The 52,775-nt window shown below is 36.7% G+C and overlaps 1 protein-coding gene across 1 annotated transcript; it reads left to right on the forward strand.

Annotated features, from left to right (window-relative positions):
- Positions 1 to 4,092: 4,092 nt before the first annotated feature.
- LOC121326418 (BMP/retinoic acid-inducible neural-specific protein 3-like) lies at positions 4,093 to 39,365 on the forward strand. The gene is made up of 9 exons (XM_041269673.1): positions 4,093 to 4,897; positions 8,107 to 8,211; positions 9,136 to 9,427; positions 16,228 to 16,418; positions 18,857 to 19,041; positions 26,879 to 26,984; positions 32,766 to 33,002; positions 33,336 to 33,558; positions 36,892 to 39,365. The coding sequence occupies exons 3-9, from the start codon at positions 9,183 to 9,185 to the stop codon at positions 38,006 to 38,008; spliced, it is 2,304 nt and encodes a 767-aa protein (XP_041125607.1). The 5' UTR covers positions 4,093 to 4,897; positions 8,107 to 8,211; positions 9,136 to 9,182; the 3' UTR covers positions 38,009 to 39,365.
- Positions 39,366 to 52,775: the final 13,410 nt, after the last annotated feature.

A 52,775-nucleotide genomic window follows, 5' to 3' on the forward strand; every position in this document is an offset into this window, starting at 1 on the left:
ATTTCAAAGCCACTTAATTCTGTTTATGAGCTTTGGTAGCACTAGTCCCCTATCCAGATGATTTGAGTTTTGAAATAATTGAATTATTATTATTTTTTTAAACATTTTAAGTTTGTTCTAGTCTGCAGAAGCTTGCGTGTTTCTTTCAATAAGTGCTACTATGTATACTAATGGTATATATGCTAGTATATAAGCATCACTGCCCATTAACACAGGCTCACAGACTCTAATTTCAATAGTTACAATTAATTATAGGTCTGTTTTATGTTCAGGCTACCTGTCAGTGTTCCTTGTATACTTGACAGTTTTAAGCAGCTCAAGCAGATGTCCCGGACTTCTTTGATTTCAGTGATAAATTTAATGAAGAATTTCTTTAACATTTATTATTTTAAAAAATGCGAACATTTTGGTGTAGTGGCTGCTCAATATGTTCACATACCCCTTTGGCACCTGTCGTACCCAAGTTTCATGAACACTTTTGGTTTGGATAAAAAAAGAAGTGAGGAAAAAAGTTTCCACTAAATAATTCAAGGAAACATATTATTTCCTGCAGGATAGTTCAAGAGATCAAATTTAAAAAGCATTAGTGCAAGGCGACGCTCTGCCAAGAGTTGAAATTGTTTGACAGCTTCAGGGAATCGACCTTCTGTAACTCAGTCGTGAGCCTGCATTCCTGACTTGGTTTCTCATCTTCACAGCTCCACCAATGCTTCTTCTACAGGTTCAAAGGCAAAGAGGTTTCCACCTTTTTATTGTATGAGAAATGCAAGAAGAAAATGAAGAAATCAGAAGCCTTTGTTGCTTTTGAAAACAAGGACTGTAAAGCGGTCTTTTATGTGTCTGTCTGAAGACTGGGTGAATGCAGTGGCAGAAGGTCAGCTGTAATAACTGGCAGTGCAGTTGATACAAAAAGATGACTTTGCTTCAGGTCAGTACACTTTGCCTTCATCAACTGGAACATGCCCACCTTTGGATTGTGAAAATCCACAGAGAAACATTTTTTTTAAATAACATCACACATTCTTTTTTGCAAAAAAAATTTTAAAAGCCTAATTTGAATGTTTGCAAATATGGAGGATGGAAGGTCAACTGGCAACCTCGCTGTCAAAGCAAACATCGTTTTTCACCATTTAATGCATTATAAAGATGACTGTAATACACAACATTGTGTTATGTTGCAACTGTAATTTCTAATAATTGCAATAAGCTGTTGGTTCATTCAGTGGCACTGGAACAATTTTTAAAGTGGGGGTGCTGAAAGCCACTGAACAAAACTGTAACCCCTATATATGATGGAAGCCATGCAAAAGGCACCCCCAGCACCCCTAGTTCTAGCGCCCTTGGGTTCATTCCTAGGTTTCTGTGGAGTCCAGTCATTGCTTAGCAGAAAAGGAGCTTATGTCATGCCTCTCCAAATGTAATGGAATAAAAAATGAGCAAAAACACAGCCCTAAGATGTATTGCTTCAAAGTAAGCAGTATGCCTCTCTCTGGAAATAATACATAGATATTTCTTCCAGATCTGATGTCTTCGTTGGCATGCTTTGTTGTATGTCAATATGAACCATACTATTTAACATTCAAGCATGACATCATTTCATACAAGCCATGAAAGCCTTTACAGTGAATCATAGATTTGACTCAATTAAATACATTCTTCATTCAGTGCATTATCAGTTTAAAACTGATACATATAATAAATACATGTTGGGAAATATGCTCCACTATGGGCAAAATAGCGAAAATCTGGCGTATTGGGTTCAAACGGAAAACTACAACCTTGTTCAAATGTAACTTAATGTGACGACTGTTTCTATAGCTAAGCTTTCCGTGCCCGGCTCCACTTTATCAGAAAGCAGACTTTTCTCACATTGTCCATCGGTCTCAAAACACCAGTTTGTCTCTAAAACAAAATCTAAATATATTAATAAGTTTAAAAAAAAAAAAAAAAAAACCATCTCAGGGGATTAAAAGTACACACCTGAATTGCTTAACATTAATAACATTATAAACTTAGCACAACTGCTTTGGGACTATGGCCCTATATATATATACATATACATATACATACACACACACACACACACACACACACACACACACTTGCCTATATGATGCCCACAAACTCGACTCTCTAAAATAAAACTCCAGGAACAATTTCCAAGAGCAGATTATCCCAAAACAGATAGAAATAACACATTGAAAGTGGCACCAAAGCCATCAAGAGATATTAATCCAACGTAAATATGAAGTTCAAACATATTGCCCAGTTGGCTTATGTAGCATTTTTGTCAAATGTTCCATTGAAAATCACTTCTATTACCAAAGAAAAAATAATAATAATAAAACATTGAATCACTACTATAAATGCCTGTGCACAGTTATTTTTTTTAAGTTTTATTGTGGCATGCATTCTAGCTTTAATTAAATAACTATTTTGGAAAAAATTAAGGCTGCAGACTCTGAAACTGGCATTACATTATCGAAGGGTGAGAGTTTCATGGCTTAATATTCGAGGCTGAGATAAAGGCTTCTAAACTCAAAAAGAACGTCATTGGAATAAAATAGAAGTACGAAGCTAGTTTTTGTTCCCCCTTTTTTATTATTGGTAATTCATCACTAGTAGCGTTGACATGGAATCACTTGAGAGTTTAGACACAGGACATGCACAAGATCAATATCATGTATCATCATAGCACTGAATTAATACTTTGTGGGCAACGAACAATATTGACATGTAAAAGGAGTTGAAGCTACAGACTGAATTAGTATAGTTCTAACCCCAGTGGCGGATTACATTTTCAGACAGGTGCTTGAAGTACTGACAAAGCAACATGTGGATACCTGGGTGTTTGTTATCCAGTGCATGCCTTGCCTTTTACAGCAGGTAAAGATGAAAAGTTCTAGACTTTAGCACTGTCAACTTTTCTTCTTTTAGCACTAAATGAATTAGTCTTTTTAAAGGATTAAATAAAAAACATGAATGATTTTGCATCACTGCATCACTCACCTAGATCTGTATTTAAAGCTGATGGAGATTGGCTATGTAGGTCAAGCCGAAATCCTTCGCTACAACCTGAATACTCATCCACTCAGAAACTTTATAGCATTTAGCCTGGTCAGTGCTTGGATGTGAAAGCCCTCCAAGGAACATCTTGTGCTGTGAAAGATTCGTATTTTGAAGTTAACATTACTATCCCATAGTAATGGTTTGTAAAACTAACAAGAATGCTGGTTGTTATTGTTTTATGGTCCCCCTGTCATTGTATGTAACTGTTCTCACAGATATTATAATTAATAATGTGAAAAGTATATACAAATGTTTGTTAATGACAAATTGACTGCACAAAATAAAACAGTAGCATATTTGTTTATTACATTATTATTATTATTATTATTATTATTTATTATTATTATTATTATTATTATTATTATTATTATTATTATTATTATATCTGGCTGCCTAACATCAGTGTAAAAAATGCAGTACACTCTTCCAGTACTGAATATATAACTCCACATAAAACACTTTGATGATACATTGTTCCTGTTATTGCATCACAATAATATAAAATTTCAGAGGTAAAGGTTATAGGCATGTCAGAACTCATATACACACTTCAGACAAGTTCTCACTTCTCAGTTCAAGCTCTGCAAGCTTGGCAGGCACCAGCTATGAATGTAAACAAAGGGCACAAACTGGGGCTAGAGAGCTGCTTTGTGGGATTCGGGGTTACCCATATGTAATAATAATTATTATATATTATTATTATATTATTATAACTTATTATTATATATTATATTAAATGTACACTATGTGTTTATACAATAACAAGTTATTATCTTTTATATTTTGCCTATAAATCTTTATTTTATTTTATTATGATTTAAAATATATTATTTGATTATATTAATAATATTATAATAATGATAATAATAACCCTCAATAATCATATTCGGAAGCTGTAAAACAAAATAATTGTTTAACCGATCGTGGTTCATGACAGCAAGATGCCAGCACAGCACGGGTGATGATTCCTTTTCAATAAGGCACTGTCATCGTATATCGACCCCTTTCATCCATGAAGTGAAGTGTTATCTGGATGCTGTTTTTTGTCCCTTCCTGTGTTCGAATGCTTTTAAAGTTACACATCCAATGAGAGCCTATGAGGTGTGGAATTAAAATCGATTGATTTGCTGTTTATTCGGAATGAAAGATTGACTGAAAGGTGTGCGTGTGGGACGGAGGGTGGATCCATACTGCCGGACCGAAGCGATGGTCATAGCCAGTTAGTCAGAAAAGTGGAAATCTACACGGAAGCAAAATGGGAGAAGCGGTAGACGTATCTCATTTTCAAAATAGCACTAATTAATCCGAAAGACTGAACAGCAGAAGAAGCATTGGATTGGCATTACCTCGATATTTATCTTGCAAGATTTGCATTTCACATCTTTTCGAAACTAGTCTCCAGATAGCTACAGTATATGATGAGAACTACCGAGACACCGCAGAAATGCAGTATAAACATATACACGTTTAAACTTTGCAGTTACAAGTGTTTTTTCTTTTTCTTTTTTCTTTTATTTATTTTCTTTTTTGCAGTTTCCATTTTTTCAATGCTGCAGTAACAGGAGCGATTAATTAAAAAAATCAGACCACGTCCTTTAAAAATGCTTTCTTCCTCTTTCTAGCAGCGATAATGCATTTTTTCACTTTTTTTTTGTTTTATGGGGAACATTAATCGGATAAGTTGTTGTTTTAAGTGGAAAACATAGTGAACATTATTTCATCTAAATCCTGATATGCTACTGAAACCGGCTAGTCTCGGAATACTGCACTTTGCAAGCAATTCTTTGTGCCATATGAATCTGGAGATGACTGCGAATTTAGCAAACAGGTATGTGTTCACTGTACACTCATATGAATTATTCAGTAATTCAGATATATACACTGTATAATTGGTATACCGTACCGAGAGCAAGTTGAAAATAATTGACGGCAGGGATTGGCAATGTTTTTCTTTTTTGGGGTGTTTTTATGTGTTTGAGGCGGAGGCTGAAAAAATAACGGTCTAAAAAGTGATTTGGGAAACAGTTAAAATAGAGCAATACTTTTATTTGTCTATTTTTAATGGTTAATTGACCAATTTCTTGACCAATTTCTTTGGAACCAATCATGCCTTAGTACGGCTAGGATAAGTTCAATATATATATATATATATATATATATATATATATATATATATATATATATATATATATATATATATAATTTTATTGATACTAATTTGAAAAATATTTTAGAAAACGACAATTAGATGCTGTAATTCCAACATAAATGTTTATTTACAATTGTATACTTGATTTCGTAAGACAATAACAACTTTTAATGTCATGTCATATTACCAATAACAGTACATCCTATTGATGTAGGATGTTCACACGTGTTTGTAAAATTTTTAATAATGATTTATAAACATAATGTATGTATTACAGAATTGAAAGTTTCTGACTGTATTTGCAACGTTTTATAACTAATTAAACACTGATGACTGTACACTGAAGTATTCAATATATATTGATTATATATATATATATATATAGCTTTTATTATATATTATATATATATATATATCTATATTATTTATATATATTATGGGTACACACGCATTGACGTATTATTTCGAATAATCTTTATGCATAACGCATATAACATAATTGCGGTATTTCTTTAAATTAATTATTTTTACACATTTGTTTTTTTTTGTAACATTATTATACAACATTTGTTGATAAACTTATTCTTTATGAATCCATATACATTATAGTTTTCAGTTGCAATATATATGTTGGTCTCCAATTTATCAATAATTATATACAGCTGTCTTTATCCATGCATGCTGCAATATTGAGGGCTTTGTAATGCTTATCCATTTAGAGGTGTCATTTTTGGCCCAACTCTTAAAGCGACCACCTTTTATTTATTAAGAATTTTTATTTTTATTTTTATTTATTTTTTTTGTCATCTGAATTTAAATTATGATGCAATTCATGTTACACTAATCTTAGCATTGATGGGTACCTACTAAGAACCAAAAAAAGAATAACTGGGAATTTGTGTAATTGTCTACAATATTGTTGATGTAAACGTCTCCTTAAATCTTATTCATAGGGCAAGATTTTCTGAGGAATTTGTTGAACTGGTATTGGCTACCAGTATAATGTATCACCTGTAACAAAAAATGTAACAGCTTTCTACTGGCATAAGCCCTGTGGAGTTATTATTATTATTATTATTATTATTATTATTATTATTATTATTATTATGGTAGACCATTATGTGGTAGCATGGTTCACACCAGGCTTTTTAAGCCAGGTGGGCCGCCCCGGGGGAAAGTGGCTATCGCCGCCCGGCTGAAAAAACCTGATCTGCCCATCTTGTAGGTGCTACTGTGCCCTGCTGGGTGAAAAAAAAAAAAAAAAAAAAATCTTGGAACCACATGACAGCTGTGTTACATCTTGACACAGCATTTAACCAATTCGCTTCCTAACTTTATCTGATTGAACACACATTGGAATTTATAATATATGGACCTACTTATATAAAACCATTATGGTATGGTAAAATAGCCTACATTTTTATTTTAGAAATATATCCATAAATGATATTATGTCTTACTGGGGATCCATGGCCTCTCCTGGTTCCTTATGGTTTTTATATGAGTCATTGTCGGTGCAAGTGTTCAACATGTACAGTATACAGAATTATACTTGGAATCAATTACCAATAAATATTTTATTGTTTCTTTAGTTTCCAATCAAGCTTAAGGAAAGGAAACCATCACTCTCTGGCTGCCCAGTCTGAGTTGTGTTCACTTCATTGTGATAATGAATGACCCATTGGAAATCCAATTATCTTCGTTCTTATTCTTAAGGAGTGTGACTGCGGCTTTTAAATGGCTTAGTATGGTGGTTAAATGGTAAAAACCAAAACTGCTTGTGTCTTGAATTATTTTAAATATAGAATTCAAAACCTCTATACCTTTTTTTTTTTTTTTTTTTTTTTTAATAACATAAGTTATTAATGCATATAGTATACACATAAGTCACATCTGTTTTGAGACAAAACATAAATATGATGGTATAGTTACAGTGCATAGGGTGTAATTGGGGATGCCACCCCCCCCCCACCCCACCCCCCCCCCGCGCGCATTGTTTGTATCGAGAAGACACAACGTTGGCAGCAACATATGACTCCCTCTGTGCTAGTGCTGTAGATTATTGCCAATAAAGCTAGTTTCCATTAGGCACACTTTTACAAGATACTGTAAATGGTTTAATGTGAAAGTCAGAAATATATCCCTTCCAATCTGATCTGCCGGAATCTTTCTTGCGTTGTTTAGTGTTTACCATTACTTTTTTTATTTACATATACACTGTGTTTAAGATGATTGGCTTTTGGCACATAATCACACAACTGTTCTATGCAAAAATCAATGCAAATAAGTTAAAACGTGAGGATTTAGAGCTTGTGAGCAACTGGGAATAGTTTGTGAATCTTCTGTATGATTATTTGGATGTGAGTGTTCCAATGTGACATGCAATTGATTACCTCAAGCGATAAATAAAAAATATTCTCTTACAAATCTATGGCCTTCTCTGGTCACAATTTTACCACTGTAAGCAGCATTTTTCAGCAGTATTAAAATCAATATTTCTACCCATCATTTTCTTGAAATGTCTGTCCTCATCTAACTCTCCACTTGCTCATGTGTAGAACTAAAACAAAAAGGGGTTCTTGTTCTTTAATGTTGATATGCTTTTGTATCGTCCGGCTTTTCAGATGTTTGTAATTGTGGTTTTCATTACAGAGTGGCAGCAGTAAAACCAATTGTAACTTCTCGTGACGGTAAGGTGAACCAAAACAACAGGGTCTGATCCAGAAACCTATCTTCTAAATGTTAATGGATCATCTCAGCACGAGTACACGTTTCATAAACAATGTAGTGATGTGTTTTAAATGTACTCTCATTTGGTGCCAGTATCACATTCTTAAAAAAAAAAAAACACCTCTAAAAGGTTCTTATTGATTGTTCTTTTGATTTAGGTGTCAAGTCAGTCTTGAGTCCTGTTATAATCCATGAAGGCCTGTGGTTTCCAGAAGTGGTGCCTGACATGCTCTGTTTGGTTGGAAGGCAGAATTATAAAACTGGTAAGAATGTCCTTTTATTTTTTATTGTGTGTCTCAGTTTTTATGTGTGACTCAAACAAAACAAAACAGATTAATATCTGGCTTAGAAATACCTTGGCCATACTCCATGTACTAGCTCACTAAAGAAGCTGCATTTGGCGAGTTGAGTCTGTAGGCAGGCCTTGTTTATAATATTGTTTACAATATTTTGAATTTCATATAGCATAACAAATTATGGATGAAACAAATGTTCTTGAAGACAGGGAAGCTTTTGTTGACAGCAGAACTATACAAGAGATATTCAGCTTGCCACTGATTGCATAGTCGATTGGCTAGAGCCCCTTTCACACGGGCACTCCTACCCAGGTCCAGATCCACATTCTGGCTACCCGGGTTACAATGCGAAAACACGTATCTGGGTCGCACCCAGGTGGACCAGGGTTGAGTGAGACAAAATGCATGCCGGCCATTTGTAAACCAACGACATAACAAACAGTTGTGTTTATTCTGTTTAGTCACATTTCTGTTGCTTGAGACAAAGCGTGAGTCAGATTGCAGCAGGGTTGAAGACACATTTTCTCTAATCAACATTTGGGCCGACGGTTCAATCCAGAGAAGCTTGGATGGAAGCGTCCGTAACAAGCTGCTTCCGGGGCATTGATACATGCATTGTGAACTTGAATCTGTCGCCCAGGTCAACCCAGCTTTATCAAAAGCAGTGTGAAATTGCGTTCCCGACTCTTATGACACCGGGTAGGTTCTGACTCGGGTAGGTTCTGATTCGGGTAGAGCATGCCAGTGTGAAAGGGGCTAGGTGTCTGCTGCACTCTCTGTTATAAAGGTTTGGTTTGTTCTGGGAAGTACGTTGAAAAACTGGAAAACACTAGCTCCCTATATTTAGTTACTGAAAAACTGCTCTTCCACTTTGTTTTGGTGTATTCACAGGTCCCCAGGGATTACTAGAATGATGGTTCCAGGTCCACAGCTGAAGCATGACATGGTACTGGTGTGGCACTGCTGTTGTTAGGTGGCTCTCTCTCATGGTTCTGTCAGAGTGGACAGCCTTGAGCCTGCACTGCTGGGTTTTAGCTGTCAGCACCGCATCAGGTCAGCATGAGACCTCCGGGCCCATGGACTGGCTCCTGTCTGACAAGGGGCCTTTTTACCGCTCACAAGAGTATGCTGAGTTCATAGAGCGGCATCAACAAGGCTTCACCACCAGATACAAGATATACAGGTACGATATATCTGAGGATTACAAAGGCAAGGCCACCTCACACACACACACACACACACACACACACACAGACACACACAAACACACATACACTCACAAACACACACACTCACAAACACACAAACACACACACACACACACACACACACACACACACACACACACACACACACACACACACACACACACACACACACACAAACACACACACTCACACACACACAAACACAAACAAACACAAACACAAACACACACACACACACACACACACACACACACACACACACACACACACACACACACACACACACACACACACACACACACACACACACACACACACACACACACACACAAACACACATACATTCACAAACACACACACGCACACAAACAAACACAAAAACAAACACAAACACACATACACAAACACACACACACACACACACACACACAAACACACACACACACACACACACACACAAACACACACACACACACACACACACACACACACACACACACAAACACACACACACACACATACACACACAAACACACACACACACACAAACACAAAAACACACACACACACACACACACACAAACACACACACACACACACACACGCACACACACACAAACACACACACACACAAACACACACACACACACACACACACACACTATAATAATCATTGTATTCAATCTAAATAATTACACTATGCAACAAATTCAAGGGTAAGGCCATATTTTAAATATCTTTGTGAACAGGTCTTTAGTTTGACAGTTAATGTAGTAGGTAATCCTGAACGTTAATTTAACAAAGATAATGTATTATAAAACTTTGTTTTACCCAAAAAGAGAACCCACATTTCAACAAGGCTAGATTGAAGCATAATCAGCTGATGACAACTGTTTCATTAGTGTACATGTGGATCAATGACAAATGTTTTGTTTAGTGTTAACGCCCTGATTAAGGGTTGAAATGGAGTTTAGCCTTATTGTAATGCAGTACAGTGCTACTGATGTAGTGTTGCTTTAGGGGCTCTTCTGCCAAGGGAGCTCAGAGCCTAGTAGATATTCACCCAATGATCATTTACAACACAGTAAGGAAAATGTGTATATTACCATCGCAAACTGTGTGCTGCAAGCACCGTCTATTGAACAGCAATCACCACTAATGACTAGAAAGCATCCTAGCGTCTCCCTGCAGGCCTCCAGACTTGCAAAATGATGTATGATACCAGACACTTACAATCACAAATTCATTTTTAAAGAGCTAATAATGTGGGTTTTTGTGCTGTGTGTGTTTTACTGCATTATATTGGTATTCTTGGTATTTGTTTTTTGTTTTTCATTAAGTGTTTCTAATTAAGACCTGGTGCATGTCTGAGGGAACCAGTGTTCCAATTGCACAAAGTACATGTACATAATTTTAAAATGCAGACACAAGTGTTGCATTATGTAAAAAAAACAAACAGAAAAAACAAAAACAAAGACTTTGAACAGGTATGTCTAAAAACAGCTTGAAAACAAGGAGAGCGTCCCAGAGATCGAATATTGCTGAATGCAATCAACTTGCTCTTTAATCCCATACTCAGCATGAACCTCCAACAGAGTAAGTGTAATCAGGGAGGGCATGTATAATATTGCAAGCAAAATAAAGCATGCCAAAATGTTTCTGTCTGCACAGTACTAATATTCTTGCGTTCATATACACTTGGATGGCACAGTTTGCAGCAAGGTTTAATATTCTTCAGGCATTTCTGTTGATCATAAATTCTGGTTCGGAATTTGTAGGTGAAATTAATAAACAATGATTGCATTCAAAGTTTTTAGTAATACGGTATATGGTATTTTATCTAAATTGTCTTTAGACCAAATAATTCAATCTTTCACAGTATATAATTGGTATAATTGTCAGTGTTGAGCAGAAAATCTTGACACATGGATAATGAAACATATTCAACAGAACACTGCAAATGATACCCTGGATATCAATTAAATTTTATAATAACAAAGTAAGCTCATCACAGATAGTTAAATATTGTCTGCAATAGAGTTTCTTGAACCAAACTACAAAAGCAACTGCTATTTCTTTTCTTAAACCAGCTTTTCCTTGAGGTCATCCATATGCTAAACTAGCCTGACATACTATATGGTTTAATTTAAGACGCTAACATCAACTTCACTATTTCCATTATGCTCACAGGAAGCAAACTACCCTTTATAAAAACCATTAAATGGTTGGAAGCCTGCTGGAAAATTCTGAGTCAGTGGAAATGCAGGTGTGTTGTACCGCTTCAAAAGTTCACAGAAAGAAATTTGGGGTACTGCAGCTTCATAACTTTTTTGCGGTATGTTACTGTGTGAGTAATCATTGCAACAATGGATTACATTGGATAAGAAGAGACTTCACCCCTGTCTCTTTTTGGTCTTGAATTGGTCAGCAATGAACTGTCTTTATTCATACTGTCATGGAAAACCTGGAAAAGTCATGGAATTGAAAATGGTGATTTCCAAGCCTGGAAATACCCTGGAAAAAGAATACATTCAAAAAGTCTTGAAATAGTCATGAAAAAATTGCTGAGAATTTTTTATATTATTTGAACTGCACTATATGTTGTTAAAGACTACCATATGTTATCCATTTTAGGACATCTTCAGTCATCGCCCCTCCGAGTCAGTCTTCCTCAAGTCAATCCTCACCCCTCCTTGAATCAGTCCCTCCTCAAGTCAATCCTCACCCCTTCTCGAGTCAGTCGTCACCCCTCCTCGAGAAACTCGTCACCACTTCTCGAGTCAATCCTTACCCCTCCTCGAGTCAGTCGTCACCCCTGCTCTAGGCAATCTCCCCCCCTCCTCGAGTCAGTCCTCACCCCTCCTCGAGTCAGTCCTCACCCCTCCTTGAGTCAGTCTTCACCCCTCCTCGAGTCAGTCCTCACCCCTCCTTTTTTTTCCCCAGGGAGATTGGGGGGTTGGATGGAGTTGTCTGAATCACCCAATCAAACAACAACAAAAAAACATTTGTGCTTCCATTGGATGATGCCAGTGTAGCTGCTGACTGGTGCATTTAATGTGTATACTGTAAGCATTTTAAAAAGTACTTTAAAAGTTACGATGTGCAATTTCATTATTTGAATTTGTTTTTATTCTGTATTAATTAAGTTATATTCATTTAAAAAAAGGTAAGAGAGTACCAGGCAGGGTTTTTTTTATTTTTTATTATTATTATAAGGAAGTTAGTAGGTTTGTGTTGCTGAGGGGCCGTGAATGGATTTTTAAGTTCAACACCAACTAAATAAACTGTTGTTACTGATATTCAGCAATAATAATAATTTGAAGCAGTGGCATTTCAAAATAACAAAGTTGGTTAGAAATGTTTATTTATTTTTTTTTTTAATTAAAAATGTGTCGTTGTTTATTGAAATTCATTTTCAGCTTTCATATTAATCTTTTTTTTCTCATTTTCGGTCAACCCACGTAGGAATTTGCTTGCACCGTTTAAGATATTTTTCAAGCCAAGTAGTCTAATTTGTGTATACAAAACGACAATAGAGTCGCAGCCAGAGTCATCTCACTTTAAAGGCACCTGAAATCTTAAGGCAAATAAAATACTTTTGCTTCTGTTACTTTCACTGTCGGCCTGCTCACTGATCCGAAGCAAGTGCAAAACTTGCCCCAAAACTTAAATTAAAAAACATAAATGTTTTACTAGCAAGAGATGACTATCAGCAGTTATATTATAGTTTTTAGTTATTTTATTATGGGCAAACTTTGCCCTCTAACTCAATGGACCATATTTAGAAGCAACAAAAAGGCAAAGAATTTCTCAGAGGAATAAGATAATTTTAATGGTATAAAACAGGAAACAGCTCTTGACTGGTTCTTTCTACAACCAAATACTGTTAAATGTATACAGTGAAATTTGTTTTATTCAGCAAAGAAATAAAAAAAGTCTTTGCATTTGCTTCAGAATGAAGTCTTTGTTTTTAATAAAGTAAACCTGTGCTTCTGATATGGCAAGTATTTTGAACTGTCTTACTTGGGGAATAATACCTTCAAAAGAACAGTACTTGCTTTTCTTTGTTTAACACGTTCCTTTAATAAAATACATGTGGCTGTGCCATTTGATGTTACTTGCTCGTAATGAATGCGTGCTCAGTAAGCAAACATTTTATGCTGAAACACCTGCCCAGTTTTGTAGGTTTGCAATTACTAAAACTGTTTTCTTGGTTTCTTAGAGCTTCTTAATTGTAAAAACAAAATCAGTGCATTTGTGTCTCTACACTGGCAGTTAGTCCTTCCATTTGCAGCCCACTTTTTAACACAGTTAGGCACCTATGTATTGAGACACACAATTCTTGGACAGTTGCTTCTGTCATTGATTAAACACTGACTTTTTGTACTGCTTTTAGAATAAAGGTACCAGAACTGACGCAGTGTTATTGAATAAGAAAGCTAGGTAAGAAAGCTGACACAGCTAGGTTTAATTTACAACAGGCTATCTTCAATGGGTACACATTATATTATAAATCTGTCAGCTTAACAGTGAAGATACTAGGGAGTAGACAACATTTCATTTTTTAAACAGATTTTACCCAGATATTAAAGCAGCCAACCTTAGATTCTGCTGTGCTTGGTGACTGTAAAATAACGCCTGACTTTACCTGGTTTAATGTATAAAACTTCCATGTAGACTTCCAATTGAGATATCTCTAGGTGTCATAAGTATGAGTGAAATCCTTAATTACACACATTTATCTTGCGGGTGTAAAAAGGACCTGTTCCACATGTTTCGGTGCCAAATAGCCTAATATAGTGCTGGCGAAAGGACAGGCTAGCATTAATTAAAAAGCAGGATTTTATGAAAGAAAAGGACACAGAGGATTTATGAACTTGGGGTTTTGATACATTGTTATACATCTTGTTCTTTAAAAACGAAGGTACAGACAATTTCTTAGTTGACTGTGCCTTTTTAGTTGTCATTATTACATTACATTATATTGGTAAAATGTGTTGATTCAAGACTCCATTCCACTTCAATTTAAAGAAATAAAATCTGAAAATCTGTGACTTACGTTCTCTTTCTGGTTAAATAAAGTTGAATAAGTAAAACCATTGCTTTTGTATAACACTACTATCACTCAGGTAGACTAGGTAGAAACAAGGTTGAAGAGCCATTGTTTGACACTTGGAGTTGATCAGTGAATTATTGACAATAGGTGATGTTACCTGATCATAGTCTGTGAAATCCCTGAAAGATGTAAAATGCTGGCAGTACTAGTCCTGCATTGAAGTGAATAGAAAACTAAATGAAATTGATTCTTTCGGTCCTAGGTTAGAACAATGTGTTGTTGGTGACATCCTTTTAGAATATGGAAGAACCCTTATGACCTTGAAAAGACAACTTGACACTGTCTTGCTTGCTTTCAGTGCCCCTGCTTCAGGTGTGTATATTTCCCTGAGGCTAACCTTAGGGGTCTGGGGAATATTCTGAGAGTGTGATGGAGAGGAGAACACTGATGTCCTGTAAGGGGGGAAAAGGCTCCAAGAATGTTTAAATCCACCTTCGATCTGACATTGATGTTTTGTCCTTGAAGACTTTGCTATTTGTTGAAAAAGTCTGTGCAAAACCGAAGAAATTAATCATCATTGCCTAGACTCCCTACAGGGAAGACAGCAAATTGATAATCAGTTGTATATTAGAGTCGTGTATTTGGCTATTTTAAAGTAATTTTAATTACTCCTTTGTATGTGCAGTCAAGGGAACTTGATGTAGATTTGCATACAATTTACAAAAGGTTTTCATGGCAAATGAAAATCTGAAATCAGGAAAAAACAAGAATCACCTTGAAAGGTTAAGACGTACCTTACAACTTCCTTTGGTAACATTCCCAGCTGAAGTGCTTACAGAATGCTATTGTGCTTCTAGGACTCTAAAAAAGCAATTAAACCTGCTTGGTTAGTTTTACATTGACCTCTAGATGTGCAATATTACCAGTACTCAAGGTGTGTATTGGATCTTCCACAGTGTGTAGAATAGGCTCAGTTTTATGAGAAGGTAACTTTAAAATGATATGTGAATTACAGCTCCACAGTCTTATTATATAAAGAAGAAAGTCTGTTCCTTTCTGCATTCGGACCCCGGAGGAGCCAGTGCAACCAAACTTTGCATGACATGTATCGCAAATTTAAAGAAACCCACAAAAACCAAAAAATAAAATAAAAAATGGCAAAAACAAAAAAAAATTAAGTTAAAAAAAGGGAAAGGGGTTGTGACACCCGAGATTGGTAACTTATAGGAAATCATAAGGCATATTGAAATATTGCTGGGTACTTTAGGTAGTTCTTTATAAACACCATTATGAAACATTCCAAGCATGATTGGATGCAATGCGTCCGCCCTGAATTTCAGTTTCATCTTAGACATTGTAGCTCTGATCATGTTCCCTTTTTGTGGGAAAGTTCTCGATTGGTTTCATTCCTATCTATCTCATCATCGCCAATTTATCTCACAGGGCAACTGTATCTCAGGTACTATAAATCTACTTGAATGTAGAAATCTACTTGCATTGCCCTTTCATTTTTTTTTTTTGCCCACAGTGAAAGTTTAAGTGCTTGAAAAATGCTGCCTTTAGAGGGATGCTATGTTGCAGAAGGGCAGTAGTTTTAATAGCCAGAACACTGTCAACTGAGCTTGGATGTACTGTAAAAGTACGATTTCCTGTATCTGTTGTAGCAGTTGACAAATCCTGTATCTATTGTAGAAGTTTTCAGAGTTTGCTGTGTTCCAGGGAGTTTGGTCGATGGAAGGTCAACAGCCTGGCTGTCGAGAGGAGAGATTTCCTCGGCTCCCCCCTGCCTCTCTCCCCTGAATTCATCACCAGCATACGGCTCTTGGGGCGCAGACCAAGTCTACAGAAAATAACAGAGAACATCATCAAGAAGTATGGGACCCACTTGCTACTGTCAGCCACACTAGGAGGTATGAGCTTCCCATTTTAAAATGTAAACCCTGTATTTGTATACTCTTAAACTTGTGCTGAAGAATATATTTGACAGGTTTCATCATAACTGGATAAGCTGTTTTCTAGACATATGTAAAAATGTAGGTCTCCATCACTCACATTATAATACAAGTAAAATAGACTGAGCTGAAGAAATGTCTCAGCAAGTTTTATGACAAGTAGTTCTCTAGATATATGTAAAAATATTCTGTTGCCAATGGCATCTTTTACAAAGGCATCCCCAGTGGTGGAATAAGTCATGGGCCAATGCAATATAGTGTACAGTCTGTATCAAAGTGCAGTTTACAGGGACAAGACAGTAATAGTTGAAAAAAAATGACACACGTTTCTAAAGAGTCCCTTTAGGAATGTAAGGATCCTATGACAGCACAGCACCCTCACAGTCATTATCCTGTGACGTTTTGGTACTGTATATGCAATAGATCCAGGTTGTTCCTCAGGCAGATATCAAATTTGTGATCCTCTGGCTGAAAGCTTGTGTTTAATCTATGGTGACACTATTTATATTCATACCAGTGAGTAGATTGTCAGTCTTAACTGGTAGTCTTTCAATTTTAACTATTAGATAAAGAGAAAAAAATAGGTGTTTTTGCCTGCTGTATGAAGATTTGGACATATCATTTTTTATAATTGTTTTTTTAAGGCATAGAAATTTGCTGCATTAACAGAACCATCAGGAAGAGTGGGTTTACTTTATTGATTCATTGTTTGTTGGCTATATTTGGTGCACAAGTGTAACAACACCCTTGTACAGCAAAGAAGTGAAACCCAAGGGATGTTATCAGACAAGCCAGTCAATTTGAAATTCATTTGACCTGTGTGCCATTGGAATAGAGACCATTTCATGATTATTGTTAAATGCATTCAGATTATTTGAATAATATTCTGCTTTGCCAGCTAGCATGAAAAAGGTCAAAGACATTTTATGGCACCTCTTTGCCACCAAACCCACTAAAGCTCACCAGTACAGTAAAACATGCTAGTTGGGTCAAAATGCCCATTACCCTACAAGTCAACCAGTCTTAAAGGATAAACAGTGTATCTATAATACATATCAAATTAATATCCTTCATCCCTTAGTCAAACATTGTCAATTCAGAGTAGTTTACTGCTTGGAGACTGTGCTTGCATTCTACACTGCCTGGCGTGAGCTTTCTATGTTCTTTTAAAATGCAAATGTTGTTTAGGATCTTCATCACTGCCAGAAAAGCTTTCCTCTTAACCGCAGGGGAGCTAGAAGCAGCACACAATGAAAGGCAGAATGAAAAACACATTTTATGAATGGCCTGCCAAGCATATCAGCCTTAATTGTATTCCAGTTTTGCAGAACAAGTTTTGATCTGTCACAGCACACACACACACACACACACACAAGTTTTAATAATCCCTTTCTTTATGCAGTAATACAAAAATATATAAAATAATGGATATTATCCAGACACTCTAAACTTTTTCTGTTTGAATTTCAACTTTGAATCACCAACTGAAATGCTTTAAAAAATTGCACAAAATCAAAAAAATATGTATACTGTTGGATTAAAGTATGTTGAGCTCAGCATGTTACTGGTGCTTTGTCTTTGTTTAAAATGCATCACAACTTTCATCTGGCATACAAAATGAAATACTAAAGCATATGAACAAGTGTTGCTTTTACTGGTTCGGTAAATGATTATATGATGTCTACCTGCCATCACCCTTATAAAAGTTTACTGTAGTCAATTTACATGTTAATTTGGCCCCATTTCTGTACTCTTCATTTACTTGTCTTTACTATTGTGAACCTTGAATTTACAAAAACCTACAATATCATGCTTGTCTAAGCTTTATAACACCTTTAATCTTAGCATGCCAATGAAAACAACGAAAGAAAGCCCAGCTTTTATAGTATTTTCAGATGCATATTTTGACATATTTTCTTTAAATATGTTCCATGCATTTGTAATTTTTTTTATTTTGTTTTGTTTTTTTTACCTCTAATACCTCTTAATCATAATGAAGTGTTGAAATGTTTCTGACTTTTAATATTTTCGCTCATTTTAGCTAAATCCAGTGCTGCTGTAGAATCCTATTACCAATGGTCTTCCGTTCCCTCATTTCAGAACATGTCTGGTTGCTCCACTATAATTGTTTTCTTTGTGTCATGCCTGGTGAATTTTGTAATTTGACCATAATTTAATACTCTCTTGTATGAACTTGAAATGCATGTTTCTTTTACGATAAAAACAAAAATCAACTTGGATAGGGTTTGGCTGCAACAACAAGGGCTATTTGCCCATTTGAATTGACATTGAAATTCAGCATGCGATTCAACAAACCTGAGCCGCATGTTTCAACATTCCAGCGCACAATGAGACCCAGAATGCCCCATATAGTCCTGTTTTACTGTTCCTCCTAGGAGAAGAATCACTGACCATTTTTGTGAACAAGAAGGAACTGAGTAAGAAAAGCAATGACGCCATCAGCAACAGTTCAGCAGCAACTCTGGAGACCCTGCATCAGCTGGCAGCCTCTTATTTTATTGACAGGGAGAGTACGCTAAGAAGACTGCACCATCTCCAGATAGCAACCTCCTCCATCAAGGTACTTTAACTCTACTAACCACACTGTCCATAGAAACTTACTGCGCTTTCAAGGTTTCTTAAAAACTACCTTATATAGTTAATTGTGCTGGGACAACAGACATTAGTATATCTGTTATCTTTATTTTGAATGGAGTAGATACGTTGCCAGCATCTATTTTTATCTTTATCATGGTGAACAAAGGAAAACATTAAGGTACCGTATTCACAAACATTTACGACCATGATAAGTTAACCCTTGGCACGGCACCAGTTGTAGCAGGCTGGTCATCACTCCTGGAATGGATTAGCTTTGCGTTTTTTTTTTTTTTTTTTAATAAAGACAGTCGCAGACCAGTCTTGGGCTCTCAGAGTTCCTTTATTTTGCCTGCGTTGTGAACGTAAAACATGAAAGGGATGAGTAGCCGCATCACACAACACAGCAGCCTATTTCAATCAGAGAGAGAACTAATCACCTTTCATGCATGGCTGTACTTTCTTTAATACAGATCAAACCATTTTTCTAATATAAAATTAAGTCCCCTGTGGACCCATAGCAACGATGACCACAAGATACATACAATAAAGATTTATAATACCAACCTCAACAGTATTTTTTCCTTCCTTACTTTCCATAGCTTTCACTTTTTCCATTGCAATCCCTAATTTTTACCAAAATGAGTCAGTCCATCAACCTACCCAGCAAAGCTCTTGTAATACCTCAACAAGAACACTAGAGGTCGGTATTTGCATATACCATATAACTGTCAGACTATAGATCTGCTGTTCCTATGGACAACCTGGTTAAATCATAACCCTGCTACACATATACCTTAGTTGTTTCTTGCTAGTTATATACCTTTTGAAGTGAGTTTTTCATTTTATAAAGAAAATGGTGCAAACCCAGCTCTCTCTCCATCCTTCTTTTTTTAACTTTTCATATGGAGCATACTTTTGGAAACCAGTGCAGCAGTAGCCCTCTCTCCCACAGAACTGAACTGAACCCAAAAGAGGTGGCATTCCGCAAGCTTGCCTAAGGCACATCTGCAGCCGTATTAGTTTCCATTGCAAACCCCTGCATATTAACTATAAATGAAACAGCTTGGAGATTTCTATAAATTGCTTGATCCACAGCAGGGGCACGCAATGCTGCATGCATGTACTCAATAGTTTCTAGGTCAGCTTGCTGTTGTTGCTGAGATTGAACATTGGGGAGATTGAAGTCTGAAAAGTACCACTGGGATAAAATGAGCTGCCAATTCCGTAACCACAGGCACAGCACAGGTTAGTCAGGTCATTCTTCTTAAGTATCACTGTTCCTGATTCCTTCTGTGTTTCCCCCCATGAATCAGGAATTGTCTGTTTAAAATGTAACCCATTTCATACAAGTTGCTTTTGTTTTACTCACCTCTTAGACAAACTTTATGAAGATAGCAGTTTGAGCAATCAAGGTTACCTTGAAAGGTAATTTGATACACAAAAGTCAGCAATGTCTAAAATTAACAACTTCAGCTATGAAACAGAACTGAAATTGGTTGAGATAATGTGGGTGTTCTTGATACTGAATATTGATAGGCTGAAGATTTTAGTTTGTCTTATGTTTTAGAAACTGTTTTGGGGAGAAAGAGGGAAAAAGGCAGTTAAGACAAGACTTCCTGGTTTTTGGCTGATATATATATATCAGCCAAAAACCATTCACAATCACCAAAGAATGCATTTTGCTTGTTATTAGTGTAATTAAATGGTGGCATTTAAAAGTGTAACCTGTCTCAAAGGTCTACCCTGCAATAACTTTACAATTAAAACCAATCACAGTAACAATTGCTTTTTGGTTTCCAAGGGACCCTGTGACTACGAGTTATTTATGGAAAATTGGACTTGAATAATAGGCCCTGGTACATCTCTTATCACTGTATAGCCTCTGGCAAGAATGGTGTTTGACAAATTAATTAACTCGTTATCACATGAAAAGCTCATCCATTACCGTCAATTATGTTTTGGTTTGTGAGCAGCTTTATAATAAGTTCAGTGAGAATGGCCTTTTTAGAACAATTCACACTGGTGAACATTTCTTTAGAGAGTCAGGATTTAAGGCCAGGTTCCTCAGTGCTTTTTCTTGTTTCTCATCACAACTCTGGCCAGGAGTGAAACCTGAATGGAGAAGCCGAGCTGAAAAGAGCAGACGACATTTTAGGAACTCATCATGAAATTCATAATACACCTGATATATTGCATTCAATTGTATCTGTGATTCTTGATTTCATATTCATGTACTGTACCCTAATTTGAAGCGCAGAGTACCAGAGGGAAGCCTGCTGTCCTGATCGAAAAATCACAGTATAGTGTCAAAGCTTGTCCTACAAGGGCAAATATCAGGCTTGGTACACTTCTCTGTGAAAGAATGTTATATATTTAGTGATGCACTGCAAACGTACTGCTTATGCTGATGCAAAGCCCCAGTGTAAAAAAACGGCCTTGGGAATTGTCTGTAAATGTGTTACTCATCATTGGTGCTGTTTTATCTCATTTTACAGGCACCGAGAACAGTAAATTACATGGCCACCTCCAGAGGTTTGCCTGGCCAAAGTTGTTTTTTTTCTGTTAATGCTAGCAACATTTTTTCTTTCTATTGCTGTTCAATAATTGCAGTAACAAAGTTGGCACTTCTGAAGGATGAACAGTTGTCGGCACTGGATTAGGGATGTAAATACGTTAAACGGTTTAACGGTTAACCGATAAAAAATTCATACCGTTTTTACATAAGTTAGCATATAATACAAATTGATAACACGTGTCCGGCATTTTGTGTTTTAAAAGAAAATATCCAACAAAACATGTGCTCTTTACGCACTGCCTCTGAACTCTGCAACTCCTCTGCCTGTAATTGTTTTATCTGGCAACACATGACGCTGGGTTAGGCCTGATTAGACGAACTAAACCTCATCTATCAAACTAGTCTCAAGCTGTCGATTTCCGGTGTTTGTATGTGGCGAACAGCAGTAGGCGTCGAAATAGTGAACGGAGGAGTGCAAAGATGGTGCGGGCAAAAAAAGTTATGTGTGGAATCATTTTGAGGAAATGAAAGACGACACAGATGCAAAAGTGCAATACTGAGCTTAAGTATGCAAACAGCACTGACGCTATGATAAATCATCATAAGCTAAAGAGGCCAAAAAACAAATGACAATGGCGGCATTTGTTTCTGGCACTTCAAGGAAATGTGATACAACCGGTGCTGAAAAACTGTCAAGAGTTACTATGCTCTATGATAACGGAAGACATGCTGCCTGTAAGTTTCGTTGAGGGTGAAGGATTTTGTGCATTAATGGGTTTTGTGGAACCTGAATATCGTGTGCCTTTGAGACAAACCATAACCGAAAGACAGGAGAAACACTATGGAGAGTGTGTAAGCGCACTACAGGAAAAACTGCAGATCACTGATAAAGTGGCTTTTACCACTGACTGCTGGACAGCGTGAAACACGAAAAGCTACATGACAATCACTTGTCATTATACACGGAACTGGGAGCTTAGATGCACTGTTCTACAGATTGAAAGATATGCCTGAACGACATTCAGCAGAAAGCCTTGCTGAACGGCTGGCTACTGCGGTTGAGCGATGGGGACTGACTCTTAACGCGTGTGCATGATAAAGTAAGCGGCATCGTACTCGCCAGCTCGCCAAGGTTTGTTACATGGGACTCTGTGAATTGTTTTGCACATACATTGTAGCTAGTCATAAATTGCGGCTTTTCTAGCGGTGTGGATTGTGTTGTTGTTTCTGCCAGTAGGCTGGTTTCACACTTTCACCACAGCACAGTTGCTGTTAAGGCCCTGGAAAAAACAAACAAAAAAAAAAAAAAAAAAACAGGTGCAGCTTCAAGTAAACCAACTCAGATAGATCCAGTTATGTAAAATGCACAGAAATGCAGTGTATGGCATGTTTGAGAGACAATGAACAATGGTGGGCTTTAACAGCGGTGCTGCCTGATCGCTCATTTACTGAATTATCAGATGCACGAACCCTTGAGCTGAGCGAAAAACAATGGCAATTAATAGACGATATCTTACCTGTCCTTTCTGCTTTGAAATGTACTACAACAGCCCTGTCTGCTGAACAGTCAGCTTCCATTTCAAATATTTATCCAATTTGCAACAGTCTTCTCAAAAGGTGACCCTACTGTTGAAAGTGGAAAAATAGTTGATTTCAAGTCTGCTGTTTGTCGTTCCCTGGAGCACCGAATGAAACACAGTATTCCTGCTGGATCCACTTCATAAGCACCTGCGATTCCTTTTGCCGGACAGCCAGATTGCAGCGAAATCTAAGTTTATGCAAATTGCGTCCATGAAAGATTGAGAGCTAGCTCGAGTGCTATAGCTGTACCTGAACCAACTGAGCCAGCAGCTAAAAGACCATGTGGAATAGACATGAAGTGTGCCATGTCGGTGCTTTTAGGTGAGGACTATGTTCTAAAACCAGACAATAATACAGTTGAAAATGAAGTGGAAAGTTACTTCAGGGCGCCTAGCCCTGCATTGTATTGCAATCCATTGGAGTGGTAGAAGGCCAATGTGCATCACTTTTCTACACTGAAAAAATGCCAAAAGGTTACCTGTGCATTCCAGGATTCTCTGTTCCTGTAGAACGTCTTTTCCACTGCGGGGCTGACTGTAAATCTGTTGCATAGTGACACCGGAACACGTCAAAATGTTAATTTTTCTGAATAAAAAACACTTGTGGTTACCTTTTTCTTTCAGATAGCTGATTTCACCACAGCGGGACTTTGAAAAAGTACCCGTTTAATCACAATTGGACCATATTTTGTTTTCTGAGGGGACTTTTTGGATTTCTGTTAAGTTACATGTTGGGTGACACTTTCATTCATCTTTGGTGAGAATATTGGTTTAAATTATTATTTTTTTTTTAAAAAACTAAGATTTTAGTTGTAGTTGTGGGCACAGTTTGTAAAAAGTTTATCTGTGGTCATTTCAAGCAAAAGAGAAAAAATCTTGTCTTTTACGTTCTTGCTTTTAATTCATAAGAATCTTGAAAAATGAATTGTTGATTGCTATGCTAAGTTTATGGGATGGTAATGTGTATTTCTTTTTTTAAATGTGTTTTATTTTATGTGAAACCAGTGTCCCCTGTAGTGGATCGAAATTAACTATGAAGGAGCTACTAGAATGCTACAAGGGTGTACTGGTACACATATCATCAATGTGATGCAATTAAAGAGGATTTGTGCTCTAAACTGGCTCTTTTTATGTCAATGTATGACAAAATATATGTGGGTATTTATTAATATTTAGTGTGACGGTGTAATTATGGTTGAACGGTAAACTGATAGAAATCAAATAGTTTAAAAAGATTTTTTATTAAACAATGTTTACATCCCTACACTGGAAGGTTGCTTAGTTAGTTTGCTTACATTCTGCCAGAGAAAAGCAACTCATGATGCTATTCAAACGTAACGTGTGTTGTGTGCATCTGTGCGTGTGCATGTGTGTGTGTGTGTGTGTATGTACATTAACCCTACAGTAATATGGAATCCATAAATTGTTACACACAACAACTACAAACATAGATTTAGTTTTTTCTTTCTGTCAGAGATTAATAATCTCTTGTGTTTTGTCACAGAATATAATCCCTTGCATCTCATTGGATGTATAGCCTAATGTTTAAATATCTTTAAATGTGAAGATGTGATATTTAGCTTATTCAATCCATGTCCTTAGATTAATCTTCGCAGTGGTAAGACTGGGTGCATAGGCCAACAGCTCTTATTAATAATGCGATTAAAATTGCTGCTTATAATAAAGATACTTGTCCCAGTGAGTCCAACTGCAATTCCTACATAATTACAATCCATCACCTCAACAATTGCTTTTCATTTTCTCTGGGGGCGCAGACTGGTTTATTTATGAAAGGTTGGGCAAGGGATGTGAAATACTGATACATTTTTCTGTGCTTTTGTCTTAGTCCTGCAGATTAATTAACTAATTATCACTCAGGGATCTATATTAAAAAGCAATTTCTCCTTATGTAAGCAAATCAGAATCAAATCTTTTTTTTTTCGGTTAATTGTTACTTGGTGGTCAGCTCTGGTGGATGGCTGGTTTTAATGTGATCGGTATACTTCATGAAACCCTGCAGCAGGCACCACTGTGTACAACACACAAATCGTGTCTTTAACTACATTCTTCTGCGAAATATTGTTGCATGTTCATTCTTTACTTTTGTAAGCATTATCCTTACCAACTATTTATTTTAAACTAGTTGTCTGTAAGAAACAGAGAAAGGAGAGCCACAGAATAGTCTGAATGCTGGCTTTGCGGTCTTATCTTTTCATCAACACAATTCTGAACTGCATGGTGCACTGCCTGTAGTACGTTGCTCAAGAGGTTTACAATATTCATTTTAGTCTTGAGTCACTACTGATTTGCAATGGAAAATGCAATTAGGGTATACCTATTAGTGTCTGTCTTAGTGTCACTTATTTCAGAAATGCTAAACATCACAGCTTGATTCAGGTAACCTGTTTGGTTGTTTGCTTGTTCATGGCCATGCACGGTGCATTACTGAATCGTGCATTTTCATCTCTTATCTCTGTATGGCCCTACTACAGCGGGGAAAGTAATAGCTACTTCTCAGATCTGTGAAACCTGCCTTTTCTGATCAGATAATTTCACTTCAAGCGTTTTCCAGTTGGTGTCATATGTAATGATGCCACCTGTATGTTCACAAAAGGGACTTTCTGCAAGATATCAGCTGTATTGAGGTTTCATCCCTTTCTCCTGATGATTGGTTCCCTGGAGGTTACAGATACTGTTCTTGTTATCATTACATTAGTTTTTTTTTTTGTTTCACTTTTCCATGTGTTTTTACATATTATAGTAATTGTTCGGTTTTTTGGTCTAGGTTAATGTAGTGCTAATTCATAGTGTGAAATATACAAATAGTACATAATTTACACTATCTCCAAGTACCTGTTAATTACTACAAATTAGCTACACATTTATTGATATACTTTGATATTTTATAATGTAAATTTAGTGCAGAATATGTACTGGTCTGGAGTAGTAAATGTAGAGTCCCATGTTGCTCCTAAAGTATTTAGGATGTTTTTTTTAAATAGATTTGTTCCATGCCTTGTCCTTATGGTATACACAGTTCCACACCTTATACACATTACAGTCTTGATAAAGCAGATTGGCCTTATCCTGCCATTGTCCTTCTGCTTTGTATCAGTTACATGAATGTTGACCCATTGAAGCTCACTGACTTTAGAAGTCACACACGGTTGCTTTGAAATCTCAGAGTTCTGTACTGCTGTATGCATGGATAAAAAGGTGACGACCTGAACCTGTTTTTAATGCAATCTTTCTTAAGCTGTTATAGGCCTTGGCAGGGTTCCATCCCCATCCTTAATCGTAGAACTGAAAGGTCAGCACCTGTAACACAGCTCTGCATAAAACACAGTATCAGAGCTTCTACAGGGGGAAAGTTATCTTCACTTTTAAACAAATCTGCCTGGACTTATCCCAAGGCCCGAGAGTATATATTGCAAGCCGATCCTACCAGAAAACATCCCAGCAGCCGTCATAGGTAATAGAAATTGGCGAGGCGTGCTTTGATGTACAGTAGTGCCTTGTTATGCTTATTCTTTTATCACAACCCTCTTATCAAACCATTCAACTTGTAAACACAGATTTTTCTGGGTTTGTATTTGGCAGCACGTGGTCACATCACTCATGGAGTTACACAAAAGTTAAAAAAAAAAAAAAAAAATCTGTTTTCCCCTTTGTTTTTCTTTGGCCTTTTTATGTTTGTCTGTAACAATTTCAATACTGTTTCCTAGGTAACAGAAACCAGAACTGGCCCTCTTGGATGCAGTAACTACGACAACCTGGACTCTGTCAGTTCTGTTTTGGTTCAAAGTCCCGAAAACAAAATCCATTTACAAGGTATGGTGGTAGAGGGATGCATTAAAGAGAGTTCCTGCTCAATTGTTGAATGAAATAATATTCAGTTTCCTTCTGTCTCTATTTTCTGAGCGGGACACTACTGGAACATCGACTGAGCTTTGCACACTTACTCATTTAAAAATTCAGTAGTAATTTGCCTTCCAGCGCTTTGTTTCAGATTATATCAACCATTACATTTATATCAAACCTTACATTTCAAGTGTATGTGTCCCACAAGTTTAGTTCATTCCTTAAGGCAAAGCAGTAGAACAAGTAAGAGTTAAATACAGCCAATGGATCCAGAGAGGATGAGTAAGGGATAAATATATTTGATTATTACTTTTACGAGCAGAAATAATTGAAATGTCCACAGGCTCAGTTTGTCCTTTTGTGTGAAGTTAATTTCCTTAAACATTTAATATTGTAAGGAATTCTGCTTACACCACAACAAAGTGTTTTGCCTCTAGAAGGTAACACAACAAAAGTGGTGAAGGCAATCTTAAACATTGTGAGCATACTGCATATACAGAGAAATGTAATATTTACATCAGAAAAATTGAATATTTGCATCAATGGAATATACCATTGGTCTAATTAGTTTCCTTTGTACGACTTGGGCAGTCATTAATATTAAGAGAAATGTATTATGGTTTTCATGACTAAAGATAGTAGTCTTACATATGATTGCAGATATGAAGTGAGGGGCCGTTCTGATCATAAAGCAGAAAAGTCATCAGAACAGTGACTGGTGTGTTATGTTATTAACTGGAACAGATTTTTAAAAAAGAAAACACTTTACTTACGGGAACTTAACGTGCCCTTGGTTTCAAAAAGATTAAAGGGCTTGGGAGGAGATGAAGCACTCCAGAGAGGTGCAGCTCTGTGATTAAATCATAAGAGGTGCAGCTCTGTGATTAAATCATAAGAGGTGCAGCTCTGTGATTAAATCATAAGAGGTGCAGCTCTGTGATTAAATCATAAGAGGTGCAGCTCTCTGATTAAATTATAAGAGGTGCAGCTCTGTGATTAAATCATAAGAGGTGCAGCTCTGTGATTAAATCATAAGAGGTGCAGCTCTGTGATTAAATCATAAGAGGTGCAGCTCTGTGATTAAATCATAAGAGGTGCAGCTCTCTGATTAAATCATAAGAGGTGCATCTCTCTGATTAAATCATAAGAGGTGCATCTCTCTGATTAAATCATAAGAGGTGCAGCTCTGTGATTAAATCATAAGAGGTGCATCTCTCTGATTAAATCATAAGAGGTGCAGCTCTGTGATTAAATCATAAGAGGTGCAGCTCTGTGATTAAATCATAAGAGATGCAGCTCTGTGATTAAATCATAAGAGATGCAGCTCTGTGATTAAATCATAAGAGGTGCAGCTCTGTGATTAAATCATAAGAGATGCAGCTCTCTGATTAAATCATAAGAGGTGCAGCTCTGTGATTAAATCATAAGAGATGCAGCTCTGTGATTAAATCATAAGAGGTGCGGCTCTGTGATTAAACCATAAGAGGTGCATCTCTCTGATTAAATCATAAGAGAAGCAAGTTTTGAGATGAAGGAAAGGGAGACATAGAAGTCTGTAATCTGTAGCAGAAATAATATGAATGTATATGTCTTTCATTTAAGAAGTGTCAGTTGAATTACCATCCAGGTATAATGATGGGTACCTATAAGCAAGGAAATTGAACCTGCATAATTGATCATTAAGGAAAGTGCTGTAGCTCCAGCCTTTACCCTTTTAGCTATGATGTATGTCTGTTGAAATGGGTTTGATTTTCTGAATTTGCACATATTACTAATTCAGAACATTGCAAACACAAAAAAAAGCTTTTCGTCACTGCCTGAACATCATTGTTCTCAGCTAGAATTTGGAACATGCAATATGTAAATTAGGATGAGGACACATTTAATATGGGATGCTGCATGGAGCAATAAGGTACAGCTCCAGTGCATAGTAGAAAAAGCAAACCAGGCTATTACAGAATGTCATGGAATATTGTTAAGCACTGTAGAAATTAAGGCAAGCTACAGTATATCTGAGCCCACATCGTGGGCTACATTCTTGTACGTTAGTGTGTTTTTGAGCACATGTGCACATTTTGTAGCTATTTGGAACGTATTCTGACAAAGTTGTTAATGGTACAGTCGTTAAAGGGTATAATGAGTCCACTGTTTTCTTTTGTTTGTTTTTTTTTAAAGATGGCACATTTGACTAAACATTTTATTAACCATCAGTGAAATTATTTTATAATTAACTAAAAGAATACATATTGTGCCTGTGTTTATTGTTCCCAAACTATTTTAAGCAATTATTTTCATTTTGGAAGTTTTTACTTTTGATATGTATAGAATATGTTATATAAATATTCCATATTTGAAACTGCTCTGAAGCTTAGTAAAAGGCTTAGTAAACTGAGCTTTACACACAGGGTTGCTAATTGTATTAAATTAACATTGTACAGTATGCACTAAACAGTCCTGTTTGTTTGTTGTGGCAAGTCCTAGTGATGAAGTAATAAGCGTTTCTGCAGTAATTTCCGTGTGCGGGAGAGAAGTCACCTTGCACTACTGTTTGTAAGCACCACCCTCCTGTCTTCAGAGCTCTCCTTCCAAACCCACCCCCACCCCCTAATCCGCAACACATGGACAAGGCTTTTGTTTTTTACCAAGATAAAAACAGCTTTCTGTTTTATTAAGAATTACTCCCACTGCTCAGCTGCTCATCAGTCTCTGGTCACACAAACCACACCTGCACATAATAACGATGCAAAGCAAGCTGCTTTAACACACAGTTCCTGTGACTACAATTGAATCTGCCATTTCACTCTTTTCATTTTATCGCATCACTGCTCATCAGACTCAGGTGGAGCAACTCACATCTTCTCTTTGCATAATCAAGAGTCGAGTCACTGTGGCTGCTCCCATCTAACTCACTTAGCAGACCTTAGAATGCCTAATGGAAAGTCTACTTGCTGCTGCCAGAGAAGCGTACTTCCTCATCAACATTACTCAGTGATCTACTGCCACTACAGCTTGCTGCCTTTGAAGTAACTTACAAAAAATAGATGGTGAGTAAGTAGATTCAAGAAAATGCACAGAGTCCTTTTCTTCAATCAGTTGCCAGGTTTATTGAGATATGCAGGGAGTCTGGTCCCAGGTACAGGACAAACACAATACTCAACATTACAATGTTTGCATGACATTAAATACCCTTCTGTATAGATGGTCCACCTCCCCTTTCTCTGACACTTAACCAATGGTCAAGGTAATTTAATTTATTGTGTGAGTGTTAATGTGTGTGTGTCTGTGTGTGTAGTCTAGTGTGACAACCTCTGAACTCAGTGCATTCTTCACACTCCTGGAGACAAAAGGTCCATACATCTGCCTTTTGTTATCTCCTTGCGACCCCCTTTGATGCCAGTGGGATTATCTCTTTTGATCTCTCTGATGTCTTTAGAGCCTGTTCCCTTCTAGTCCACAGCATTGTTATCTCGTTAGCTTGCAGTCATTGTTGGGCAAGAGTTTGTAGACGCAGCGTCTCTATCAATGGTTAGCAGTGCATGCAATTTGAACCAAACAGTCTGCTATCTGCAATATTAGTCTCTTTTCAGAAAAGAACACCAGTATAGCTCTGCCAGTCCACATGCGTAGCAAACCCCTAATCAATTCTCGATCCATGTTTTCCAACAGCTTTCGAGCTAATTGATAGTGAAACACAGTGGAGGCGTTGGTACATGAGGACAGGCCAACTGTACGTCTCTGTCTAACATTTGCCCATGTTTGTATGCCACACACTTAATTACACACATATGATCATATCTCAGTTGCAGAGTAATAGTTCTTTTTTTTTCAATTGTGTTCAGTGTAACATATTTAACTGCTCAGGGCAGTTAACATGCAGTAATGTGTTTTTATGGTTAGAACAAGAACAACTAATTTGAGCTCCTTGAGAAAAAAGCTTAACATTTTCACATTTTACTGTAAAATATGTGTTCCTTAAAATCTGTTTGCAATGGCACCTGTTAGAGGGCCAGCATTACAAGCAACCTGCCTCTGTCATATTGCTTTTCATCATAATTGTACAATGCTGCAATATCCTGTACTCCCAGCTGTTTTCCAGGGTCACTAACAGGTCTGCCTGTCTGTAGCAGCCTGTAGTTTTAATTTAAGGTCTTAATAGCACCATGCACATACTTTTATAGATTTTTTTTTTTATCACCTTAAAATTATAATGCAGAGTCCTGCTGGCTTGCTGTCTCGTTGCTGTTTTATCTATGCTGTACACATCAAGTATTACAGCAGGGCTCTCCTATTGCCACTGGCTCCAATTTGTTGGTAGAGAACAAGTTTTTATTGTTTACCTATAAAGTCTACATGACCTGGTCTTACCCTACATACCAGAACACCATCTGGGCCCTGCAGCAGCGGATCTATTGTCTGTGTGTGTGTGCGTGCGTGCGTGTTCTTTTTGCAATTTAGTTTTTAGGATCAGCTTTATTAGTGTTGTTATAGATACCACCATTCGAATGATATCTAATTGATAATTTCACTAAACAATTAGAAACAGTCCTGAAAATCTGCCCTCATGAAGCTATTGAGATATTAACATAAACAGATGCAATATTACAAGAAGTCATTTATAATGGTTTCTTCTCCAGTATAATACAGCAGGGGTTAAAATACTTTCCTTATCAGTATTTCTTAAGGGAAATGAGACTTGTTATTTCAAGAAAGGAGTGTTGGAAAAATTCTGCGTTAACACAAAGTCTCATAAGCGGCTGCCTAACAAAAGAGCAGTATTTCAAAAGATTGATGCTTACAATGAAGAGATAAAAAATAGTCCTATCCAAATATAAGATATAGCACTGTCTTAGATTACCCTGACAGCATGTTCTCACAGAAACACTGATGAAAGCTGCAGGAAGAACCACGCACTGTCGTTTGTAAATGAGACAGTAAAGAGATTCAAATATTGTAGCGATAATGCATTTTACAAGTAAAAGCAGCAAGCATGTGACACTGGACATGTATGTCCCAGAGTTTCTGTTACTAAAGCAATGCCCACTATTAGTTGATCTTAAGCTACTTGTTTCTGTGAAGTATTGTGATAAGGGTTATAGTAATCAACTGCAAAATCACGTTTAATAAATATAATAAAACTTATACTATCCATCAGGAGCTTAAGAGAATGCATTACTGAAACATTTTAAAGAACTGGTTTAAAATCAAATGGAATTGAACTTTTAATTTGTGCATTGACCATATTAAAAATCACGTGCTACTAAGGTTTTTTTCTTTTTTCTTATCTGTGTTTGCTGCACACTGAGTATACGAGCCTGTCTGCCTTCCTCTTTCCTTTCTCCTGGTTCAGTGCTGGAAAATCTACCTAGTGATATTTGACTGATTGACTCCACAGTTTCTCACAGTTTAAATTCGCTATTGAGATTCACTTGTTTAAATTCGGTTTCTCCAATATAAATGATTGATTGCATCACAGTTTCATATTGATGCTTCCTGGTGCACTGTATTTTAATGTCCTCCGTTATACTGATTTGTTGTCATAGTTCAGATGTAATCTAGTCTTACACATGTGCCTGACTTAAAGTGATTTAAAAGATTATTTAAAACGGTATATCAATCTCTTATTATTATTATTATTATTATTATTATTATTATTATTATTATTATTATTATTATTATTATTATTATTATTATTTAGTATCTGTAATTAATGGATTTGTATGTAATAATATAGGGTCTTTTTTTTATGGAAAGGTCTGCAGGTTATCCTACCAAATTACTTGCATGAGCGCTTTGTCAGAGCAGCCTTGGGATACATCACCTGCAACTCAGAGGGACATTTTATCTGTAAGGACAATGACTGCTGGTGCCAGTGTACCTCCAGCTTCCCAGAATGCAACTGCCCTTCCACAGATATCCAGGCCATAGAGGAGAAGCTGCTTCAGGTCATGGAGGCGTGGGCCAACTACAATCTGGAGTTTCAGGATTCAGGTGAGCCCCCCACCCCCCACCCCATTGCATGCCATTCATTCCTCTGTAGCATTGTGGACAACATGTACAGTGGTAATGTATATTTGCATATATTTGACTAGTTATTTAAGCATACTGGTATTCATCTTACTGAATACAATTGTGAATTTAGTTTGTAAATATAAATAGGTGATAGCTAAAAAGTATGTCCAGTTCCACCTTGCAGCCTGCGAATCTTGAAGAAGGAAGGTCTGTGTGGCCCAGCGACCATTCAAAATCGCTGATACAATGTTCCTGATCTTAGATAAGAATAAGAAACATTTCTAGCATTTCAAGCATGATATGTCCTTTTAGATGAGTTTAAGTCCTTTGTGAAGACTCTTCCACTGGACTATCTACTGAACACATCCACCATATTCCACCTGTGGACCAAGGACTCCAGTCTGCAGCGCCTGTACGAGCAGCTAGAGGGCAGCATGAAGCAGCTCCACGACAAGGCCCAGAAGATGATCCAGAAACTGTTTAACCTCAGCAAACGCTGTGAGAAGCAGCCTCAGTACAGGCTGCCCCGTGAAAGGTGGGTACGAGCCCCAACTACAAGAATGGCATTATGAAGGGGAATGTATGTATAAAATGGGTTAAAAGCTCAAATATAGCATTGTAGTTTGATCTATTTGTTTAGGAAGTTTAGAAAGTAAACTGGCTGTCAGACACATTCCAGTTCATAGAGATTTAAACAGTGTATGGTGAGTATTTACAGTATAAGAGAGCCCCTCTGTTTCTTGTGAATGTATATGTTACGGTTCATGTGTAAAATCGGTAAATCTATAGAATGTGTAGATTTACCAGCTCGCCGGTCAGTCTATAAAATAACTGGCATATGTGAAGATTTGTCAGCTCAGCAGTCAATGAGTAAAATAACTAAGGAGGTGGTTGTTTATGCTAACCCTTAGCTCGTCTTCTGTAAGTGAAGGGCTTTTAAATGTTGAACTGCTGATCTACCAGTTGTTTTCTACAAGTTAGTGTTTTCTGAATAATTTCAATAAATAGAGATTACATGTTTTAGTGAAGAGTTTTTCATAAATAGCATAATCCACATAACAAATAGAGCAAATCTCCCATAACTTCAAACACTCAAGTTCTGTTCTAGTACAGCACACCATCGCTATTCATTATAACAAACTTTTTGGCAATAACAAATCTGGCCCCTGGACCACCCCCCAACAACCCGGCCTGTACGCACGGGGTTCCACCTCCACAGTGAAGTCAACTGTTTTGTCTTAATAAATAGTGTGCGATGTGTATCTGCCTCTGAAATGAAAAAAAATAAAAATAAAATAAAAATATATATATATATATATATATAATATATATATATATATATATATGTGTGTGTGTGTGTGTGTGTGTGTGTGTGTGTGTGTGTGTGTGTATATATATATATATATATATATATATATATATATATATACATACATACATACATACATACATACATTAAAAAAATCGGGCAAGTGCATTCTTTTTATATAAAGCAAAAGACCAGTGAAAATCGTTAGAAATAAAACCAGAAATCTGTCTTTAATATGATTATGTGCTGAGGTTTATTTCTGTATATTAGGGGACAAAACATTTCCATAAAAGTACGTATAATAGGGGGCCCCACAAGTGGTTCATCCAGTTAAAGCGCTGCCACAGAGAACACAGGATGAGTCACACAGCTTGGACAGTGCTAGTTCGCAAAGAGGCCGAACTTTGCTGGGGCCCCCAAGGGGGCGTCACATTGGCTTTGACGCTCATGGGGTGATGGATGGGAAACCGGCAGGGACTTATTCTCCTTATCGAACCCTACTGGTCAGACACCAAGCATATTCAGTATGGATAAGCATGCCTGATCTCTGTCTTCCGGGATCGGTAGCCCGCCCACTTCTGCTCTGGCTTGCTCGCCGTAAAAGCGATTCTGGCTTTAGGCTTGTGAGATTAATTTACCCAGATCTTACAGAAATGTATTTTTAATTTTTTTGCCATTAAGCTCCCTGGCCTGATGTTACTTTATTTCCAAATGCATTAACTACCATCTCCTTATTTATTTTATACATTGACCGCTATACATTTACCGATTTTACACATGAACGGTAACATATATTAAAGCGAATTGAAACACTGCTTTAAGCAGTGAGGACAAACAGCATCCAATTGTTGTTAGACACAGGTTTTGGCAAATGCCTTCATCAGTGTTGTTCGTGGACTTTTCTTACCTATTTTCAAGTTTTAAACCAATCTGCAGTCTAATTTCTATCTAATGGGTTTCTGTAATATGTTTCTGTGTTTTCTCTGTAGTATAATTTCAGGTGTCCTTCTGAGCTTGTCATTATTATGGGATATAGTAAGGTTTCCATGGGATGACCTAATATCAATAAACAAATCTGTTTTCACATGAGTAGATCACCTTATCTTATTGTGCAATTTGTCCTCTAACAATATGGAATGGATAGGGGTCATCATTATTAAATCTACTACCCATTCAGTTAGAATCTCTCATGGTACAATTTTAAGCTTTAAATTAATATTTTATTTAAATGTGTGTGTGTATATATATATATATATATATATATATATATATATATATATATATATATATATATATATATATATATATATATAAAGCATATATATAGTATCATCATAGTGTAATTATGATTAATACTAATGTTCATGATGCCTTTGTGCCAACCTTTGTTTAGAAATATACATTTCCATGGAGTGTCTTTATTTCTCTGAGTGCTAGTGGCATTGGAGCTCTGCTTTAGAAAGAGGTAATACAGGCATGCTTCAGAATCCTACAGCGCAGAGTCAGAAAAGGCACACCTGAAAAGCAGGAGGCGTCTTTTTTTCTGCAATAGTCATATCATCTTCCCGAGTTGTATCCTCTCCATCCTTACTCTTCAGAAATGGAAAATCTGGAATGAATAAATATATCTCACCATGGTTGCTTTGAAAACAAAATGACTACGGATTATAATTTTTTTCTAAAGTTTATGCTTGCAGAAAAAAAGCACCAAGAACTTACTGTGACTAGATCTGCATGAATTAGACTTATTCTGGTTGTTTTTTGACTGGAAAAAGTCAACTTAGGAAAATAAGAACTATGGTTTTCATTATTTCTTGATTGATATTATGGTACACATAAGTACAGAAGCAGGAGTTACTATTGAAAGAAATGAATCTATTCGTCAAGGAGATTGCGTTTGTTTCAGGGTAAACACTTACTGACAAAAGTACATAAATCCAATACTTTGTTTTTTTTCCATTGTATGAAGGCTGTATACTGTAGCTATCTGTTATAGAATAGCTCTGAAGTTCATTAGGGTTAGCAATATATCTGTAAACCCAGTTGTAAATTGTAGTATTGTCATGTTTTTGGTGCAGGGTGCCTTCCAGTGCTTGTCCAGCCTCAGATGATATATTAAATAATGTCGTCCTCTTGTCTTTTTGAATTGGTTTATGCAGCATGGTGGTCTGACTGGTATTGTTGTATACAACTGAACAGTGTTTGTATAGGTTAGCAGAAGTACTACTGCTGGTGTTGGTGGAAGGAGATCATTGTTGTGTGTTTTTCTAAATTTGCTAAATGTCGCAAGATCTATGGTTAACCAATCCAAGCAAACTGAGTAAAGTTCAAGACATATCATCATAGGCGAAATTTATATCTGCCTTAATCCATCCTCGATGGCACTGATTTTGATAAGTAGAGCGAGAACCAGCATGCAAGGTGGCCTTTAGTTTAGCAGGCTAAGAGCCAATTTATTGTGTTAATCCAATAAAAATATTAAACTTCTCATTTCCTCCACTGATTGCATGAATTTATTAAAACCTCAAAATAATCTTGGCCTTTCTGTTTCTTCCACAGACCCATAGCCTACTGGTTGAAGCAGATTCAGTCCCTTCTATACTGCAGTGAAAACAACCTATCAGGCACTTTCAACGAGGAAATCCATAACTGCACATGCCCAATGGAGCAGGACACTTGCCAGCGGGCGCTTCCGTGCCAGGTGGGGGATAGCGCCAACTGTTTGACCTGTGCCCAGGACAGTCCTGCTCACTGCAGCAGCTGCAATGCAGGTTACGTGCTGAGTCAGGGCACCTGCCGTCCAGAGGTGGCCGACTCCCTGGAGCACTACCTGGGCCTGGAAACTGACTTCCAGGACCTGGAGTTGAAGTACCTTCTGCAGAAGCGTGACAGCCGCATTGAGGTGCACACCATCTTCATCAGCAATGACATGCGCCTCAACAGCTGGTTTGACCCTTCTTGGCGCAAACGCATGCTCCTCACCCTCAAGAGCAACAAGTACAGGTCCAACCTGATCCACATGCTGCTGGGGCTGACAGTGCAGATCTGCCTGACCAGGAACAGCACCCTGGAGCCTGTCCTCTCCATCTACATTAACCCGTTTGGGGGCAGCCACTCGGAGAGCTGGCTCTTGCCTGTTCATGAGAATAGTTTCCCAGATTGGGAAAGGACTACACTGGAGGGTGTCCCAAAATGCACCAACTGGACCATGACATTGGGCAACAAGAGGAAGAGCTTCTTTGAAACGGTCCACATCTACCTGAGGAGCCGGATCAAGGCCACTGACTCTCGAGGTAACGAGACCACGTACTACGAGCCCCTGGAACTTGTCGATCCCTCTAGGAACCTGGGATACATGAAGGTCAATAGTGTCCAAGCCTATGGCTATAGCACGCACTTTGACCCTGAGGCAATCCAGGATCTGATCTTGCAGCTGGACTACCCCTACACACAGGGCTCCCAGCACTCAGCTCTTCTCCAGCTGGTGGAGATCCGAGACCGTGTGAACATGCTCTCCCCACCTGGCAAGCAGCACCTGGATCTCTTCTCCTGCCTGCTGCGGCACCGGCTCAAGCTGTCAGCCAGCGAGGTGGTGAGGATCCGAGAGTCCCTGCAGACATTCACTGCCAGACTACCCCATAATGTGGAATACGAGACAGACAAACTGTGCAGTTAGCAAGCTCAGCTTTTAAAAACATTTTCAGTGTGTGTGTGTGTGTGTGTGTGTGTGTGTGTGTAGAACTTGGAGGGGGAGATGAATAATAGGACATGGCAAACTTTGATTTGGTGTTGCTATTGTTCTTCTGTACATTTCTAGTAAAACAGCACTTAATGACGTTTGACATTTTAAGGTTGCCTGTGTAAAAATTGTAAGTGCTCAGAAAAGGGGAAATCAGTATATACCATATTTGATTGTGTACTATAGAGGTCTGGAGAATGACACTGTAATACCACATTTAGGATATCTCTCACAAAGATTGTAGATTGCACTGATTGTAGATTGCACTGATTTTGGATTAACACTGCTAAAGGGGAAATCAGTATATACCATATTTGATTGTGTACTATAGAGGTCTGGAGAATGACACTGTAATACCACATTTAGGATACCTCTCACAAAGTTTGGCAAATAGTTTACAATAGCATTGCCATGTTCCCTTCGTACTCTTCAGCTTAGCAAATGCCTGTCATTTCAACAAACTGCATTCAGAACAACCAGTTCATGGAAGTTCTTGGAATATGTTTGGTGCTGTGTCCTCATATTTTAGTGCTTCAGTGTTCTGACTCCCTAAATCGGAATTAAAGTCCGATACTAGCTCGGCTTATAATGTTTCGAATTTAAAAACAAGAACTAAATATTGGTGGCATTACTGCAATGCTCTTGTTTTCTGTCATGTTTACAATTGCTTTGGGTGTTTTTTTTTAACCCAATAATATCTACCAGGTTCAGTTTTGGATTCCCCAAGCAGAAAGCTGGAGTCAAGTCTCCTCTGCGGAGTATGGAGCCAAGCTTTCTCAATCTCAATGGAAAGCAGTGACCCTTAGACAAAGAGAGCATAGGTCTAAGAACTGCTGGGGTTTAGAACAATGTTGAAACACCACCATCAGAAATACTAGGGGAAATAAACTGGGGAAAATTTAAATAAAATGTGAAAATTGAATTAGATGCTTTATTGTTTGTTTGTTTCTTAGTGTAGTAGTGGGTTGATAAATAACTGAAGGGCACCAACTGTTTGAAGAAGTAAAATGTAAAAAATATAGCATGTTTATTTGCATATTTTTTAACAAGCACAACATGTACCATATTTCTGCACACTAGCATAGTAACAACAACTTGTGAATGCGCGTTTTAGAGTAATCCCAATGTAACTTTGTGCTATTTGAACAGATTCAGAGCTGTATGTTCTTGGGGATAGACACACTCTATTTTCTATGTCAGTTTTTATGGTTATTATTGCGAGTTAAAACTGAGGACCACCCAGAAAAGAAAAAAAATAAATAAATCAATAAAAAAGTAACTATCTCAAATATTTTGTGTTCCCGTTTGTTTTCCAGACCTTGAAGGCATAATGTCAGACCTCTATTTCATGGTTCGGTATTGACAGCTTTGCTCTTTATAAAAGCAAATCATCTTTTCAAGGTGAAATAAAAGCAAATCACCTTTTCAGGGTGAAATGAAATAACTCTTTTTTTTTTTTCTCAATCTACCAAGGTTTAAATCTATCAAGCATTCTTCATTTTCTCAGTTTTACTTATAGAAATGCTTCGAGTCACACCTGAGTGGCTTGACATCATCACTAAAGTTGTATGCTGGTTAATAGCAGTGCTTTTTCATGATCTACGTATAATACCAGGTCAAGGTGCAGGGACTGCTGTTCATAAACACTACGCCATGGTTTGCTGAGCACCCTTTAAGATACAGTCATCCACACCAACAAGTTTTGTGCCAATTTATTTTTCAGTTCAAGTTGGGTTTACTGATTTCCAGCAATGAACATGGACGAAACTACCAGGACTCAGTTTGAACCAAATGTTAAAGGTCGACCCGAGCTAAGCCATTTGCACTGTGGTTGTTTAGCTCATTATGAGATGTTAAATGAGCAAAATCAATCTCCGGAGATGGGACATGGTCAAGACTATCTTCTCCAAAGTGGAGAATGTTAGTTGTGGAATTGGAAGAGTATAAAAAGGAGCCTCAGCTAAAATAAAGTCAGGAAAGCTTAATGAGGCATGTTTATTTAGCCCAAGTTTCCCTGAAATAAAGGGAGATTGATGGATCAGTGTGCAGCACATTTTGATTCCAGTTGTGGTGAAGAACTCTTTCTGGGTATACTGTGGAGCTAATCTATCTGTACCAATACAATGCATGATGTGTAGCAATGTGGTAGAGCTGGCTCCTTTAAATTAGATGTAAACTGCTCAGGCCAAATTCCTCCAAGAAGTGTTTTTTATTATTATTATTTATTACAGCACTAAAAGCAAGCATGAAATAAGGGACATTTAACTAGAGTGCCCTTACAATAAACATTTGTGTTCCCAACTTCTCACCTGGACATGATCCCATTGCAGCATGTACAAGTATGCTTGGAAGGCTGCCCATGTGAAAAAAAAAAAAAAATATATATATATATATATATATATATATATATATATATATATATATATATATATATATATATATATAATTGCTTCACTTAACTAAATTTTACAAGCATTGAGTTGAGCAAGCAAATCTAAATGTACTTAGTGAGGCACGGAAGTGTAATGTTCAGCAACTCTCCCATTGTGGAATCAATAGTAATAGGGTTATTCACTTTTCATAAGCAACATTTGATTCACCAGATTGTACTGCTCACTGGAAAAGGAAAGACAAAGACCCATTAGAATCTCTGGCCCACTCTACAGAAAACGGCAATTTCTAAAGATCTTAACTAGTAATAAACTATTGCTTTCTCAAATCGATATTCATAATAAAGTTAAGAATTTGGCTTAGCTCTATTCTAGGTAGTCTAGCATTACATTATTTAAAAACCCCTTGAGGTCTGTTATTTGTGTTCTTGCTTTTATAGCATCTTGGATACTTTGAAAAAACTTTAGTACGAGCAAAGAATGGCAGCAAAAACCTACTGGGTTACAATGTTTACATAATTTGCTTTTATTTAAAAAAAACAAAATGTCACCTCACTGCTCACCCATGATCAGGAGAAGAGTCATCAACCCCGCTATCAAGCCAACTGCAGCTTCTTTTCATCTGTCCCAAGACTATTTTACTCCCTACTTTACGGAGCCCTGTGGCTTTACTATGTGAGTCACTGGAGACCCTAGCATTGTGTGGTATACTTTGTACTGTACTTTGTAAATACTGTACTGTACTTTCTATTAAATGATGATTAACTGAGATACATAATTAATAATTAAATAGAGTCCTGGGAACATTCAATGTTATTCATAATGCTGGGTACAATTGAGTATGTGCACTAGCATCAGATGTGTATGCTGAGGAATTATAAGCAGTTCTCAGTTAATGTACAGTTTTAACATTAGTTCCATTTAGAACTAAAAAGAAAGCAAGCTACTGAACACTTGCTAAGGGGTCCAGACAGAGAGGGAAACATTACCTCAAATTGCTGGAAGCCAATTACTCTTGCCGACTTGCATGTTTGTGTCAGTTTCTGATTATTCAATTGCCTAACAACCCTAATTAGGCTTTTGTAACAGTCTCCTTTGGTGCTGTTCTAATGAGGCATTCAAATCATTTAAAAAAAAATGATTTTGCCTTAACAATGCAACCTTCAATTTGGATCCACCTCCTATGGAACAAAGAAAAGTGCAACAGCTATTTTAGGGTATTTTAAAATGTACAATGAGCCATATAGTGACTCACATGCAGGATGTCAAACATGAATATCCTGCAGCCACTTCAATACGAGTTCTCGTCTCTTCATATCGCAGAGATGTCTCTTCTTGTGATGACTCCGTTTTGCTTTTAAATCTTACTATACTTCAGCATCACACATTCTAATCAAACTGAATGCTGTTCTGAAGTCCTTCATATTCGTGTAATCCCAAATCCCTAAAAAAACATTTGTTGTATTTAATTACAGTGCCACCATCCTTAAGGTACCTAATAACTAAAAAAAAAAAAAAACAGACAATAATAATGAAAGAAATTTGGCCTTTTTATGAGTTATTACATATTTAGTTTTTGGTGCTTTATAAAAGCAGCTATAAACATAGGGGCACAATAATAAATGTATTATTTTGCCTGAGTATCTTTACTGTATTTCTGTCTTCGAATGTATATAAACCACCACTGTAAGAAACTGTTTTAATGCTTGGAATTACAGCAGTATTTAAATATGTACCTGTTTGGTTTGGTCAATTGAATAGACCTCTGTGTCTCCAGAATATAAATTCTGGATGTGATTGATTTTTTTTATTTATTTATTTTTATTATTTAAATTTATAAATAGACAGGTTCCACTAAATAGTCTACAAGTATGGGATACAGCATGCTGGCTACTGGGAAGAGAGCAATCTGATTGTGCCGTTCTTGTTCCAGGGAACTATTATGGGTGGAAATGTAGTTAAACCATGAGGGATGTCAGTCCTCTGCAATTTAATTCTACCTGGGTTCTCTTCTCCAGTCCAATTTAAAGGGATTAAGTTAAACTTAGTAATTGGATAATTGCATGATGTATTTTGTCATTCCAGGGTTAATTGCATTCTTAAACTGTAATTTTGTGAATAGCGATGGTATGTGAATTGATATGCTTTTATAGTGCTGGTGGTGCAGTTTAGAAGTGGGTATTGACATTTTAAAAAGAATGAAATTAATAAAGTGGCTTAAGAGTGCAAAATAAAATAAAATAAAAACACCGTTCTTGGAAACACATTTGGATTTTTACTGAAAATGTCTTATTTTGTTATATAGTTTTGGAAGTAAGTCCAAATGGTGCCAATATGGTACATAAATGTGCATTGTTCTGATAAGGGTATCAGTGTTACATTATTACGTCACACAAAATAACTGAGAGGCAAAGAGCTAGATAGGCATGGAGATTGAATTACTCCTTCACCCCTGCTCACAGGGCAATGTGGGGCATTCACTGTGGATAAATAAATACATTTAATAAACATTAAAATTCAATGCATAATACATAACTACATTTTTACCCCATCCCAAAGTTGTATATTCTGGATGAGTTGATTCAGAAACAGTCTATAGTTGCTCTAAATCTTTTTTAAGATGGAACGATGCTGACACGTCTTTATAACTGCAAAGAAAGCCAATGAAAGCTGCATGATGCTCCTGTTTAAAAAAAAAAAAAAAAAAAAAGATAATTATAGCCATGATAGATGTGTAATTGTTGGATTGGAACGAGTTGGAGTTATAATTAATGTCATTAAAATGAAGGAAGAAATTGGCAAAGAAAATAAATTATACAAATTCACATAGTTAGGAATGGCAAATTGTATTCACTATCAAATTCAAAGCATTTGGGGTTTGTTAAAAGGAAATTCAATTCTTCACTTTAGCCAGGTGAGAATGAATAGTTCTCTATAAGATAATAAATGGATGCTCAGTGGTGTAGGTCAAAAACTAAATATGCTTTGCAAGACCCTTTTCCTCAGACACAAACAGTTACTAAGCCTGCCTTCAAGGGAGATAATTAATGATTTTGCCTTGATGGAAGATAATGAATTGACTGAGGGCATGTTTTGCAATGACACCGTTATTCTTTTTCATAAGCCCTTATCTTTCTCTCATATCTGATGAACTATTATGTATTTTCTGAGATTCTTACAGGAAGAAAAATGAAATGATGGAGCATTTCTTAAATGTGAAGATTTTATTTATTTATTTATTTATTTATTTATTTATTAGCAGACGTCCTTATACAGGGAGACTTAAAATTGTTACAAAATATCACACTACAAAGTATCATATTATAAAATATCACATTACAAGTTATCACATTCTAAAATATCACATTACAGAATATCCAATACAGATAAGAGCAGTAATAAGAGTACAATAAGATTACATTTAAGTAAGAGCAAAATAAAGTATACAGTAAGGTATAAGGAAAAGCAAGTTTGACTAAGAGCAGTTTAAACTTATAGTAAATATTTGCTTATATGAGTAAAGTCCAGTAAGAGTAGGTAGTAAGAATGACAAATGGATGAAAATGATGTCCCTATCTATATATAAATATTGGTGACTCAGTAGGTAGCACAGTTGCTGCATACAGGATTCCAAATATCAATGTAGTCAGAACCAGTGGCACTGGAACAATTTTTAAAGTGGGGGTGCTGACAGCCATTGAACAAAACTGTAACCCCTGTATATGATGGAAGGCATGCAAAGCCAAGGGGGGGCTACTGCACCCCCAGCACCCCTAGTTCCAGCGCCCTTGGTCAGAACGATAAATGGGATGGAATAATAACATGACATTTGACTGGAAATCCGTCACAGAAGAGTAGTTTAAACACGTATTCCCCTCAATATATAATGACTGTAGATCAGAGGATGGAAGTATCATATTAGTATTGTACAGTAAGTGAGTTATGTGGCTTTAGACACCGGGTTGTAAGGAAACATAAAAAGAAGATACAATCTAAAATGTATTAACAATAACTTGAGGAAAATTGATCTTATCTGAAATGGAAAGACTAAAGTTATACTATCATGGAGCACTAGAATATGCCAAAGGCAATTAATAAATTGATACTGCTAAAGTTTCTACTCAGTGCTAAATCTAGATTGGATTTCTCCTTTCCCAAACCTGCATTAAAAACAACCTGCCTTTGAGACAGATAATAATGGTGTGCATATGCGTTGCTAAGAACTGCACAGTGTTATCTGAGCTGTATGTGCTTAATGTTCTGCTTGGTGATAAACGAGGACATTTCTAGGTTAAGTAGAAATAAAAAAGGTTGCATCTCCAGTACACCATTTAGAAGAATGTCAGCTTACAGTTCCAAGTTAAACTTTTCTCTGTTATTCTCAGTGAAATTTCCTTTTTAACATACTTTACCAATTACAATACAACACCATACATGCTGTAATACTAATACTACTCTTACAACACTGTACAAACGCATGCATTACATCCACCATGAAATGACAATTTACACCAACACAGAAAGCAAAATGTATATTTTTAATTTAATAAAACCCAAGAATATTTAAACACACCTGGAACAAATATAATTATTTTATGGCAATTGTAGGTGGATTTGGAACATGATGTAACTGGTTACAACTCATAAATATAGTGTAAAAAAGTAGCTTGATGGTTTGGAGGTCAGCTCTTGTGATAAGTATTAAAAAGAGTGGGAGGGTTGTCTTTAACTGCAGGAAGAGCCCCTGGTTTTCTCCTGAGATGCAGAATACACATGTATATGAATGTGCTTAGGGGGGATATGATAAATCACTGCATCCTAAAGGAAACATATTAAATGCAGCTGTCATGGACCTGCATGTTAATTACCATGTCTGCCTATAAGGGAGATAATAAATAAGCATATTTTTTTTTTTTTTTTTTTCATATAGAGATAAGGCAAATGAATATATATATAATTATATATATATATTATCATATATATATATATATATATATATATATATATATAAAATATATAAAATTAGGTTTAACAACTTTGCCTCAGTGTCAGTCCAGAACAGTAATAAATTATTTTGTACGTAGTGTTAGGGAATTTTATCAGGAATATGTTTTCCCAATAAAGCAAAAAGGAAATCAGGTAACAACACCCACAGTGGTGAGTAGAAAGGAACTCAGCACAGGTTTTGAAATGTGGTTACCACAGAGTACATATGCATCAGCATCTCTACTTGTATGACGGAATTACGTATCTCTTTTTCGCTTATACAACGAACGTTATGACAGTCATCCTTCTCTTCATCGCAAATATGTTCACGTAATCTATGAAGTTACGTGGAATTACAAACCTAACAAACACGTTACGGGTTAGCTTCGCTTGTCACTATCTATTTTGACTGCCTTCAGGTTTCTTTCATTTTCTCAGTCACCAACAAGATAACTAACTGTTCATAGCTGGGTAAAAATGAATAAAACTGTTTTGCCAATATAGAATACATTTATAATTTCTTCGATGGGTAAGAACAAAATCTGTCTTGCAGGCAGATTGTGTCAAAACTGTTTTAGTGGAATATGAAAAATGAATATGTCTTGACGACAGAAACTGGCTTCTTGGTAGATAACAAAGCCTACATTATAGATCTAAAAAATTATTAAAAAAAAAAACTAATAAATAAAAATAATCGTTTCTCTGAAGAACTCTGATAAGATGAATGCCTTGCTAATATGAACACGGCAGCTCCTTTACTACATAGAGAAATCGAAATGAGTGGATTGCATTGCAATGCTTATTATTAAAAACAAGTGAAGTTTATATAATTCAATTAAATACAATTCATAGTGATTGCAACCTTAATGTTTGGATTGTTTGTGCATGCCATGTACTTGTGTTGATAAATGGTAGTAAATGTAGATTTTTGTTTTATTGGGCTTTTGCTTATTTAATGTATGTGTCTTTTTGGCACATGGTGCAGGAAAGTCGTGATTAAAGGCACTTATTTACAGCTTGGCATCATGCTGCAGAAAGAGCTTAATGAACATATTGCAATAAATAAATTCAAATTAGCAAACAACTAGCAAGAGACCTATAACATCCTACTTGGAAGCCAGTGGGTGGCTCAGATTCCATAATTGCTTATCAACATTATAGATTTCTCTGCTGCATTAGCAAGCTGTCTGCACCAAATTTCTGACATTAGCCATTAGTGTTTTCAAATCCTCCATCATTAACATGTTAACATCATGCAATGCTTAAACACAATAAAGCAAATCCTTCCTGTCCATCTGTGATAACTTAAAGGATGAGCTGAAGGTGTTGTTCCAACTGTAGCCATATACCATCTTGATACTTTATCAGAACCTTTGTCTCTTCCTTACCTGAGACTCATGAGATATTCAATGCATTCAGTGTTTGGGATCTGACTACGCAGAAGCTTTGATTGAAACCTAGATGCATCATCAACTAAATGTGGGATTGCAGTTGAAGATAGAGCTACATCTGTCAGGTTTAGGGATCACTTTCATGCAAACTTGTTCAACTCAGTCAGCAGACATTAATATAAAATCTGGACTACTGAAGTAGCTTTTTTGAGACCTGTGATCTCAAACTACAACCCTTTGTCCAAATCTCTGAATGATATCACTAGGAAACATTCTGGAATCATGCAGGCCGTCCCAATGCACTACAAGTGGTTCTCACACAACATACTATTTGTTTTGCAAAGTTTGTCGCTACCTCTGGTGCATTAAATAGTCTGTGGCATTCATCCAGCGCCCAGTTCATTGAGAAACAAACAGTAGTGCCTTGCACCTACTAAGCTAATTCAATTAAACAAATGTAACTACAATAGAACACTGGAAACAACACAATATGGCATTGGGTATATCATCCTTGTAGGCGGAGTCCCTTATTTAAAACAAAAATTGATTTGTTAAAAGAACCATAATGAACAAATGCAATGCACTTAAAAACCCGAAATTACTTTTAATATAGCTGTTATTCAGTTCCAGTTGCCAGCCATAGACGTATTTAGGTTACTTTATGTTGAGTAAATGCAAGAAGAATCCATTATGATTGCAAATAGCATAACAAGACATGAGGGGGCAGTGAAAATTTTATTTGAAGCTACTTACTCTGTGGTACTACATTGCATTATGTAGTGGCCAATCACACTTTTCTCCACCAACACAAGGCCATAGAAAAGTTTCTCTCTAAACATGTACTTCAATTATATCAAGTTGCATTGTCAAGAGGAAAAAAAGAGCATTCATGTAAAAAAAAAAAAAAATACCATGCTATATCTGTATCGCAAGGGAGTCCTCTAGTGTTACAAGTGGGTAGCAACTTTTTTGAGAGTTTACACATAAAGCAAAGGTCCTGAGAGATTGTTCCAGATATTCTGTACCTCCGTGATGTGAAAAACTGTTCTAGGGCATTGGAACAAAACATTAATTATTTTCCCTCAAAGAGAAACTAGGAGGATTTTTTTTTTATGTATTTTCATTAATTGTGTTTTGTTGTTATTCATTGGATCTGTTAAGAATTCTAGAAAACAAACTGCTTCATATGATTCCAGCACAATATAGAAAAAAAAAACACACTATAGAAATATATATATATATAATTTTAAATGTGTGACAAATTAAATAAACTAACCAAAACCAACATGAAAGCTGCAACAATAACACTGTGGCAATAACAACTGTAGCCCAGCTTGCCATCCGACTATCAATTTCCTGTGATTCTCAAGATATAGTCATAGAATCTAACTGACTTCTTCTGCTAAACCATCACAAGCTATGTATCAAATACATGTTATTTTATGTAGTATTCTTTTTTTTCTAAGTAAAACATAAACCAATACAAAATATTTTTATTACAGAGTTAAATTAATACGTTTTAAGTATACTGGCCCTTTAATTTAAATATTCAACTTTCTTCCTAGCGTCCTTGATCTTGCATTGGCCTTTAGGACATATAGGATCCTTGGACAGGCCTCTCACTGGAGGGGCTCTGACCAAACCCGCTATGGTGCAATCCACCCGTGGAAACTGTGCTAGCCCCAGGGCTTCTGCACCTTCCAAGGAGGCTTGAGGGGCCGCACTCTTGGAAATGCTCGGCACCGAAGCTGGTCATTGCCAGGAGGACTGAACCTCCTCCAGAAAATCTGGGAACACCAGAAAATTTTGGGAGTTCAAAGCTTGCGCTGTCTGAATACAGGCGCTAAGGGTCTCCTTCAAGGAGCAGCAAGCGGTCAAGGCACTCAAGGCAGGCAAAGGACATCTTGGACCTGAAGATGGGTCAGATATTAGAATACCTCTAGTACCTCTAATATTGCCGCTGCTCCGCCTTTGGCACCTGCCCTGGAACCGATCCCGCCTTCACTGCTCAGTTCAGGTGCTCACAGAGCTCAAGCACAGCAGTATTAACAGACAACCTGAGCACGGTGCACAGCGAGTGTGCGTGCTGAGGTAGCCCAGAGTCCTCAACTCAACAGCGGGAAAGATATTTTTTATTAATTTTTAAATGGCGCACAGTTGGGCAGCATTTTGCTCAGGTTTCAGCTGCCGAGTATTGCCAAAAGTATTGGTCGGTGGTCGTCTTCGAGTTCAAATGGAAAGGGAACGATAGTTTCCAGCTTTGTTACGACATAAAATGATTTTCATTTAGGGGGGCAACATAAATGAACATCCTGAGGGCATTAGATGATTCTAGAGCATTCACCAAGGACCCCCACCTTTCACTTCCAGAGCTCAGCAACTCTATGAAATCAACCCATCCTGACCCTAACACAACCCCAGCCCTAAAGCTAACCCTAACCAAATACCTAACCCTAAACCTAACCATTAAAAATCATCTAATTCCATCAGGACACTTTCTAGTGGATATTGCTTTGTGCTGCTTTCGGAGGCAATTCCACAGCATGCGCTTCTTATTAAGATAAAATAGTAGAGTTCACTGCGGAGGTGCCATCCCCTGCAAACAGACCGGGATGTTGAGACAGTGTGTGCTTATATTATCTTTTTTGGCTTTATTAATTTGGGGTCCAGGGGCCAGGTTCATTACAGCCGAAGGTTCGTTATAATGAAGAGTGTTATAGCTAGGGTGTACTGTAGTTAAATCTGCTTATAACGACTACTAAGTTTAAGTAGGCAGGTATACAAATGATTAATTATTGAGGTGGTTAACAGTATTTTAGCTATAAGACCGATATGAGAATAATACTTAATGGCCGAACAATGTTATGTGTCAATAACTGGAACAAATGTAATATTGTGAAGTACTGTTTTTCAAAAACTTTTAGGCAGTGCAAGTATCTTTAATTGAATTGGAGGCTTTACAAAGACTAAAAAAATAAATAAATAAATAAAAACTTGGTTGAAGGTGCTGCAGTTACCTATACCTATATCCCTTTGTTTTGAGTATCCCAAGGAGCTTGCTTGGTTGCACTGCTTGGTTGCACTCTTTCTTCAACCCAAAAAAGTAAAAGAAAATAGACACTATTAACAATTCTGAAAGTCTGTATTTTGTATCTGATTTTCCTAATGAGTGGGGCTGTTTGATATTTACATCTGATATGATATTCAGAATTTCAATGCCTGGCAGCAAAATCCTAACTCCCACTGTGTGAAGCTGCTTCCAGTTTATCACAGACCTGAGGGGGAGGAATATGAGTTGGAAACAATAAGAACAAGAAGGATTAGGCTTGGATCACTCCAGGGAGGGATGGGAGATGAAGCAGGCAACTCATTTTAAAGCTGGTCAGTGAGAGAGACCAACTCTTAAGAGCAGTCTGTGGCAGCATAAAATGGTATCTTGATAATATACAGATTTAAAAAGCCCCGTGGCTCTGTAAAATATAAACTGTATTTATTTTAAAAAGCATCAGGTTTACTTCAATTTGCAGTTCAGTAGTATAAAAAATGAAAAGAATTTTGAATGAATCCAGCTGGCTTAGATATTAATTTGGTTGAAATACAATATTATATTTTTAAACCAGTAATGAAATAACCATATAAGGCCAGTTGGTGTGACACAAAGGATACAAGAACTACCCTCTGAGGCATATTATGTCCAGCCTCACAAGGCAGAATTAATTTAATTTGGGGTTTGGTACAAGGAATGTGGTCGCTTTACACCATACAAAAATAAATAAATAAATAAATAAATAATTAGGCATTAAAGATTACATTGAGCAGTTCACCGATTCCAAATGGCAAGGCAAAAGTTTTTATTGTGACTTCATGTGCCCAAATAATCTGCCATGCAATCAGACAAAAAGGTTGGTCACACAGGGTGATATGACTGCACAGTTGTATCTGTTTTTAGGTCATATTTGTTTAGCTAGTGGAGCTAGCAGATGGTAAAGGTTGAAAGGCTCAGATTTAATTAAGAATTTTCACTTCTCATAGGTCACCTTGAAAATGAGTGAGATCACCCTGGTAGCATTCTTATTTTAAAGTTGACCTGAAGGTGGCACTGTCTTCCTATCTGTAGATTGAATAGAGGCAACATCACCCCAGTAGCACTTATGTAGTTATGAAGTTGTCCATAAGGTGTCACCGTCTTCCTTTCTGCAGAAGCCTTACAGTCTGTTCAGTTAAAATTAGTCCAAAGTGCACCAGTAACTGTGTAACAAATAACCAAATCAGTGGTGAAACAAACTTTAATTCCTAAAAAATTCCCAAAATACAGCAAAGGGACAGAGGTTAAGTTTTTGCTTCCGCTACTTGTTTTCAATTTGCATCTTGAGAAATTTTAAGGCAGTTAATGAGGTTCCCAAAACCATCAGCTCTGATGCATACCACTGGATATAGTAGGATTTATTTGACACCCTAAAACAATAGTAAACTGTGACATCACAAAAGGGCCATTTAAACAAAGGGGTGGAAAACATAAATGTGGCAGGTCAGGTCAGGTAAACTTTCCTAATGCCCTCCTAAAAACATGGGGAAACATTTCAATGGAGTCATTTACAAAATTGGTAGGAGAATGACCGTTATGGGAAGGTAACTTGCAAACACACAGTAGTAATTTATTTTAACCTTGTTTGACATTTTAAATGAGAAGTAATTTGTTTTTTGTAAGGCTGCTTTGTCAAATATCACTTTCCATTATTTACCCATCAACACATTACTCAAAACTGTATTTGATTCTCACTTAAATTTGGCTCATCATGTCATGGCCTTTTAAATGTTACAGAACAGTTCTTTCTTTTAACCAGACAAGCATAATGAAGGAAAAACAGAATCAGTAAAAATTTACTTGGAAATAAGACTAATTTATGGGAGAACACAATTAATATCTAGCCTACTTACTGTTGCACTCACAGACCAGGATATAGATATACATTTAGTGCTGATGGTCTATAAAAAATTTAAAAAAGGACTACAAAGTACAAAATGCAATTTAATTACTCGTAAATGTACCTTTTAATTGAGAATACACAATACATGTGTAAATATAATGTATTCGCTGATAAGAGAATTAAACAAAGGCCTCTCACCTTAGGTATTAAACATAACATATTTCTCACTTTTACAATATACTGGACATGTTTCTGGAAATAAATACCCGACTTCAATTTACAGTAATAAAGAGAATACAACTCACAGAAAATTCACAATTAAGTACATATAATTATAACACTTGAAATAATCATTAATTGTCTTGTAAACATGAAGTTCATTCTCCAGTTAGAAAAACTACACTCAAGGAGTCACTTCATCAACATTTTAGAAAAACAACGCACCCATTTTATTTTTCCACGATTATAACTTTTTACCATCAACGAGAGTAGACATAAAGGCATATGCTGTACAGCTTTTTTTTTTATATATATTTCCTTAGACTTAGTAATTTTGCCACTTTGCCAAACATTGTAGAAAGTTCTAATGTTTAAGACTGAAATGTTTTGGAATACTGTAAGATGGCACCCACTCAAGGAAGTCATCTGTTTCAGTGTGTGTGCAAGAATATGAAAGCCCCTCAAGTCTGCTGTGCTGGAAAAGATGCTCCTTGATTTGAGTTGGGGTCAGAAAAAGTGTACATCCTTGAGTGGGCATAACCTGACTTTTAAACTTAAAAACATAACAATTAAAATGTCAATAAATCTTAGAAGTGGTAATATGTTTTACCAAGCTAAGAAACAATTGGAAAACGGCTTTCAGAAAAGCAACCCTAGCACCCACAGATGTGCTTGGCAGAGAAAAGAATGAGCAGCTGCTTAAGGCTGTAGCATTCTCTTCATAGTTCAGAGGCAGTGTGGTCTGCTGGTTAAAACTAAAAAGTTAAAAAGAGCAGGAAGATCCTGTTTT

Source organism: Polyodon spathula, chromosome 14 (assembly GCF_017654505.1).
Source record: "Polyodon spathula isolate WHYD16114869_AA chromosome 14, ASM1765450v1, whole genome shotgun sequence".
Lineage (NCBI taxonomy): Eukaryota > Metazoa > Chordata > Actinopteri > Acipenseriformes > Polyodontidae > Polyodon > Polyodon spathula.

Excerpts from the sequence above, each read along its gene's own strand:
- LOC121326418 (XM_041269673.1), top strand. The coding sequence starts at position 9,183 with ATGACATGGTACTGGTGTGGCACTGCTGTTGTTAGGTGGCTCTCTCTC. Across the intron at positions 9,428-16,227 it reads ACCAGATACAAGATATACAG|GGAGTTTGGTCGATGGAAGG; the intron begins GTACGATATATC and ends GCTGTGTTCCAG. Across the intron at positions 16,419-18,856 it reads ACTGTCAGCCACACTAGGAG|GAGAAGAATCACTGACCATT; the intron begins GTATGAGCTTCC and ends TGTTCCTCCTAG.